Source organism: Telmatherina bonti (genome assembly GCF_933228915.1).
Source record: "Telmatherina bonti genome assembly, chromosome: 12".
Taxonomy (NCBI): domain Eukaryota; kingdom Metazoa; phylum Chordata; class Actinopteri; order Atheriniformes; family Telmatherinidae; genus Telmatherina; species Telmatherina bonti.
The window spans coordinates 8,079,369-8,151,457 of NC_136610.1; the positions used below are offsets into that span (position 1 = coordinate 8,079,369).

The following is a 72,089-nucleotide window of genomic DNA, read 5'->3' on the forward strand; positions in this document are numbered from 1 at the left end:
ATTTTGTTATCTGGATCAAGGCCTGGATTCAGGAACCTTTTAAAAGGATTCTGGCATCTAGAGAGATAGAAATCATTTCACATCTAGAGCTTCTAACTAAAAAATTGTGTGGAAATTCATGGGCACTAGTGGACTAACTAATAAAACAAATTAAAGAATTAATAATAATAATAATAATAATAATAATAATAATAATAATAAGTATTAGTATTATTATTATTATTATTATTATTAGTATTATTATTATTATTATTATTATTATTATCATAATATTAAATAATAATATTAACAGAAATAATGATTATAAAAAAATACTTAGAAAAGCACTCGGAGAGCGCAAATCTCCGCCAAGTGCCACAGTTCTCCCCATATTGTAATCTTTTGTTCTGTTGCTGAAATTCCAAAGGCCCCCTATTTTTTCATATTCTGGATCATAGTATCCGGAATGATTCCTTTACCTGAGATCAGTCATTGATATATTTTACAACCTGCTGGAAGCTTGTCTTGTATTTTTTCCTGCTCAGATGACTTTCATGCTCAGTGCTCCGACCATTTTTGTTGGAGTTACGTGCACAAATGTTAAAAATTACCCTCACAATGTTAAAGAGTCCTTTAAACAGTTCCTGGATCCAAACAGTGATCCGGATCACCACCAAAATTAAATCAGTTCTTCCTTTTCAATTTTCCAACAACTCCTGAAAATTTAATGAAAATCCATCCATAACTTTTTGAGTTATCTTGAACACAAACAAACAAACGCCGGTAAAGACACAACCTTCTTGGCGGTGGTAATGATCTGTTTTTGTAAAAATGAATTGGCTCCATCCGGCTTCCCCATGACCCTTCATTGGATTATGTGGTTAGGATAATGAATGAATGAATGAATGAATGAATTGGCTTCATCATTTTTTCTGGGGGTTGTAGGGGTTTCCAGGTTCTGCCTCCAGGGGGCGCTGCAGCAGGCAGACTGCAGACAAGGGGTGCCCAAGTCCAGTCCTGGAGATCTACCATCCTGGAAGTTTCAGATGCATCCCTTCTCTAATACACCTCACCCACCTGTCCTCCAGCTCCTCAGACGTCTGGTAACAATGCTTTTGACTCAGGTGTGTGTTGGATGCATCTAAAAGCTGCGGATCTTGCGACTGGACTTGGGCACCTCTGCTGCAGACGGTTTCAGACACCTTTGTTTACATTCCTGTGTTGTGGATGACATCACCTGGGATGTAACAGACTGACAGCTGGGGCTGATTGGTTGGGGGCCCACCTGTAGCTGGTCTTTCCTTCACACTGAGGCCCCAGAGGGCCCGGCACCTCTGACCTGCAGTTTACGGACTGCAGATCTGTGTGAAAGGATGAGTGTGTCAGCGGCTGTTTGACAAGCTAAACCCGACACCTGTAATGCAGAACGTCCCCACCTTTGCAGAAACCCCCACTCAGCTCAGTGAGTGTGTTGGATTTACTCATGTTGGGACTCGGTGTCGGGATCCGTTTAGGTTCTGGAGACTAAAGTTCCCATCATGTTGATGACTGTCCTGCAGTTCAGCCCAAAGACTAAAGTTAGTTTAATTCTGCAGGATATTTACTCTGATTGTTAAAACTGTGTGTGTGTGTGTGTGTCGGTTATGGGTCACAGCCTCTGCTGTCATGTCACAGAGTTCCCATGGTGCTTCGCAGCCACCTGGAAACACCTGAAGCCAGGAGGAGGAGGAGGAGAAGTGTGAAAAGAGGAGAGGACAGACGTGTCAGTCGGGTGAGATAAACAGGAGGCATGAATATTTTATGTTCATTCACACAAATCTGATCCAGGGTAAGCCTACTCATCTTCATCATCACTTTTCTCATCTTCATCTGCAGGACTGATGTTGGCCATGTTTACATGGGAGTTTTAATTCCTCTTTAAGTCTGAATAAAAGTTAAACCTGCTTTTAACTGATGAAAAAATGATCATATAAACACCTTATTCTGAACAAAAACAACAATTTGGAATTAAATTCCCAAGTAAGTGGCTGGATTATCCAGAGGGTCTTGACTGTGGCCCGGAGAATTAGGCGGGGCTAAATATTGGGCGGGATTAGACATCCAATCCCGCCCCCCCCAAACATTTTGATTGGATTAACCTCAACCCTGACTCTAACCCTAACCCATTGACCGTATATGAAAGATGGACGGAGCCTCTGGTGGTTAAAAGTGAATCCTATGCAAAAAGCTGCAGTTCCCCCTTCATCCACTAGGGGGCTGCAAAACAGAGCAAATCCCCATAGACTCCCATGTTAAAAAGAACAACTTCCCAGCAGAAATAAACATGTTTACAGCCTGGTTCAAAAATCCATTTTAGGTTTAATAGGTCAGGTTTACCTTCATGACAACTGTGGGGGGAGTGAATTTTTTTTCTAACTCGCCCGTTTAAAAATAATGTAATCTCTAAATTTGGCATATTTAGGGGCGGGTCATTTTGATTGAGAGGTCAAGTAAGAAGAACATAGAACAACTGCGGTTTTTAGCCGGTTAACAACGTGACTTAGCTTTAGTCCACTTACCTCCGTTAGCTGGTTAGCTCCTGTTGTCTCCTGTTGTCTCTGGGTTAGCTCGGTTAGCTCTTAGCTACAGAAAGCTCGGAGTTTGCTCGATGTCAATCATCCACCATGACGCTCACGGCTCTCCTCTCAGCTCCACCTCTTTGCCCATATTTGTATTTTCCGGGCGAGATGACACACATGCCCCTGCCAAGATGGCGATGGTAGGAACCGCCCACCGGGCTTCAATTCAGCTCTTCAGAAACCTACGGGTGACGTCATGGAGGCTACGTTCATCTTTTTACATACAGTCTAGGCCTTAACCCCACACCATTTCACATCCAACCACGCCCATTGGACGTCCAGCCCCGCCCCATTCTCCAGGCTGCAGCCCGGGGTTATTGGGATTATCCGCATTTTAAATCCGAACTGATTCATTCCTCTGTTGCATAAACCTTCGTGCTAGTTAATTACGATCTTTCTGCGCAACCTCATCACCTTGTCCCATCCCGATGATGCGCGTTGTTATGCCTCCCGCACGCGCTACTTTATCTTCCTTCTTCTTCTCAGTTTCTGGAAAAAGTGAAGCTCATGTTGAGCTGGTACTTCAGAATCATAATTTTAAAAAAAAGGAAAAATAGGTATTTATTATATAGATTTCTGCAGTTCCCCCTTCATCCACTAGGGACTCCAAAACAGAGCGAATCCCCATAGACTCCCATGTTAAAAAGACCAGCTTCACAGCAGAAATAAACACGTTTGCAGCCTGGTACAAAAATCCATTTTAGGTTTAATAGGTCAGGTTTACCTTCATGACAACTGTGGGGGGAGTAAATTTTGCTTTTACTTGCTCGTTTAAAAGTAATCTTGTATTGAAATTCGTTATATTTAGAGGCGGGTCCTTTTGATTGACAGGTACCTGATCTCCCACACAAGTCAGAAGAACGTAGAACAGCCGTAGTTTTTAGCTGGTTCACAACGTGACTTAGCTTTAGCCGGCTTACCACTGTTAGCTGGTTAGCTCCTGTTAGCTCCAGGTTAGCTCGGTTAGCACTTAGCTACAGGCAGCTCGGAACTTGATGTCAATAATCCACCATGACGCTCACAGTCCTCCTCTCAGCTCCACCTCTTTACCCATATTTGTATTTTCCAGGTGAGACGACACGCATGCCTCTGCCAAGATGGCGATGGTAGGAACCGCCCACTGAGCTTCAATTCAGCTCTTCAGAAACCTACGGGTGACGTCACGGAGGCTCCGTCCATCTTTTCATATACAGTCTATACCAGGGGTGTCAGACTCCAGTCCTCGAGGGCCGAAATCCGGCAGGTTTTTGTTGTTTCCTTCTACCAACACAGCTGATTCAAATCAAATGGACCCAACAGCTTCTTGTTAACCTATTTAGGATTTCAGTCAGATGTGTTGGAGCATGGAGACAACAAAAACCTGCAGGATACCAGCCCTCGAGGACTGGAGTTTGACACCTGTGGTCTATGGTATACTTCTCGAGGGACCACAACACCACTGGACAGGACGTTCCTCATTTGGAGCAGGTGGAAGGTGGTGGTCCTGGAAACCTGTTCTACACTACCTAGAGAACAAATTCCCTCACAAGTTCTGCACTGTGCTTCTGGAAGTCCTGTTAAAACCACCCAGAGTAATCAGAGCTCTTCCTGTGAAAAACTGTCTCTGGATCCAGCAGCTGCCGCTCCTTGAAGCGTCAAACCTGTCAGAGAAATGCGGCCACGTCCATCTGTATCATGGCAGCCGCTGTTTGTCCCCGGCGCTCGTGCTTCACCTCTTTACATTCTCAAGTGCCCCTTTCACGACGAACCTACAGACGAGAGATTAAAAGTGGGAGAAAGAAATTTACAGCTATTTCCTGTTAATATCGTTCCCTTGTTGGGCTCTAATGAGAGGAGTCGCCCCTTCACTTTCAAGAGGGCTTAGCAGCAGTTAGCTGCGGCTCCAGGCTGCAGGACAATAATCACACTTTAACTCAGCCTAACAAAGACTCACACCACTTAATTCCCCCTTTCAGAGCCCGCGATAGAACGCCAGAGGCAAAATTAATAGATGCTAATAGCTGCCTTCAATCAAAGCAGAGCTGGATCCAAATCTGCCAGTAAGGCTTATTAATTAACACGAGGGACAGGAGGGGAGGGAGGGGGTGGCAGAGGCCGACATACTGAGACAGGATGGGGAGGAAAAAGGGGCGCTGTGGTTCACACGGACCTCTGCAGGACAGCCCATTCAGGCTTGAGGCAGGGGTCCTTTGCGGGGCTTGCCAGGCCTCAATTAGAGGCTCCTGAATGGCCTGGCATTTGTTCTGAAGGTCTCAAAGCTGCACGGGACGGGTCAGGTTCGGGCTGCAGGGGTCGGATCCGACTTCCAAGTCCGGTCTGACTGAGATGAAAAATGTTTGTGCTTCTGCTTTCTGTGGGAATGTTTGTAAATGCTGCAGCTGATGTGTTTTCATGTTGTTAAACTGAGAAGCCATGAATGAAGGTGTGCAGCAGCGCCCCCTGCTGTGTGGAGGTCAGATATCAGTTTTAGAAAGAAGTCAGACTTAAAGCAAAGTATTTTCTGCAGAGCAGAGCGGACGACTAACCTTAACCCACTCTTCCCCCTGTGATAATAGTAAAACTTTCCAGTAGCTGAACGCTCTAGTTTCCACCACAACATTCATTCTGTTTCCACTAAATGACAGATTAACCCTTTCATAGTGGCCACGCAGTGGACACATATTTACAAGCTTTTTTACTGCATATTCATGAATAAGAATGATATATTTTTTTAAATAAACCACTTAGGTGGATGTTAGTGAGTCATCCAATACGTTTCCACTCACTGGAGAATAAATAAATATGTGATAAAACTGAACATAATGTAGTTACACAAGTTTGCCTTTGCGATAAAGGAAATTATGCAGCAATATCTTACAGAAGATTTACATAACATAAATATGATTATATATTATTTTGTAAATATTTTATAGAATACATTAAAATAAATAATAAATCATGATAAATTCTATGTATCATTAATAAACATATAAAGGTATTATTGCATATGTCTGTTACATTGTTTTTTATTTATTCATGCATGAATTCTGATCGAAAGTTTGATCTCTGATGTCTTCTGGTTGGTGAAGCTGATAGTCTGCTCTGTTTTCATACATCCGCCTTAATAACACACTTTCTGAGAGAGAATTTATTCTCCTTAAATTCACCACAGATAGATGGATGGATGGATGGATGGATGGATGGATGGATGGATGGATAGATAGATAGATAGATAGATAGATACATAGATAGATAGATAGATACATAGATAGATAGATAGATAGATAGATAGATAGATAGATAGATAGATAGATAGATAGATACATAGATACATAGATAGATAGATCTATGTGACTGAAGAAAAGCTGCTACACGGTTGTGTTTAAGTGACAGCATCATATCATAAAGTCTTTACTAAAAACACTGAGAGAAAAGATTTCAAGATTAAACAGTTTATTAGTCACATGACCAGATGTAACCTTCATAGAGACGTGCTTCAACTGTAAATAAAAACAAGAGTTAAACTAAATATATATCGAAAAGAAATGTTTCTAGAAACTCCAACTATCTGCAGCAACATAAATCTAGTAAGTTGACAAATAAATAAATGAAGACTATTCAGCAGAAAATGGAAAAAACAGTAATGAAGCAACAGCAGTGAAGTTTATCAGCCTTGTCAAGTAGGAGTCCTGATGCCTGTCTAGCTTTGATCCTAACCTCTGTTTAACCATTTTTATCATTTATAACTTGATTTTTTCATGAGCCATTTTCATCTCTAAGTTTCAGTTCTTTATTTCATTTCTTGGGTTCTGTTGTTTATCGGTTCTGGGTTACATTTCAGAATTTAATGAAGTACTGAATAAATGCAATAAACACTGGTGTGTAAAGTAGGAGTAGAAGTAAAAATAAAGTAGAAGCCCTGCCATGTTTTTGGATCTACCTGTTCATTAAGAACAGGTGTTTTCACCAACAGGCTCATCTACCTGCAGTGGAGCTTTGCTAATTAAATTCACCTGTTTTAGTGACTGGTTGGAAAGAGCTGCCGGACAGGACTTCTACTTTCTACTTCTACTTTACACACCTCTGGCAATTTATGAAATACATGAAATATTAATGTATTTTCTAAATTAAGGTGACAACAAATGCTATGTAACACAGATAGGGGGGGGATTGGGAGGGGGGTTGAGGGTTTGTTGGATAACCCTCCTGGCTAAACTCGTTTTGATGGGTGATGATCTTTACTCTCATATAAGTACTATATCAGTACTATATAAGTACTATTAAGCACTATGTAAGTAAGCTTTTCTTTCCAATGTGAGACAAAAGAACTTTTGTAAAAACTTTTATCTGTTGCTCAACATTTACATCTTGTACAAAATTCCCTAAAATCTGTAAACAGAGTTTGTTTTGACGTTGAAAAAGGCTGAACGCTGTTATCTAAAGGATTTACTGTATTTCACACTGACTACAAACTAACAATAATCCTGCTGGACATCCAACACTAACCTTTATCTTTATGAGGCCACAGTATTGGATCAGTGCAGATCCTGGTCCCGTGATGTCCCAGCATGCACTGGTTCAAGACTCAGAGAAATGGAAAATGCTGAAGGAGGGAAGCGAGTAGATTTTTGTCTGATGTGTTGACCTGGGTCGCATCAGGAGCTAACCAGTTGATGTGTAACTGTGATCAGCTGACCTCTGACCTGCAGGATCATCATCACATACACCTCCCGACGCCCACGCTGGGCAGAGAATGAGCTCTGAACCAAGTCTTAAACATAAAGATCTACATTATCATGAGTTAATCACAGCTGAAGTTTGTTAACTGAGGTAACTTGTTAAAACGAGACTTCAACAAAACTTTCTTCATTTTTCTCTATGAAATATAAAACATGAGTGATCACAACCAGAACTTTACCCCAAATCACCTTTGTCTTCACTTACATGATTCTGCAGCAGACTAAATTATTATTATTATTATTATTATTATTATTATTATTATTATTATTATTATTATTATTATTATTATTATTATTATTATTATTATTACCAGTAAGCTTATAAATTGTTACCCTCATGGCAAAGAAAAATAAAAAAAAAGAAAAATGCAAAAAGATTTTTAATAAAATGACTGAATAAAAGACTGAAAACATCAAACAAATGGAGAACAGAAAAATAAAACTGATGAAATCGGTTTCAGATGGTTAATAACTGCATCCTGTAATAAATGGATCAATGTTGAAATCGTTAAATTAATATAAATATTTAGCAACAACATGGTTTGCTTTATTTCTCCACCTGATGCACCACAGAATCTGTGAAACTGGCAAAGATTTGCTGCTGCCAAAAAGCTGAAATATTTTTTTTTACTTTCAGCAAATTTCAAACAGGTTTCATTTTAAATGCTTAAAAAAATCTTTACCAAAAGACTATTAAACATCAGTTTGTTTGGTTTCTCTGCAACAACCAGCTGTTAAAAACATGCAAAGAAAACGACTCAAACTCAAAATTGCAGACAAACTCCTGTGGTGAGCGTAATATAATCCCGAAAAAAGGACAGAAAACAATAAACTGAAGAGATGCAGTAGTAAGTACAGACAGCCGCAAAAACAAACATTAGTAAATTAATCAATACACAATAATGATAAAAAATTGGCAGAGAAAAGAAACCAAATAGTTTAAAGTTCTGAAAAATACAAATAAACACCAGAAAAATATATAAAACGTCCTCAAGGAAAAGAAGCATAAAATAAAATAGAATAAAATAAAATCTGACACAAACACAAAAAAACTAAAATCAGCTGAGAAAAGATAAAAATGAATAAATACACAAAACAAAGATATAATGATTAAGAAATTTAGACAAAAATGATAAAATCTAAATTAAATAAAAAATCATTCAACATTGTATTTGAAAAGATACAAAACTATGAAAAGATCAAATAAAAAGTAAAGAAAAAACTAAATCTGTTGCAGTTTAAAGTTTTAGTAAAATGGATCAAAAGTGATTTCATGATTATTAAAAGAAAAATAAAACAGTCAAACATGCAAACAACAAAACAGACACTAAAGCCTTTCATTTAGGATAATCCAGGAGAAAAATTTAACAAAAACAAGTATAAATTTACAGGGAAACAAATCTCACCCGCTACACAGTATTTAGACTTTCTTTTATTGAAGATTTTAATCTTTTCATATAAAGGAAAAGCTGCAGTGAAAGTGAAAAGTGAAAGTGACAAAATGAAAATGAAGCAAAAACACAAAATAAACTGCAGAGAAAATAAATCAGATTTTTTTCTAATTTAAATAAAACCTTTTTTGTTGATTTGACTTTTAAAAAATTATTTTCTCTGCGGATGATTATAAATAAATGTCCACTGATAATTCTTTTCATCATCATCATCATCATCATCATCACCACAATCAGTCATCATCATCATCATCCTCACCGCTTACATCCTTCCTCCTAGTCCTCATCCTCTTCTTCCTCCCCCTCCATCAACAAAATGGTTGTCGAAGCGGCTCTGTCTGCGCATGCGCACCACACCTCTGGCAGGGAGGGCAGGGCAGGTATGTGCGCTCGTGCAGCCTGTTGACTGACAAACACTCCCGGCACTGCTCAGACAGCAGCATGCGGCGGCTCGAGGCGCGAGGAGACACCGACTGATCAGAGGCTGCAGCCCCGTGTTCTTCTGCTCCAACGCGGCTGCTGCTCGGAGGCTCCGCGCGGCGCCGCGCGCGCAGGAAGTTTTTTTTTTGTGTGTGTTTTCATTGTATCCCTCTCTGGAACCAGAAACGCCGCCCTGGACGCAGGTGAGAGGAAAGCAGCGACTTTCAGGTGCTGAAGTTCAGGATTTACGCGCGGCTTTTACGCACGGAGGTTACGCACGGACTCTCCTGGAGAGTTATGGGGGGACTGGGAATCTGAACTCTCCCGAGTCCAACAAACTGGACTAAAGTGGACCAAATTTCTCACTATAGCTTCACAATCCCCCATACCGTCTAAGCTCGAGATGTTCCAGCACAGCAGCAACAAGAAATGTTTCACCATCGAGTCTCTGGTCGGGAAGGACGCGGGCAGCCGGAGCGGCGGCTCCGGGGACGAGCCCATCCGGCCCACCGCGCTCCGCTTCCCGGACTCCCTTCACCCAGCCTCTGCCGCTGGAGTCTTTGGCTCCTGCTTCCAGGGGAGTAGCGGAAGGACTTTGTTCTCTGCCGGCCCGGACATGCTGCTGCAGGAGCCCGGGACGCACGCTCAGGGCCCCGGCGGACTGCCGCTGCACCCGCTGCAGATCCCCCCGCAGAGTTTCTTCAGCCCGCAGCACCGGGAAGCCCTCAGCTTCTACCCGTGGGTCCTGCGGAACCGATTCCTGGGACACCGCTTTCAAGGTAGGCCGGCAGGAGGGCAGCGGGATCCGGACCGGTTCCGGTCTCAGATTGGGTCCAATCAGGCGTCTTTTGCAGCTCGTTCTGAACTCTATCAGTTCTGTCATTTCTCTGATCTGGTCTGTGTGCGTGGGCATGTGCGCGTGCGTGCACCTGCAATATAATATGAAGAATCAGAAACATCCTGGAGGACTTTATTAGAAATACATTTTATTTTTTACTTTAATTATTTCTGCCTCCAAATGGGAGATCTTCATCTTCATCTTCGTTCGGTTTGACATGAAGGCTTTTAACTGCAAACTGGGCAAACTGGTTCTGACGGAGGTTCTGATTGAAAACTTCCAAATAGAAACATATAAATAAATAAAAGTAGAGTTTATTGACTTTTCTCTCTGCACAATATTTCAGATGTAAAACTAAAAGCTTAGATGTCACAGCAGCAGATCTTCTCATGAAGCTTTTCTGTTCTCTGGAAAACAGGAACAAACAGCTGGAGTTGTTAAAATAAATAATTTTGCTTCAGGTTGTTCAGACTTAGAACCTCGCGCGCTCTTTATGTTTACATCCGATGTTTCTCTGCAAGTCGGAATCAGAGTGAGGTCGCAGAAACGAGCACGTGGGGTGAAATGTGTGGGAAACTCTGAGCTGCTCCCGCGAAGCTTCGTGGATTTAAAGTGGGACTGAAGTGGACCTGAACGGTCTGTTTTACAGTTCATGAGATTTTTTTTTATTTTTTATTTTTTTACATTTAGTGTGAAACATGAATCAGCTTTGAGCCTCGTGCGGTCTGAGCGCGCGCAGCAAAAATAAAATAAAGCACTGATTTGTGTTTGTGTCGTTAAATGAAACTCAGACTGATTTTAATGATCTAACCAAGTTTTTTAAATAAAAAAATAATTTAATGACTATGAGCAGCAGAAGTTGGGCTAATGGCACGTGCAGCTGATCAGATTTATGGATTTTATCAGGAAATGTCGAAGCGGCCTGAAGCTGCAGGTTCGGCCTGTTTCCTACAGCTGCAAGAAAACACAGCTGAACCATTATTATTATTATTATTATTATTATTATTATTATTATTATTATTATTACTATTATTATTATTTTAGATAAAAATACCGACCTAACAAAGAAGAATGAGATGCTTTACTGAGTCGGTTGCATGGAAACTTGAAGAATTAAAGTTTTTTTTTTTTTTAAATTTTTTTTACCTTCTTTCAATAAAGGTTTCGTGTTTTCTTAATTTAGAGGAAAATGTGAAAGAAATTACTTTATTATTAATAACAGTTAAGTAATTATGTGAATTAAAACATTCCTAAAAATTGTTTACTCTCTTTTACTATTTTAATACAAATAAAATTAAAGAAAGAAATACATGAAGTGCACCTCTTCGGTTCCAGCTGAAATGTTTTACGTGTTTAAAGTTTATTATAAAACGTCATTTAGAAAACATTCCAACATGAAAAACCCCTTTTAAAATAAAACAAACTATTACAGCAAAGAAAATTACAGACTTATGCAGCTGCATAAAAAAATTCTTATAATGCAATTAAAAAATAGAAATAATAATTTACAGGTTTAACATTTTTTAAAAACGCTAAAAGGAAAACAGCTTTTAAATATGAATTCAAATGTCTATTTAAATAAATATGTAAACAAAGAAAAAGAAAAGAAAAGAAATGAAAAGAAAAAAAAAGGCTAAAATATTTGTAGGTTTGTTTACAACTCAGAAATCGGATCTTTTAGTTCGTTTAGAGTCACGTGACAGATGTCGCCTCTTAGCTTCCTCGGGGTCGCGTGCAGCTGTGCGCGCGCAGACTGAGGTGTCTGCAGGTGTCCTGCAGCTTCGCCACTTTGGAAACTAAAGTTCAGAGTTTGAACAAAGTTTGGACAGGGCTGACGTCACGCATGCGCAGTTTGACATCGTTATCAACGTTTGGGAAATTTTTCTCTCAAAAAATGAACAAAACAGATCAATAACTGGGAGTTATTGATCTAAATAAATAAAGATAAACTGGACAGAAACGGAGAATGTTGGGGTCGAGTGGTGTTAGTCTCATATTAATCACTAATCAGGAAGTTTATTTGTTTAATTTACAAATTTCCACAAAGATAATTTCGGTTTTTAATTTTCAGGCTTCAGTGAAAAATTGTTGTTTTGTTTTCAGTAAAAACGGAAATTTCTTAAAACTGTTACGATATTCGCTAGTTTATTTCTTCAAGTACAAAAATCCACATTTTATGATCGAGAAACAAAAGTATTTCAGTCTGACAAAAATTAATCAGGATATTTGAAGGTTTTTATATTTTTATTTAGTGTTATCATTTATTATTATTATTATTATTATTATTATTGTCATCTATATTTTATACCACAGACAAATATTAATATAAACTTTAATGAGATGAACTAACAAGAGATTTCAGACATAAATAAGTAAAAGAAACAACAGTCCAGAAGATTGTAGGAATAATTACATTTATTTAACCTGATAAGTGGGAATTAATTTGGATTTGTAATGACGAGTCAGATTAAACACACATTACTACGTACAAAAGTAAAAGAGTAAACAACACACACAAAATTAGAAATTTTATCTATTTTTTTTCTTTAAAGAAATCTGATGAAGGTAAATCTCCCAGAATCCTCTCTGCCTCCTGCATCGACCTCTTTCACACAACAGAACTAAATCATGTAGAATCATGTGACTTTATTCCAGGTGTTTACTGTCTGGTCTGAGGGGCCAAAACCAGTAAGAAAACTGGAGCTCAGTCTGGTTTCAGGTTTGGAATCGGTCAGTTTATTGATAAGCGTCCATCAATAGCAGCAGGAAACGAGAGAACTGATCAGACAGAAGGCAGAAATGATCTCATTTGTCTGAAAGTTTGCATCATTCTGTGAAGTCTGAAAGCTGGACGGAGACCAGATAGACGATTCATCTGCAAACACAGTTAATCTTCATCCTGATGACGACTCTGACGTTCATCGGTTTAAACAACTAATAAGATCATTAAATGTTTCCTAAACGAAATGATTCATCACAAAGTGAATGTAAGGATTACAGTTTCACGGATTTCACTGAAAGACTTTACTTATTTCTATTTATCTATTTAGTTTCTGTGATTTTACTGAAATTAATTATTTATTTGCTTATTTATTAATTTATTTATGTATTTAAGTATTTATGAATTTATTTATTTATTTTTTAAAAAATGATTTTATTTACCTATTTAGTTTCAGTGTTATTAAAGAAAAAATTTGCCCAGCAGAAGAAATGTCTGTTGGCTGTACGTTCATTTTTCTTCACTAGTTTCTCACATCAGTGAGAAGAAGTCATCTCCAGCTCGGAGACATTATCAGTAATTGATTTAGTGAAATAATTTAATTAGATTATTAGTTACATCGAAGGTCTGTTGTTAAAGGAGATGAAACATTCCTGTTTGTCTTCATGAAACGTTTGTGAAAACGTCAGATTGAAAGATGTTTGAAGACGTCTGCTTCGTGCAAACACAGTTCCATGCTGGACACTGCGCTCCGTCGGGCCTGAGGGACTATTTTCAGAGGCGGATTGACAACTTGTGCTGATGGACTGAGTGTGTGGTGGTGAGTTTTGGCTGCAGGTTTGAGGTGTTTGTGAGTCAAACTGAAGAGTTACCTGTCACTGATCCCAGCCAGGTGATCCCCGTTTCCTCCTCCTCCTAATCTTCCTCAGTCTGCTGCACCTCCTCTCTCTCTCTCTCTCTCTCTCTCTCTCTCTCTCTCTCTCTCTCTCTCACACACACACACACACACACACACACACACACACACACACACACACACACACAGATTTCTCTTCATTAGGAGGCAGCAACTGGCAGGCTCTCTGCTCTCGCAGCTTCTGGTGTCTTCATGTGGAACTGAACAGCCAGAAGGATAAGATGTCTTTGAATGTTTCCTCTGTTGAAGTTTCTGCTTCTTTCTGTTTGACTGAAATGTTTCTGGAAGTCCGTAGCAAGATTTCCTCAGAAGACTTTTCTCTTTTACTTCAGTTTATGTTTCATAAAAGCACAAGTTGAGTTTTACACCCTGCAACAGGACGAAGACAGGCGGCTTCTTCTAGATAGAAATGTAATTTTTTTATTTATTTATGTGAGTTATAATAACTTTAACCTACATTTATACAGACCGTTTACATTTACATAAAAGAACAAACATCTTCCTCCTGAGTTTGGTTAATCTCTGCTTTTCAAAAGTTTACCAAGATATTTTACATGCAGAATCATTTTATCGCCTTCTCCCAGTATGATGGTAATGACACGTGTTCATGGAGCCTTTGTTAGCTGGTGTTGTCCTCTGTAAGGTAGAAAAGACAGAAAATTCACATTATTCCTATCGCAGATTACTAAGGCACCGTAAGAGACACCACATTTCTGATGTCTCTGGATGTCTGATGTGTTTCATACACATTTTTTTACTTAAATTTGTCATAAAAATGACCGAACCTAACTTAAGCTTCTTGTAAAGCACCTAATATACAAACAATATTATTCTATTCCTTGTCTTATAATAATAATAATAATAATAATAATAATAATAATAATAATAATAATAATAATAGTTAATAATAATAATAATTATTATTATTGTTATTATTTTATGTTTGGTTTTATAATAAGGTTTGCATTCTATTAAAAGAGCATGTTAGCTTCTTAACACCTGAATTTATTTACAATAATGTAAAAACAAAATAATTAAAAAAATAAAAAGACTAGAAATAAAGGAAATATTATTAAATTAAACATTAATGAATAAAATTTAGTATGAATAAATAAATAAATAAATAAATAATGAAATAAATAAATAATAGTGCAAAAAAAAAAAAAAAAAAAAAAGCAAAGAGGGAGATAAATAAAGCAGCTTTATAAACAAACAAACAAAAAACGGTTTCCAATCAGGGTTTGTTGGAGATTTGGGACTTCAGGCATCAACAGTTTAAAAGTAGCCAACCTAATGAAATCAATCAGTCTTTAAATGAATGATTTTTAAAAAGTTTGTTCATCAGTAATTTCTATTACACCCCAAATAAGTATAACAACCAAAAACAGAGAAAATTTAGGTAAAAAATAAACCTTAAACATAGAAACACACTGTTAGGTCATGTCCATTTTGCTGTTTTCCTTGTTTAGTTTTCTTTTCTTCTTCTCTTTCTGATACATTTTAATGTTTTAAACTGACTCATCTGGAAAAAGCAAAGTGACTAAAATTGATCTCATATGACATTTATGGTTTTTTTCCTTCCTGCTGGTGAGAGGAAACCAGTTCTCTGCTAAAGAGCTGGAAAAAAAAACACGTTCTCGTATCAGCAGTAATCCTCCTTTACGCATAAAAATACAGTTTACTTCTCAAAAGGATGATTGATGAGGGATTTCTAAGTAATGTAGAGTCATATGCCTTCTCTCCAGTTGCTGCTGTGTATTTTTCATGTCAAATTCTGCGTCGTTTCTGTGTTTAAACCGATCATTGAGCAGCTGCTGCAGTGTTGCAGACGTTTATTTCAGCAAACACCATCGTCTACGCCAACTTCCCGCTGCGTTTAAGGTCATCCGTTCATCTCAGTCAGGTGACGTTAAACGCAACATGTGAAGCATCACATGTCCCTGTCTCAGATGATTGACATGTTTTTCAGGACCTGCATGGATCACCAGTATCACCATTGAACTGCATTTTAAAATAGCTTCTTAATTCTCATTCTAAAAATCTGAACATCTGGCTGCATATTTCTAGAAGAAACTTTGTTTCTGTGCAAGAACAGTTCTTGTTATGTAAGACTGTTAATCTGATGTTAGCATGAAGCTACGTAGCGGTGCTAAGTTACATGCTAGCACTCTAGTTTTATGATAATGTTGGGAAGCCTTTTCATATTTAGTTTTTAGTGAATTTGTTCAGGGACAACTCATCAACTCAGCTAATCAAGGTTTTCACATTGGACCTGAAAATAATCTATAAAAGTGCTCAAAGTGCTCAGCGCTAACTAAGCTAGCGCTACATGATCCAGTTTAATTTAAATAAGAAGTTAGCAAGTTTGATGTTTTTAAAGTAACTACAGCAGGAAAGTGTAGAGAAATTTATACTGTAACCTGTTTTAATCAATGTAAGAAGGTCTGAAAAAAAAAGGACTTTCTGACTGTTTAGCTATATGATGAGGGACATTGTTAGGTATTTCTGTAATTGTTACCGTACTTTAGCACATATAAAACTATAAATCATCTTCACCATAAATAACTGCAGTTTATGTGTCATCATGGGATTTTTAAATCACATATAACATTGTTTTTTTTCTTCCTTTATTTATAAACTCAATTAATTTACAGAATTTACAACAGTCTTCAAAGAGAAAAAAAGAGACGGCAAAGACAACTGTACATAAAGGGATATAGGACACTAATGGAAAGAGAATTACCAAGAGAAAAATAAAATAAAATAGATAAATAAATAAAAAGAAAATAATAAAAATAATAAAGAAAAATAAATAAATAAATAAATAAAAAAAAATCACATTTGTTGCAAATATCTTGTTTTTTTTTTTTGTTTGAGTCGTATTAAATGTATTAAGATACATTTTCACATCCGTTATAAAGTGATTAAAAAGTGGTTTTCCATGCAATAAACATTATTTACAGTGGGTTACTGTAGTTTTTAAATGACAGCCAGTAACATTGGTTGTTGTGATTTTTAAGGCTTAAGCGTCTCATAATTTTCAGATTACATCCCATTTGGACTGATCAGGTTTTCTAAACATTCATAAAAAACAGTCTTAGAAAGGTTGCTGGACAGGGAGTTTATGTCTGGGACTCTTAGTGAATGTTGGAAATGTTCAGCCTTCACTTCGAGTCTGAGACTGATCCCATTATCCGCAGCCCTGACAGCTCCGTGTGGATCTCGTCACACAAGGACCCAGTCCACCACACAGTAAACCAGAGCTGATAGGGAGAGAAGGTATTGATCCTACTAGCACATGTAGCACTACTTCACCCCAAAAGTACGTATTAGTCACCAAACCAAACCTTTCTGTGGACCTTTTAAAACTTATAGCAAATCTTTCCTCTTGATCTAGATTATCAGAATGTTTTATTTCTCATGTTTCTGTCATGTGACCACAGATGGCGGACGTGAGAGTGAGTTAGAAAGAGGAACCCCCCATCCCTCCCAGTAGCTCCACCGATGGCCCAGATCAGAAAATTTCATCCAGTTAGAGGCGACATTGGAAACATTTCTCCAACGTTTTATGTTTTACAGTATCTTCATGTTTTCATGTTTTGCTGTTTAAACATTTGCTGACGCTCGGAGCTGGAAGCAGCTCAGACTTCCTGCTTTCTGCTGCTTTGACTTCATTTATTCATGCAGAGATGACAAATCTGGGCAAGAACTGATCTGAATTTTATTAAGGACAACAGTTGGTTGAATCAGATTTTTTTTTTGGACTTTCACTGTTTTCAGTTTCATGGTTTAAACCAAGTAAATAATAAACATCTTAATGTTGTTACAAAAAAGTTTACATGAATTCATGGAAATATGAAAATGCTTTAAAAAACACTCCTTTTTCTAGTTTATGGCAGAGAAGGAGGAGATGATTATGAATTTGTTAATTATTTAAATGCTGAATTATGCCTTATAAGGGCATAATCCATCGTTATTATGTTATTTTAAAATAACGATCAATTCAGTTCTCAGTTTGGCTTATGAGTCAGTTTTACCAACAATTAATAATTTAATTAATCCAGAGTAAACAAAAATGAACATGAATAATTACTTTTATCTAATGGATTATTATTTCATCCTTATAAATACAAATTTATTTATTAAAATTCTCATTAGATTGCATTAGTTTATTTATGCAACACACAGTTAATAAATGTATTAAAACAATTGTGCACGCATTTGACAAATTTATAAGAAAAGCAAGTTGAAATTATGAGCTGATTAAATCATTTTCGTTACAGCGAATCGGGAATCATTAATATTTCTTCTTCGTGCTTCTCGTCAGGAAAAATTTTAGATGTTTGACGCTTTGAGAAAACTTTGTTGTGAACTTGAAAATTAAAAAATAAAGCTGAATTGAAATAAAATAAAATTATCTATAAGACATTTCAACCATTAATCTTTACTGAGAAACATTTTTATGTCATGTCCTTAAAAATAAAACAATGTGACGGGAAAGTATCGGGGCAACATGAGAAACGTACAGGATGAGGATCCACGAGGTTTTACTGAATGAAAAAACGCTCCTGCAGACGACGGGGAGGGATATTAAAGGGTTCATTCTCCCTGTTTGTGTTTACTGTTTACATTCACTGACTCTACGTTGTTTGTTCTGTCTGCGATGAACAACAATATACATTAAAACAGATTCTTGTCTTTGGAAATATTTCAGATTTCACTTAAATCCTGAAAATCTCTGATTGTTTCCAGGTTTGTTAACCAGTTTGCAGCTTTTTCTTGACATAAGACTCGGGACAGCAAAGGTTTTTCCAAAAATGAACTTTACTCAACATGAAAACTCTTTTTCACAAACATTTTCAAAAACAATTTCGTTTTAATACAAAAATCTGTAAAAACAAACAACAAACATGTTTCTTTTTCAGAATAAATATGCCTGAATGTCCCCGTAGACAGTTTGTTCGTAGTTTTACAGACTGGTTTTCTCCAGAAATGACGACTGAAGTTGGGAAACTGGTGTTTTCTGCAGCTTCTCTGACCTTCATCTTCAATGCTGTTACATTAAAGCATCATTTGATGCTCAACAGAGATATTTGCAAACTATGACGGCCATCAGCCACAGCTCTGACTTTGCATATGAATAAGACTTTAGAGATGCTAAAAGGCGTGAGAACGCGTCGCCATCATTGTCCTCCTGGTAGCCGCCGGACAGCCCGCTCTTTTGCGTATCGCGTGTCGCCGGCTTCTTTCAGCGGGTTAAAAAGAAGCCGAGCACAGATTTGTTTTTATGTAAAATGTATAGAAAGATTTACGTGACATTTTAATAAACGGTCAGAAAAATAAAGCAGAAGCTGCGTGTCGGTTTGGACGGACGTCATAAAGAGAAACAGTTTCAGCAACGCGCTCGCTGGCGCTTCTGCAACCGCGTCGTCTCATAAACAAATCAGCTTCGTGTTTTCCAGCCCGCGATCGTCAACTCGCTTTAACACCTCAGTAAAATCAGACAAACCAGATGAAAATACAACTTGCAGCTCAAATGAATCACAGAAACGTCCTTTATGGAAATAAAGTTGGTTAGCTCCAGAGTTTAACTTGTTTTAACTCCAACGGGGTTCATTTGTCGTGTTTCTGTTCAGCCGGCTTAGCGACCGTAAAAATACTCCTTGTTTTTGTTTAGAAATGTCTTGGCTGACTTCACATTCCTGACATTTCCATTTTTAAAACAGATTATGTGACTTGTGTTGCAGCAGATGCTTCTTTTTCCTGCTTTTGTTGCTTGATGTCTGAACTGACTTCATAAACTTAATTATTCTCCTTTTTTTGTTGTATTTTTATTTAAAATGAACCCAAGAGGGTTTGGATGGATCCCAGTTCTGACTGTAAAAGCCCCACTCTCCTGCAGACTTTTGATGCTTCCCTGCTGCAACACACCCGACTCACTAATGTGTCAACAGCAGATCTATGCAGGACATGAAATAAATCCATTTAATCTGAATTAAGACTGTTGCAGCAGGAAAACCCATAATATCTGCAGGATAGTGGGCCTCGAGGAGCAGGGTTGGGGATCCCTGGACGGCTGGGATGGTCAGATAGCATGAGGGGGTGTGACTCACCCCTAACATCGCCTGTCCACACAGGAGCCACTCTAAATATAGACTGTCAAATTCTAACAAATATTCTGTTTAAAATGACATCAAATCAAATCAAATCAAAGATACTTTCTTCATCCCTGAGGGGAAATTCAAGGTTACAGCCAGCTCGTCCAAGGTTTCACATACAGACATTTAACATTTCTGACAAGTTTACAGAAAGGAACTGAAGCCTAGGCCCTGCAGCCAGTTTTACCGGCGCCGCCTTAAAAATGAGGAAAAGATGACATGAGGAAGGATGGGTGGGTGTTGGAAAAAAAGAAAGAAATATCTCTACACTTCACCTAAAGGGGAAAAAAAGCTCAGATATCTGAGAGTAAGTGAATGCAACCAGTGATTTTGTTCAGTTTTACTTCTTACATCAACGCTACTGTGATCATCGTCAGTAAGTCCTGTGTCTGTCCAGACTGTTACCGTTTTATAAACTGTGTCTGTCCAGACTGTTAATGTTTTATAAACTGTGTCTGGCCAGACTGTTACCGTTTTATAAACTGTGTCTGTCCAGACTGTTAATGTTTTATAAACCGTGTCTGTCCAGACTGTTAACGTTTTATAAACTGTGTCTGTCCAGACTGTTAACGTTTTTATAAACTGTGTCTGTCCAGACTGTTAACGTTTTATAAACTGTGTCTGTCCAGACTGTTAACGTTTTTATAAACTGTGTCTGTCCAGACTGTTACCGTTTTATAAACTGTGTCTGTCCAGACTGTTAACGTTTTATAAACTGTGTCTGTCCAGACTGTTAATGTTTTATAAACTGTGTCTGTCCAGACTGTTAACGTTTTATAAACTGTGTCTGTCCAGACTGTTAATGTTTTATAAACCGTGTCTGTCCAGACTGTTAACGTTTTATAAACTGTGTCTGTCCAGACTGTTAACGTTTTTATAAACTGTGTCTGTCCAGACTGTTACCGTTTTATAAACTGTGTCTGTCCAGACTGTTACCGTTTTATAAACTGTGTCTGTCCAGACTGTTAATGTTTTATAAACTGTGTCTGTCCAGACTGTTAACGTTTTATAAACTGTGTCTGTCCAGACTGTTACCGTTTTATAAACTGTGTCTGTCCAGACTGTTAATGTTTTATAAACTGTGTCTGTCCAGACTGTTACCGTTTTATAAACTGTGTCTGTCCAGACTGTTAACGTTTTATAAACCGTGTCTGTCCAAACTGTTAACGTTTTATAAACTGTGTCTGTCCAGACTGTTAACGTTTTATAAACCGTGTCTGTCCAGACTGTTAATGTTTTATAAACCGTGTCTGTCCAAACTGTTAACGTTTTATAAACTGTGTCTGTCCAGACTGTTACCATTTTATAAACTGTCTGTCCACACTGTTACCGTTTTATAAACTGTGTCTGTCCAGACTGTTAATGTTTTATAAACTGTGTCTGTCCAGACTGTTACCGTTTTATAAACTGTGTCTGTCCAGACATTTAATGTTTTATAAACCGTGTCTGTCCAAACTGTTAACGTTTTATAAACTGTGTCTGTCCAGACTGTTAACGTTTTATAAACCGTGTCTGTCCAAACTGTTACCGTTTTATAAACTGTGTCTGTCCAGACTGTTACCGTTTTATAAACTGTGTCTGTCCAGACTGTTAACGTTTTATAAACTGTGTCTGTCCAGACTGTTAACGTTTTATAAACTGTCTGTCCAAACTGTTAACGTTTTATAAACTGTGTCTGTCCAAACTGTTAACGTTTTATAAACTGTGTCTGTCCAGACTGTTAACGTTTTATAAAATGTGTCTGTCCAGACTGTTAATGTTTTATAAACCGTGTCTGTCCAGACTGTTAACGTTTTATAAACTGTCTGTCCAAACTGTTAACGTTTTATAAACTGTGTCTGTCCAGACTGTTAACGTTTTATAAACTGTGTCTGTCCAGACTGTTAATGTTTTATAAACCGTGTCTGTCCAGACTGTTAACGTTTTATAAACTGTGTCTGTCCAGACTGTTAACGTTTTATAAACTGTGTCTGTCCAAACTGTTAACGTTTTATAAACTGAGTCTGTCCAGACTGTTAACGTTTTATAAACTGAGTCTGTCCAGACTGTTAACGTTTTATAAACCGTGTCTGTCCAAACTGTTAACGTTTTATAAACTGTCTGTCCAAACTGTTAACGTTTTATAAACTGTGTCTGTCCAAACTGTTAACGTTTTATAAACTGTGTCTGTCCAGACTGTTAACGTTTTATAAACTGTGTCTGTCCAGACTGTTAATGTTTTATAAACCGTGTCTGTCCAGACTGTTAACGTTTTATAAACTGTGTCTGTCCAGACTGTTACCGTTTTATAAACTGTGTCTGTCCAGACTGTTAATGTTTTATAAACTGTCTGTCCAGACTGTTAACGTTTTATAAACCGTGTCTGTCCACACTGTTAACGTTTTATAAACTGTGTCTTTCCAGACTGTTAACGTTTTATAAACTGTGTCTGTCCAGACTGTTAACGTTTTATAAACCGTGTCTGTCCAGACTGTAAATGTTTTATAAACCGTGTCTGTCCAGACATTTAACGTTTTATAAACTGTGTCTGTCCAAACTGTTAACGTTTTATAAACTGTCTGTCCAAACTGTTAACGTTTTATAAACTGTGTCTGTCCAGACTGTTAACGTTTTATAAACCGTGTCTGTCCAGACTGTTAACGTTTTATAAACTGTGTCTGTCCAGACTGTTAACGTTTTTATAAACTGTGTCTGTCCAGACTGTTAACGTTTTTATAAACTGTGTCTGTCCAGACTGTTACCGTTTTATAAACTGTGTCTGTCCAGACTGTTACCGTTTTATAAACTGTGTCTGTCCAGACTGTTAACGTTTTATAAACTGTGTCTGTCCAGACTGTTAATGTTTTATAAACTGTGTCTGTCCAGACTGTTAACGTTTTATAAACTGTGTCTGTCCAGACTGTTAATGTTTTATAAACCGTGTCTGTCCAGACTGTTAACGTTTTATAAACTGTGTCTGTCCAGACTGTTAACGTTTTTATAAACTGTGTCTGTCCAGACTGTTACCGTTTTATAAACTGTGTCTGTCCAGACTGTTACCGTTTTATAAACTGTGTCTGTCCAGACTGTTAATGTTTTATAAACTGTGTCTGTCCAGACTGTTAACGTTTTATAAACTGTGTCTGTCCAGACTGTTACCGTTTTATAAACTGTGTCTGTCCAGACTGTTAATGTTTTATAAACTGTGTCTGTCCAGACTGTTAACGTTTTATAAACCGTGTCTGTCCAAACTGTTAACGTTTTATAAACTGTGTCTGTCCAGACTGTTAACGTTTTATAAACCGTGTCTGTCCAGACTGTTAATGTTTTATAAACCGTGTCTGTCCAAACTGTTAACGTTTTATAAACTGTGTCTGTCCAGACTGTTACCGTTTTATAAACTGTCTGTCCACACTGTTACCGTTTTATAAACTGTGTCTGTCCAGACTGTTAATGTTTTATAAACTGTGTCTGTCCAGACTGTTACCGTTTTATAAACTGTGTCTGTCCAGACATTTAATGTTTTATAAACCGTGTCTGTCCAAACTGTTAACGTTTTATAAACTGTGTCTGTCCAGACTGTTAACGTTTTATAAACCGTGTCTGTCCAAACTGTTACCGTTTTATAAACTGTGTCTGTCCAGACTGTTACCGTTTTATAAACTGTGTCTGTCCAGACTGTTAACGTTTTATAAACTGTGTCTGTCCAGACTGTTAACGTTTTATAAACTGTCTGTCCAAACTGTTAACGTTTTATAAACTGTGTCTGTCCAAACTGTTAACGTTTTATAAACTGTGTCTGTCCAGACTGTTAACGTTTTATAAAATGTGTCTGTCCAGACTGTTAATGTTTTATAAACCGTGTCTGTCCAGACTGTTAACGTTTTATAAACTGTCTGTCCAAACTGTTAACGTTTTATAAACTGTGTCTGTCCAGACTGTTAACGTTTTATAAACTGTGTCTGTCCAGACTGTTAATGTTTTATAAACCGTGTCTGTCCAGACTGTTAACGTTTTATAAACTGTGTCTGTCCAGACTGTTAATGTTTTATAAACCGTGTCTGTCCAAACTGTTAACGTTTTATAAACTGTCTGTCCAAACTGTTAACGTTTTATAAACTGTGTCTGTCCAAACTGTTAACGTTTTATAAACTGTGTCTGTCCAGACTGTTAACGTTTTATAAACTGTGTCTGTCCAGACTGTTAATGTTTTATAAACCGTGTCTGTCCAGACTGTTAACGTTTTATAAACTGTGTCTGTCCAGACTGTTACCGTTTTATAAACTGTGTCTGTCCAGACTGTTAATGTTTTATAAACTGTCTGTCCAGACTGTTAACGTTTTATAAACCGTGTCTTTCCACACTGTTAACGTTTTATAAACTGTGTCTTTCCAGACTGTTAACGTTTTATAAACTGTGTCTGTCCAGACTGTTAACGTTTTATAAACCGTGTCTGTCCAGACTGTAAATGTTTTATAAACCGTGTCTGTCCAGACATTTAACGTTTTATAAACTGTGTCTGTCCAAACTGTTAACGTTTTATAAACTGTCTGTCCAAACTGTTAACGTTTTATAAACTGTGTCTGTCCAGACATTTAACGTTTTATAAACTGTGTCTGTCCAGACTGTTAACGTTTTATAAACCGTGTCTGTCCAGACTGTTAACGTTTTATAAACTGTCTGTCCAGACATTTAACGTTTTATAAACTGTGTCTGTCCAGACTGTTAACGTTTTATAAACTGTGTCTGTCCAGACTGTTACCGTTTTATAAACTGTGTCTGTCCAGACTGTTAACGTTTTATAAACCGTGTCTGTCCAGACTGTTAACGTTTTATAAACTGTGTCTGTCCAGACTGTTAACGTTTTATAAACCGTGTCTGTCCAGACTGTTAACGTTTTATAAACTGTGTCTGTCCAGACTGTTAACGTTTTATAAACTGTGTCTGTCCAGACTGTTACCGTTTTATAAACTGTGTCTGTCCAGACTGTTAACGTTTTATAAACTGTGTCTGTCCAGACTGTTACCGTTTTATAAACTGTGTCTGTCCAGACTGTTAATGTTTTATAAACTGTGTCTGTCCAGACTGTTAACGTTTTATAAACTGTGTCTGTCCAGACTGTTAACGTTTTATAAACTGTGTCTGTCCAGACTGTTACCGTTTTATAAACTGTGTCTGTCCAGACTGTTAATGTTTTATAAACCGTGTCTGTCCAAACTGTTAACGTTTTATAAACTGTGTCTGTCCAGACTGTTAACGTTTTATAAACCGTGTTTGTCCAAACTGTTAACGTTTTATAAACTGTGTCTGTCCAGACTGTTAACGTTTTATAAACCGTGTCTGTCCAGACTGTTAATGTTTTATAAACCGTGTCTGTCCAAACTGTTAACGTTTTATAAACTGTGTCTGTCCAGACTGTTACCGTTTTATAAACTGTGTCTGTCCACACTGTTACCGTTTTATAAACTGTGTCTGTCCAGACTGTTAATGTTTTATAAACTGTGTCTGTCCAGACTGTTACCGTTTTATAAACCGTGTCTGTCCAGACTGTTAATGTTTTATAAACTGTGTCTGTCCAGACTGTTAACGTTTTATAAACTGTGTCTGTCCAGACTGTTAACGTTTTATAAACTGTGTCTGTCCAGACTGTTACCGTTTTATAAACTGTGTCTGTCCAGACTGTTAATGTTTTATAAACCGTGTCTGTCCAAACTGTTAACGTTTTATAAACTGTGTCTGTCCAGACTGTTAACGTTTTATAAACCGTGTTTGTCCAAACTGTTAACGTTTTATAAACTGTGTCTGTCCAGACTGTTAACGTTTTATAAACCGTGTCTGTCCAGACTGTTAATGTTTTATAAACCGTGTCTGTCCAAACTGTTAACGTTTTATAAACTGTGTCTGTCCAGACTGTTACCGTTTTATAAACTGTGTCTGTCCACACTGTTACCGTTTTATAAACTGTGTCTGTCCAGACTGTTAATGTTTTATAAACTGTGTCTGTCCAGACTGTTACCGTTTTATAAACCGTGTCTGTCCAGACTGTTAATGTTTTATAAACCGTGTCTGTCCAAACTGTTAACGTTTTATAAACTGTGTCTGTCCAGACTGTTAACGTTTTATAAACCGTGTCTGTCCAAACTGTTAACGTTTTATAAACTGTGTCTGTCCAGACTGTTAACGTTTTATAAACCGTGTCTGTCCAGACTGTTAATGTTTTATAAACCGTGTCTGTCCAGACTGTTACCGTTTTATAAACTGTGTCTGTCCAGACTGTTAATGTTTCATAAACTGTGTCTGTCCAAACTGTTAACGTTTTATAAACTGTCTGTCCAGACTGTTAACGTTTTATGAACTGTGTCTGTCCAGACTGTTAATGTTTTATAAACCGTGTCTGTCCAAACTGTTAACGTTTTATAAACTGTGTCTGTCCAGACTGTTAACGTTTTATAAACTGTGTCTGTCCAGACTGTTAACGTTTTATAAACCGTGTCTGTCCAGACTGTAAATGTTTTATAAACCGTGTCTGTCCAGACATTTAACGTTTTATAAACTGTGTCTGTCCAAACTGTTAACGTTTTATAAACTGTCTGTCCAGACTGTTAATGTTTTATAAACCGTGTCTGTCCAAACTGTTAACGTTTTATAAACTGTGTCTGTCCAGACATTTAACGTTTTATAAACTGTGTCTGTCCAGACTGTTAACGTTTTATAAACCGTGTCTGTCCAGACTGTTAACGTTTTATAAACTGTGTCTGTCCAGACTGTTAACGTTTTATAAACTGTCTGTCCAGACATTTAACGTTTTATAAACTGTGTCTGTCCAGACTGTTAACGTTTTATAAACTGTGTCTGTCCAGACTGTTAACGTTTTATAAACCGTGTCTGTCCAGACTGTTAACGTTTTATAAACTGTGTCTGTCCAGACTGTTAACGTTTTATAAACCGTGTCTGTCCAGACTGTTAACGTTTTATAAACTGAGTCTGTCCAGACTGTTAACGTTTTATAAACCGTGTCTGTCCAGACTGTTACCGTTTTATAAACTGTGTCTGTCCAGACTGTTAACATTTTATAAACTGTGTCTGTCCAGACTGTTACCGTTTTATAAACCGTGTCTGTCCAAACTGTTACCGTTTTATAAACTGTGTCTGTCCAGACTGTTAACGTTTTATAAACTGTGTCTGTCCAGACTGTTAACGTTTTATAAACTGTGTCTGTCCAGACATTTAACGTTTTATAAACTGTGTCTGTCCAGACTGTTAACGTTTTATAAACCGTGTCTGTCCAGACTGTTAACGTTTCATAAACTGTGTCTGTCCAGACTGTTAACGTTTTATAAACTGTCTGTCCAGACATTTAACGTTTTATAAACCGTGTCTGTCCAGACTGTTAACGTTTTATAAACTGTGTCTGTCCAGACATTTAACGTTTTATAAACCGTGTCTGTCCAGACTGTTAACGTTTTATAAACTGTGTCTGTCCAGACATTTAACGTTTTATAAACTGTGTCTGTCCAGACTGTTAACGTTTTATAAACTGTCTGTCCAGACATTTAACGTTTTATAAACTGTGTCTGTCCAGACTGTTAACGTTTTATAAACTGTGTCTGTCCAGACATTTAACGTTTTATAAACCGTGTCTGTCCAGACTGTTAACGTTTCATAAACTGTGTCTGTCCAGACTGTTAACGTTTTATAAACTGTCTGTCCAGACATTTAACGTTTTATAAACTGTGTCTGTCCAGACTGTTAACGTTTTATAAACCGTGTCTGTCCAGACTGTTACCGTTTTATAAACTGTGTCTGTCCAGACTGTTAACGTTTTATAAACCGTGTCTGTCCAGACTGTTAACGTTTTATAAACTGTGTCTGTCCAGACTGTTAACGTTTTATAAACCGTGTCTGTCCAGACTGTTAACGTTTTATAAACTGAGTCTGTCCAGACTGTTAACGTTTTATAAACTGTGTCTGTCCAGACTGTTACCGTTTTATAAACTGTGTCTGTCCAGACTGTTAACATTTTATAAACTGTGTCTGTCCAGACTGTTACCGTTTTATAAACTGTGTCTGTCCAGACTGTTAATGTTTTATAAACTGTGTCTGTCCAGACTGTTACCGTTTTATAAACTGTGTCTGTCCAGACTGTTAATGTTTTATAAACTGTGTCTGTCCAGACTGTTACCGTTTTATAAACTGTGTCTGTCCAGACTGTTAACGTTTTATAAACCGTGTCTGTCCAAACTGTTAACGTTTTATAAACTGTGTCTGTCCAGACTGTTAATGTTTTATAAACCGTGTCTGTCCAAACTGTTACCGTTTTATAAACTGTGTCTGTCCAGACTGTTAACGTTTTATAAACTGTGTCTGTCCAGACTGTTAACGTTTTATAAACTGTGTCTGTCCAGACTGTTAACGTTTTATAAACCGTGTCTGTCCAAACTGTTACCGTTTTATAAACTGTGTCTGTCCAGACTGTTAACGTTTTATAAACTGTGTCTGTCCAGACTGTTAATGTTTTATAAACCGTGTCTGTCCAGACTGTTAACGTTTTATAAACTGTGTCTGTCCAGACTGTTAATGTTTTATAAACCGTGTCTGTCCAAACTGTTAACGTTTTATAAACTGTGTCTGTCCAGACTGTTAACGTTTTATAAACTGTCTGTCCAGACTGTTAACGTTTTATAAACTGTGTCGTTCCAGACTGTTAATGTTTTATAAACCGTGTCTGTCCAGACTGTTAACGTTTTTATAAACCGTGTCTGTCCAGACTGTTACCGTTTTATAAACTGTGTCTGTCCAGACTGTTAATGTTTTATAAACCGTGTCTGTTCAGACTGTTAACGTTTTTATAAACCGTGTCTGTCCAGACTGTTAACGTTTTATAAACTGTGTCTTTCCAGACTGTTAACATTTTATAAAGAGAAAGTAGAAGCTATTAAACTACTAGATGTGACATCTGAACAGCCAAAAATGATGAAAAAACACTGACTAAACTTCTGATTTTACTCAAAACAAGTGAAAGTGATTATACAGCAGTGGTTAAAGCCATACTTTTTACATCAATAAACATAATCATTTAGCTAATTATTTCCTTTTTCTAATGTGCTGCCTTGTGCCTGACCCCCCCATTAGAATTTTCTAGACCCACCCCTGATATTTTAAAGGAATCTGACTGTAAAACTTTGATAAAATGGTAAATTAAAGCTAAATGACTTCCTTTCTGGTTCTAGTTTAACTTTCACACACGTTTAATCAAAGTTTCTAATAAAATAATAAAGAAAATCTTGAAAACTCAAAACATAATCCGACTGTAAAGCCAGGCAAGGTATTAGTTTTGTTGTGATAAAGTAAAGGATGGTAGGTGATGAGGGCTGGAAGACATTACTGTTGTCCTGCTGCAGCGGTGAACAGTGACTCTAGTCTGCGGTTTGACCGAAGATCCAGATGCAAATGTCAAACAGACGAGTTATTTGTTCAGATTAGCAGAGCAAACACGCACACGCTGCTAAAACAGCATGCTGGGAACGGTGGAGCTTCTCATCTCAGGACACGCTCACCAGGCTTTAGAACGAGAACACGTCAACGTCTCTTTCATTTCACAGAGTCAGAACCGAGTTTGGGTTTGCAACCTTTCGCCCTGGGTTTTGTCTGTCAGGCTGCATCCAGTCTGCCTGGTCTGCAGGCTGTGCATGGAGCTCTGCTAAACTCAAGTTCTGAAGGAAATTGTGTTGATCTTTTTCAATGTTTGTCATTTTATTGAAGCATCAAACTGTTGTAACAAACAGCATTGCTAATATTTCAGGTGACAAGTTTAACTTTCCTCCATTTGTTTGTTTTTGTTTGTGTTCAGGGGAGGACAACAGTCCAGAGAACCTCCTTCTTCATGGTCCTTTTTCCAGAAAGCCCAAACGGATCCGGACAGCATTCTCGCCGTCTCAGCTGCTGCGTCTGGAACGAGCCTTCGAGAAAAATCACTACGTAGTCGGAGCCGAGAGGAAGCAGCTGGCCAGTGGGCTGTGCCTGACCGAGACACAGGTAAAGGGGTGACAACTAAGGAGGAAGAGGAGGGCAGGGTGGGGAAAGTGATGCCGGGCAGCAGTTTGTGAAACTTCATTTGAGTTTATGTAAAATGTTTTAACTCAGGAAACAAACAGACTATTGATCATCTAAATGAATGAATGAAGAAATTTACTCGAGTTAAAACTTTCCATATATTATTATGTGTCATGGTGAGACGTTTGTGTTGTCTCTTTGGTTCATGTTTCCTGTTTTATTTTGTAGTTCAGTTCCCCTGTGTTGTTGGCCATTTTGCTTCCTGGTTATTAGCTCAGCTGGTTTAATTTACTGATTCCTTTCACCCGTTCTGCGTTGTTTTTCCTGTATTTATACCTCTTGGTTTCTGTTCTCAGTTGCTGGTTCATTGTCTTTCCTTATAGCTGATTTTCCCGTCCTGTCTTCCAGTTTAGTTAAATATTGGATTTAATCGTCATCCTGCAGATTGTCTGCCTTGTGCCTCACCTGGTTTATATACATTACTCAAATTGTGTTAAGTTGTGTTGGGAGACCCAATTGTCCTGAAATCCTCCACATGTCCACGAACCTTGACGTTGTGAGAAAACTGAAACTGAAATTTTAATCTGCACGGCTCATTTCTGCCTTGTTTGGTGGGATTTGAACCCTCACCTCATCTTGCTGCCTTTTTTGGTGGGATTTGAACCCTCACCTCATCTTGCTACCTTTTTTGGTGGGATTTGAACCCTCACCTCATCTTGCTGCCTTGCTTGGTGGGATTTGAACCCTCACCTCATCTTGCTGCCTTACTTGGTGGGATTTGAACCCTCATCTCGTCTTGCTGCCTTGCTTGGCTCAGTTTTCAGTGGGATAAAACTGATCTCACGTCAGTTTTGGTGGCTGATCGGAGCAGTGAGTCGATACTTAGTCAGCACCTCCTCCTCCTCCTCCTCCTCCTCTCAGGAGCAACGGTCGGTGTTTGTCATCTGGTCGCCGCGGCGATACGAGTCCTGACGCCAGTGAAACAATGTGAATCACACCTCAGGAGCTCTTTCGCAACAGCAGACAGGAAGACAGAAAGAAGGCTCCATCAGTCAGCAGATTAATCACCATAAATCAGATTTTTGTGCAACCAGAGCAGCTTTACAGGCTGTAATGATCCAGAGATCCACGTTCCAGCGGGACATCTCCGGGCTGCGCTCCAATGCACATCTCCTCCTCCTCAGATCCTCCTGCAGAGGAAGAGGAATGATGACTCATTTTTTTATTTTAGCTCACCTGGTTTTCAATCCATTATTCAAATTGTGTTAAATTCTCACGCTTTCTCTTTTTGCTCCTCTTTTAATCAGAGTATTAAAAGTTTTGGTCCATTTAAAATTCCTGCAGTCTGAAAACTCAGGTCATTTCTGATACTGGAAACCTCGTCGAGGATCATTCCTAACATAATGGTTCCACATTATTTCACACAAAAAACAAAACAACACACAGATTACGCCACTACATCTCCAAAACTGTTGTATTTAAGTAAATCTTAACACAGTTAAACTTTATGAGGCTGCTGAACTCATGCAAAGCATGCTGGGAAGCGCTGCCAACATGTCTTCAACACACTAAAAGTGTGTGTTGGCTGTTTTATTCTGTTCACACCTTTGACTCAACCACATCGGTTCCATATTATGTAAAATACTCCAATTTTTTAAAAATCTTTTTAGTGTGTTTGTTGTTATTTAGGCTAAAAGTCAAAAACATGCTGAGTCATTATTGTTATTTGGATTAATGGGAGGAAAGATGGCGGTTCTGAAGACGTGCTCAGTTCCAAGTCAGTCGGGATTTGTCAGTAAAAGATGTTCGAAAACAAGCATACATCTGAATATTTTTTGGCTGTAAGTACTTCATCTTTAAGTAGGAAGTTTTTGTACATGTGGCCTCTGATTTGCAGCTGGACCACAGACAGCTGCTTCTGGTCCGGTTTACGGAACAAACTCATCACAGTGGTCCAAGTTTTTACAAAACTACGTGTAGGAACGCTGAGGTTATGTTTGCCTTGAGTTCTGTTCTGACCAAGAGGCAACCTCCTGCAGTTAAAAGTGAAGCCTATACAGAAGTGCATAAAACTGCAGTCCCCTCTTCATCCACTAGGGGCTGCAAAACAGAGCGAATCCCCATAGACTCCCATGTTAAAAAGACCAACTTCACAGCAGAAATAAACATGTTTACAGCCTGGTACAAAAATCCATTTTAGGTTTAATAGGTCAGGTTTACCTTCATGACAACAGTGGGGGGAGTGATTTTTTTTTTAATTTAGGGGCGTATCCTTTTGATTGACAGGTACCCGATCTCCCGCTTCAAGTAAGAAGAATGTAGAACAACGGCAGTTTTTAGCCGGTTAACAACATGACAACGTAACACTTTTTAAAAACATCTGATTTCCTTGCAAACATAATAGTCTATCTGCTCAGACTTCCCTTTCTGAGTGACGTCCAGAAACCCTGTAAACAGCCTAATGTCTTGATTCGTCATGCCGTTGGCTTGTCTGTCAGCAACATACACTCAAAACATTAACAACAAATTTTGATTAAATTTTCAGGAAATCTAAGAAATGGACTAAAAAAAAAAAAAAAAGTGAGTAGATTTTGGGGGTGATCCAAATCACCACTCAGACCCAGGAAATGTTTTGAAGGATTTGTTGTTTATCGTTTATTTCGAACAGTAATTAGATTATAACTCAAACATGAATATAAAACAACAAAGCATACAAAATTAAGAGGTCACACATGTGACGCAAAAAAAATATATATATATATACAAGGGAACAATCTATATGTTCGAAAAGGAGTAGGAAGAAATGTAAAACTTATTATTTGTGACGGTGGACTGATGGGGAGCAAATGGGGATCTGGTATTAGAGCTGCTAACAATAATACCAACAATAACTAGTTATTGATTTAATATCTAATTTAACCTCAAACAACCTGCTGGTTAAACATAATTACCTTATTTCTATTTTAAGCTCAATAAAATATAATTGGCCTTTTAATAAGAAAAACACCAATGCAAAATTTCAGCTGATTTTGTTGTCATTTTACTATTTATTAGTGTACATAATAAACAAAATAATAAAATAATAAATAAATAATAAATAAAAAAGCATAGTAATATCATAAATAAATCTAACAATATTAAAACACTGCTGTATAAAAACAATACTATATGGATTATATATCTGTTATACAAGAGATTTCCAACTTTTAACGTGCTGAAAAATAATCCTGTTCTCAAAACAACCTTCCAGTGAAAGTGTTAAATATTAAAGGACATGTGATAGATTAATACTTAATGATCAGCTTGGTTTAGCTTTTCACCTGAAGCATCTTTTTGTCATTTTTTTTATATTTTCTATTCATTCACAGGTACATAAAACATGTCAATCATACGGTTTTACAGCCCAGTAATAGTTTCCCATCTAAAATTCCTCTGCGTCTGCTCATTATTTGGGGCCGTTAATCTTTTTTCACTCCAATGAACGCTAAGAAAAGCTTGATGTGGGTAATCTTTGAGCAGATGTCACCGGATCGCCTTCCTTAGTGGTGGATCTCATCCTGCTCCGTCACCTCGGGCTCCGGGTGGAAGTGACTCCAGGCTTCATAGTAATTATCTGGATCTCATCATTTAGATTTGGAGCCACTAACAGATTGTGCAACGTGAGCTTGAAGCCAAACGGCGAGTTGAAACAGCTCAAAGTGTCGCAGTCATGTTTTACCTGTGCGCGCGTATTAAATCACCAACACATCATTCCTGTCGCTGACAGCATCGCAGGCTGTGGTGAAGCTACTCTATTCGTTCTGGGCTTGTGTCGGGCTTCTGTTCTTCAGATATGTTTGCTTTGTTGTTTAATCAGTTGATCGAAACAGGTTTCCTGTCTCTGCAGCAGGAAAACTTCCCATAAAGGATGTTTTCTTTCTAACAGAAAAAAGGTCAACGTGAATTTTCTATAACTGACAAAGATAAAAGGCGTATTAGCACATCCAGGATTCAGTGTCCAACTCAAGCTTACAGACTTCCTGATTCAATTTTGATTAAAAAAATCCTAGAATCAGGCTATTTGGAGAAGAATGTATTTTCTTGGTTTAGCCACTTTACTCTAACCGATGAATCATTCAGGTGGAAAAAGGCTTCTAACTCAAGGGATGAGCCAACGTTGTGTCAACACATAACAGGCAACTCAACAATGAAAACAGATGTTTAGGCTCTTTGCAGCCTCTAAGACATGAAAAACAGCAAAGATAAAACATTTCGACAGGAACAAAATGTTTCCCAAAGAGCTGCTAGCGAAAAACTTAGCATATATCAACAAGGTGTCCTTAAAAATGTCCTAAATACCTCACATGATTTGTCATAAAAGTGTTTGTAATGATAAATAATTTAAATCTGCTGCTGTATAGAATAAGCTTAAAGGCTAATTTATGTTCTTTTTACGTATGTTCGGAGTTCACGTCTGACTTCCGACGTCGGTTTCAGACAATAACAAACACGGTGATTGTGGAGGAGATCACAATAATGCTCATTCTCAGAAAAAGACAAAATAAAAGACACTGCAGGAGACGGTGGCCATTAAATATGTTAAAGAGTCTCTTTGATGCTCAATTTAGTCTATTTTAATATGCAAGTCCAGAATTAATTAATCATTTCCAACAAACCCCTTCATTCATGTTGTACTGATCCTTTCCGATCAGCCTCGGCCAGAAATAAGCGAACAGAGAAAGCTCCGCCCTCTGTCCTGCGGGCTGTGTCTGATTGGTCAACTGCTAGGAGTAGTTATACTGAGCAGTGAAGGTGGGCGTGGCTTTCTTCTCATGAACGTGCACAATCTAGAGAAGATGACCAATCACTGAGTCCCTCCCCCGGGACATCACTAAAATTTCGAAGCAGAAAAAACTCTAAAACCAATCGTTTCTGTCGCCATGGAAACCAAACGTAGAGAGTGCTGGAAAACTCCAACATGTGTTTAGGTGATAAAAAACGTCATGTGTCATATGCTCATATGTCTGATGAGTATTCATCACTATAACACTGTTGAAAGCTCAGAAATCTAGAAATAGCATCATAGAGCCGCTTTAAATGTGTTGATGCTTCTTTTTCTTTGGATCTTTTGCTGGTTACGTTGCAGGTATACTACTCATCACTGCCCCCTGTGGTCTTCGGTGATACTGCTCCATTTGCAGCACCTAGCTACAGATATCCCAAATATCCCGAAAACAGACCAAATTATTAATGTTATGGAAGCAGAAGATGGACAAAAGGCTCTGTACTGGTTTCAGCAGATAATAATAGGTCTTAAACCGTGTTTCCACATGCTGACTTTTATCCAGTTTATTAAGTAACTGGTCTTAAATTACAACTGGGGAAAAGTTTCACATTCTGACAATAAAAATGTGAGGTCTTAGTAATGTATATATTTTTTTTATCCCACTTAAAATACCATCATTCATGCTAAGTGTGTACCTCTTATAGTACCAGCAGCAGAGCATGTTTTCAGTAATGAATCTGGCTACTTTGTGGTTTGGATGTCAGGAGGAATATTTGACTTTCGGATTGTTGTGACTGCTGTATGATCAGTTCAGTTCCAGAAATAAGCTTGTAGAAAACGTGTTACTGGTAATGTGGTGTGAAAAGGTTTTCCTTGTGAAGGAAATGTTTTGTGACCTGCCCGTCTGTCCGTGTGTGTGTGCAGGTGAAGGTTTGGTTTCAGAATCGCAGGACGAAGCACAAACGGCAGAAGCTGGAGGAGGAGTCTCCAGAAGCTCAACAGAAGAGGAAGGGCAGCCAACACGTCAGCCGATGGAGGGCGGCGACGCAACAGGTCGGCGGCGAGGACGTGGACGTCATCAGTGACGACTAGACTGAAGCCATACACCGCTGTCACACACACACAAAAACACACACGCCACCATGAAGTGAGAACAGTCGAACGTTCCTGTAGGTTATCAGATTCCCTGATCAGAGACTGAATCAATGAAAACACCGGATGTGGGTCCAGCCAGGCGCTTCAGAGCAAACCAGAACCAAAACTGGGCCAGTAGAGGGAACATGGACGCCTCTCAGCAGCAGGATGGAGCCTAACCTCCCCTGCTCTGTCAGCTCCACCTTCTAAAAGATGAAACCAGCATGTATCGTTGACCCACGTTAGAGAGATGCTCAGCTCTGTCAGTAAAAACGTAAACCAGCAAGTTTTCTCCCTCTAAACTGGAAACCTGAAACGATTCATGTTTAACTCTCTGAATCTCTGATTTTACTCACTACATATCTACACCAAGTTGTTGTTGAAAATAAAGAAGACATAATGAAGTAAACTTTATGTAAAATAACCCAAAACTTTATATTTATACTCTGCTATATCGCTACAGACTCACAAATCCCAAATGATATGTTCAAGGACAGTTGGAAAACTGAAAATCTGACAGATTTTTCCATTATTAGTGCTTCAGGTTGTATAAAATTACTGAATTTAAAATGTTTTGTCGAGGTTCTCAGAGGGCATTGAGGTTCAGAGGGTTAAATTACTGATAATAATGCTGAGCCTTAGATTTAAATAATGCTTAATGAAGCTGGAGACATACAAATGATGTTGCAACTAGGAACTAAGGTCCTAATTTCAAATAAAAACTGTGCTCAGATGTATTTATTTTACTTTACATTAAAAACAAAATAAGTGAGAGATTCCCAGTTTAGTCTCAAAATGGGTCACAAACTGGTTCTCTGTCTCTTTTATTCACAACTGTAAACAAACATGCGAAAAAAGACCATCAGAAAAGCATCAGGTTGTCACTTCCTCACTGCTTAGATGCAGATAAATCCCAGTAACCTACCTAAATTATGATTATATCCAACCTGCAAAGACATGAAATTCCTGTTTTATTAAAAAAATGTAAAGAGCTGCTCATGTTTTCTCTAAAAGACAAACAAAAACATTTAATTGGAAACATTCAAACTCCCCAGGACTAGTTTTAGCTGCAATATTTAGTCAGTTTGAGACATCTGAGAAAACAAACACACAGATGCTGACAGCTTACCTCTCCCAGGACTGCTGGATGGATGAGAAACAACCTCCAATCCACAGGATTGTCTTTAAGACTGTCGGACTTGGACTGACGAGGATTCGATGCATCAAACCGCTGCAGACTGAACACCTGCAACTCTGGTGTCAAACGAAGGCAGCATCCTGAAACAGAGGCGACGAAAGCTGCAAGACTTATGACGGACATCTGATGGACCGAGTGACCCAGCAGGAAAGCAGGTTCCTTCAGCAGAGACGCAAACGAAGCCTTTGATTGGGACATTCTTCACTTTCCAGCCTAAATGTAACCTCACCTCTAAATTTCTTTCCCAAGAAGCCTCTAAATGTGACTGTAAGTGAGACTTACGAAGAGTTTTCCAGAACATCTTCCAGGAAACCCAGCAGCAGGCGATCTTTCTGAAGGTGCTTCCAGAATCCTAAAAGAAACAAGTCCTGATCAGTCTGATTAAAACCAAGATTTTTAATCCATTTCTCAGGTAGTAAAACTGCTCTTGATTTAAAATCCCTTTCCTGCATCAGATCTGATTATTTTCTGTTTGAGGATTCTGGAAACTCCTTCAGGTTTGGACTCAGATGTGTTTCCATGCAGGTTTCAGACAAATGAATCTCCATAGAAAACGTCCCTCAGGCTCCATTCGCTGGTCTTGTCAGGAGGCGCTGCTGAAAGCTTCGTTCCACATACAACCCAGCAGGGTTGCCATTGAAGTTTTAAAAGAGCACTTTCTGGCCTTTCTTCCCTTCGCTTCACGTCGTTCTGAGGTCTGAATCAAGCATCTGTGATATGCTTTGACTAAACTCCAGAAAAAGAGCTCTTTTCCAGCCATGTCTTCACATCTCTGTTCCCAGCAGCTGGTTTAGGAGCTGCAGAAGATCCTGCAGGGTCGTTGCAGATTGGTGGTAAAGCTTCAAACAACGGAGCCAAAACCCTCCCTGAACACTTGGAAACTGGCACGCATTGAGCTTCACGGCGATGTCAGATGCTGGGTGTGACCCGTTTATTGTCGGAAACACGGAAGTAAATCTGATGATGTTTGTAACGCGTGATGCGGAGATGCGCTGAGATTCGTTACAGTTGAATTAAAGTTGCTGTGATTGGAAAAATGTGGAAAGATGTGCAGAATGTGTGAAGATTGGCAGAATTTTCAGGAATAGTTGTGATCGTAACGAAATGACTCGATGACTCAATGATCCCTGAAGGATCTGGAGCTCAGACTAGCGCACACTGATCTACGAAACACTTTCACACTCAGCTTCCTCCACCTGATCCATCGCTAGAAGAATCTCTTCAGTCGCGTTTAACTGGTCCGTGTTGTTAAAACACAGATAAAAAAAACTAGTTGTTTTTACAATAAGCACTTTTAATCTGACCAAATGTCCTAATCAGGATAAAAATACGTCATCTAAACACCACATCTGATCCAATCAGGAAGGGTTTTCGTTCAGATGGAGGTGGGTGTTTACAGCTTCTCACGATCAGATCAGCAGGCGAAAATAACCACGTAGACACTCATTCTGATCGTTTGGAGGTGGATGTTGTTGGTGGAACCGTGTGTGTGTGTGTGAGATCATGTGAAGTCTTCAGGGAAGACTTAAAAAATGGCAGCAAAGCAGAACGGGACTGCAGTGGATGTGGTTTTGTTAAAAAATGAAAGAATTGAGGATTATTGAGCTTTTCGATGGTCAAAAGGTCAATAAAATTTAAAAAAAAAAAGTGCTTTTCCTGCTTTTCCTGGACAAACCACGCGTGGCTAAAGTGTAAGGGTTATATTAAATCTGTCCTTAATGTAAACACAACGGATCGGTTTTACCTCTTTTCTGTGTAAACATTAAAGCTGGAATCTCCGATCAGAACGATTTCAGTCATATGGATGAAATATTTGTCCATATAAAAAACTACCGATACTGAAGCAATCCAACAATCAGAATCATGCTGACATATCAACATCGTGTTGATAAGACAGTAGAATTAGTAAGTACCAAGCGGTACAAATCAGTCTAATCAATCATTCTCTGTTGGTCCAATTTCAAGACTTATTGATTTGCATGTTTTCACTCAATAATCAATCAATGTTTTCATGTGTTAAACATGAATTGTATACATTTATTATCCATGTTTTATATGTTAAACTAATAAATGTACATAAATAAATCAAATTACAAATTATTAATATGTATTAACGATTTCATACATCAAAGTCTATGATAAAAATCTTTTAATATAATGACAGAAGTATCGTATCGGTACTCGACATCAGCAGACACCAGGAATAGGAATGGCAGAGGAACTGCGACTTCCAAGGATTAAAATCTGAAATCTGGAAAAAAAAAAAAGATTCTGAAATTCACACATAAAATGTTTGATTCCTCAAAATCTTTTTCTACAAACAGCTGATCACATGATCAATCAGCTGTCTCTGTTGCCGGGAAACAAAAGTCCCAAACTGGCTGACAGAACAGAGGATTCTAGAACAACTCCTGCACGCCGTTCTCCGAGTTCCCCTGGTTCTGTTTGTTCGTTCTGCGACCGCTGCTCGCTTTAGTCATGTGGAACGTAGCTCGCAGCGCCCCCTGCTGACTGAACTTCACCCTTCATTCGCTGCAAACCTGCTGATGGAGACGAGACAAAGCGAGTTTTATGTGAAAAGATCTTTTAAACTTCTAGTAGGCGAACAAATTTCTCTGAAATTTAGCTTCAAATGGTTGTAAGATTGATGGATACAAGTTTAGTTTGATTTGGCAGAAATCCTGATCCAGCCCTCATTTCTTCCTGTCCAACTTCATCCTCATCCTCTTGATCTTGATCTTTCTGAAGGTCTTTCAAGTTTTTTCTGCTTTTTACCTCAATATCAGTCCAGTTCTACGACCTGAACCTTTTCAGACCATCTTTCACTCTCATCGATGATCATTCAGGCAGGAAGACGGCTCCTAACTCCAGGATGAGCTGTGTCGACACAAGAGGAAGGGATGAAATGAGGCCTGACCGCTGCACAGAGCTGTTTCTCAGTGTGAGAACCAACCTGAGCGATCACGTCTGAAACCTGTAAATCTTTGTGTTCTCATACTTTCATTTAGAAACAGCAGAAAGCTCAGGAACAACCTGACACAGATTAAGCTTCCAACAACCTGGAGCAGTTTTCTGGAACTATCTTTTCCTGCAGATGTGGACAAACGCTGACATTTTTGGAGGATTTCAGCCTCTGACTCGCGAGGATTAAAGGAAAAACTCTCCTGCAGGAGCTGGCTTTTCTCTCCGGCTGATCCCAGATCAGTTTGTCACACAGGTAGTTTTGTTTTTTATCTTTTTGGGGGAAATGTAGGTATTTATGTAAAAAGAGTGGATTTGAAAAAGTATTCTATGCATCTGATGTGTATATAATGATGAGGAAAATATTAATTATAATAATGACGTGTGACTGTTCGTTTGTTTCTTTCACTACATCGGTTCATCAGTTTGTTTCTTCCTCCTGGACAGATTTACCTCATCATCCTCTTATGTAGCACTTCTTCTAAATCTTAGTCAGATCTATTTTTTCATCATTTTAGGATCAAATGCACTAACTGTACGACTTGTCTCTCTGGAAAAGAAGAAAAATGACAGAAACTTTGTACTTTCTGTGTTCAGTTTGGAAATAAAATATGAATAAAAAGAAAGAAGATGAAAAAGTTTTATTTGTTGAAAATCTGTTTAGATGGTGCTGGAGGGTTTTGTCTTTGTTTTTCTGTTTTTATCTTTATCTTTAAAGAAGGACAGATTGGGAGATCATCTATAACTTTTTGCTGTTGTTGCATCTAAGCTTTTTTTTGTGGGTTTACTACAAAGCAAAAGTCATCGTCCAACTAATCATTTCCACGTGTTTAACTTCCTGTCAGCACCAATATCTAATCATCCAATCATATGGCAGCAGCTCAACACATTTAGTCGTATAGACATGAAGACGACTTCATAAAGTTAAAACTGAGCATCAGAATGAGGAAGAAAATGAGATTTAAAGCTGAGGTAGGTAATCCTGGGTGAAGTGGTTCCTCGTCCTGATAGGAGTCTATACATTCTGTAATCATGAACAATAAGAAATATACAGTAGTTCAACCCCTCAGTTTACTGTAAGTCTGTAAAAACTCTGACCAATCCAAACGTTCCGACCCAAATGAAGTTGCTTGTTTCTTATATTCTGTAAGCTTCTTCTCCCGGCTCCCCTCCCTGCACACCCTGCATATAAACAGCGTGTTAGGATGAAAATACAAAGTAGTGAAGAAGAAACTCTGGAGGTAAACATGGCGGTTTACCTCCAGAGTTTATTTGCCTTCTCCTGCTAAACAGCCGAGAAAGAGAAAATTGTTGGTGGAAAAAGCTGCGAATAAAAAAGTCCTGGATCACGCAAGGAGCAGAACCAGAGGGGGAGGAGCCAAGGCAGGGGGAGGGGCCAAGATATGGGGAGGGGCTTAGATAGAGCGCCACTTTCACATCCTGCTACCCCCCAACATTACCTTCCCCAGCTTTAACTAACTAACTACCCCAGCCTCCAGTTTTTCTGTACTTAAGAAAACATATTTGTTCTTGTTTTGTTTTGTCTTCTTTTTTTTCATCTTTGTTTTGTTTGCTTCAGCCTCTTACCAGGTTGTCATTGTCAATGAGAAGTTGTTCTCAATTATTTTACCTGGTAAAATTAAATTAAATTAAATTAAATTAAATTAAATTAAATTAAATTAAATTAAATTAAGCTATATGATAATCCAAAAACAATTAACAGAGCAGCTAAATTTTAAAAACAGAAATGTAACAATGAAGTAGAAAAGCACTGTGAGAGCGTAAACCTCTGCCAAGCACAATGTTAAAGAATCCTTTTGAAAAATTAGAAAGACAAAACATCCAGCGAGCTGCAGTTGTCTGGACCAGAACGTCTGCTTGGTGTCAGAGGTCAGAGGAGAATGGACAGACTGGTTGGAGATGATGGAAAGACAACAGGAAGTCCAGTAAGCACTGGTTCCAACCAGAACATCATGTCTGAACACACAACACGTCCAGCCTGGAAGCAGATGGTCTCCAGCAGCAGAAGACCACAGCGGGTTCCCTCCTGTCAGTAAGAACAGGAAACTGAGGCTACAATTCACACAGACTCACCAGAACTGGACAATAGAAGATGGAGAAACGTTGCTGGTCTGATGAGTCTCCAGTTCAGCTCCACATCCACATGGTAGGATCAGAATCTGCTGGAAACATCATGACAACATGGATCCATCCTGCCGTCAGGATCAAGGCTTCAGGCTGCTGCTGGTGGAATGGTGGGGGGAGGTTTTCTGGTCCCAGTCTGGTCCCCTTAGTACCAGTATGACATGGTTTAACCAGCACAGCCTACCATCTATCTATCTGTAGAACTACAAATAGAATATCTTAATAATTTGTTTTAAATTTCGTTGGAAAAATAAGTCTACAAATATAACTGTGGTGATACTGGAAACAGCTAACTGGGTTCACTGGGTCATAAAATCCAACTAAAAATAGAGGAAATAGTGTGACTGTGATCCGCTGCTACCTGCCTGTATGTTGGAGCAGTTTCCATGGAAATGCTCGGTTATTCACATTGGGAGGCTGTGGGGAAATAACAGATGGCAGGATGCATGTAGGTGCATGACAGACAGAAACAAATTATCACGCGTTTTTATCTGAAAGCGTACAGACGGCTGGATATGTCGCTGGCTGGGCGCAACCACAGCCTTTACTGATGGTTGTTAAAATAAATTATAAAGCAGATAAAAGATCAGGATTCGTCTGAGTCACTGTGCTGCAGGTTTTATAAGCTTCTGTTACAGCTGCCACCACTTTCCTATAATAAATCCTCTCTCACAGCATGGACAACCTCCACTAGCATCACCTGGCTTGGATTGGCACCTCCTCATCACATCCCATTCATCTGTATTGCTGATTGGCTGCCTTCAGAACCAATCAAGACTCAACACATCTCCACTCCAGTATAAAGGACCTGCAACTTATTCATTCCGCGGCAGCTGTGGTTCTGGACACAGCTTGCCCTCGCAGACTGGTTGCTGTTTCGTGTGAAAATATTAAGCCTTTTTGTGCATCTTACTGTTGGCTTTTTGTGTAGTTTTGGTTGGTTTTGTTATCTGGGTAGCTGGTGGTGCTTGTTTGTGTTTTGTGCTCTTTGAATGCATTGTTGTTTTTTTGTGTGTATAGTTTTGGGCTTAGCCTTGTGTTTTTCTGTCTTGATTGTTTTGGATGGTTAACTGACAGTAGTTTGTGCTTTTTGTTTTGGGTTTGCTTTGATTGTACTTAAGCTGCACCACCTGCCCCTCCCTCTTGGGTGAATATTGTTTTTCCTTTTTGTGTGGGACAATAAAATTCCCCCAAAACTCCAATTAAATCTGGCACACTTTAATTTATGTTGCGGCCTTCACCCATTGCGAGCCGGGACGTAACAGCTTCACAGGAAACAAAACAACATTTTCATACAAACTGTTTAATTTGTTGTCTGAGCTGATCATGGATTTCTGCTAAACAGAGAAAACAAAGCACCAACACGGTGTTAACCACACCAGCCTCTTGTCATTTACACAACAAGGCATGATTGATGTTAAACACTGCACAGTGACTCACAATCAACAAACAGAAATACACCACAGGGATTATGAAGTCATCACCTGGATGGATTTCCAGGTAACAGGTGGGTCCAGAATGTCGTCCTGCCGTCACCATGATCAATCCCTTGGTTTGTTTTGTCTCTCTGGCTTTGGTTTTCGTACTCAGAGGTTAAGTATTACATCTCTGTTTCTAATTTCTTTGTCTATTTGTTGTTGTTTTATGTGTGTTTAGTTATATTAACTGGGTTTATTTCATTAATAAAACAAATATGAAGTCTGAATTTATCGCCATCTGAAGTGAAGAAACGGAGACCAGTTTAGTTTTATCCACTTAATTTCAATTAATTGTTTGTTTAATTCCCATGGAAATGGCGTTTTTAAAATCTGCTACGCGAATAATATTTTAACCATATCCTTAGTCAAAATTTAAATAAAGCTTCTTAATTGGTCAAAACATCCAATGAATTTCCATGCATGTTGCTGTTGTGTGTTTTTGTATGAAAAGTGATTTTTAAATAAAATTAAGTTACATTTGATTTTAGGCAGGTCAGTGAGCAGGTGGAGCAACAGGAAGTTCATGTCTAACCTGAAGGTGTTGGGGGATTGTTGAAGATTCTGACCTATGTCAACAATTATCAGTGAGATTAACTAGAGATTAGTTGAATTTCCAATGATTTTTGAAGTTGACTGGTTTTTAAAAATGAATACAATACAATACAACTTTATTTATAAGGCACTTTAAAAACAAGAATGTTGACCAAAGTGCCACATTGTGGGGGGGGGGGGGTTAAAAAACAGAAATAACATACATTAGGACAACTTAAAAAAAATGAAAATAAAAAGCCTTTCATTTCCAGATGGAAACTGTAAAAAAAAAAAAAAAAAAGTAAAATATGTTATTCTTTTATGTTCCACAGACATTTTTCACATAATTGTAACACTGTGTGGTCTCTACTGTCCCTTTTTTGCTCAGCAGCTGGATGAATGTGGGTCAGGGAGACATTGAATCTGGTCTGCTGGCTGCCAGCAGTTATGCTACCTGAGCTAAAAACCACCCTTATTGGGGCATTCAGCAACAATAAAACCACTTATTTTCCTCATCATATCTTCTTGCTCCTGATGAAACTAGAAGAGCTGTGTGGTGTCGCTGTGATGACAAGTAACTCCTCCCAAAAAGAAATCAACTTTTTTTAAAAAGCCATTGACTTTGCATGTTGTTTTGACTGATCAATGATATGATTAGTCGTGCACATTCATATTTCTCAGCCGACTTTAATCATCTCTTGATCAAGAGAAAACAAAACTGGTAATCTTCTAATAACTACTTACAGTAAGTGATTATCTCAAGGTAAGTCCAATTTGTTGATCATTATCATTGTTATTATTATAGTAAATCAGTGATCTGATAAAGTGATAAAATCATAAACAGTAGACTGTATATAAAAGATGGGCAGTCACCTGAGTAGCTTTCTGAAAAGCTGAATTGAAGCTCATTGGACGGTTCCTACCATCGCCATGTTGGCAGCTTCACACGTAACATCTCTCACAGAAAATACAAAATTGGGCAAAAAAAGTAGAGCTAAGAGGGGGGTTGTGAGCGTGATTGACATCTATTGAACTCCGACCTGCTGTAGCTAAGAGCTATCCAAGCTCAACTGTAGCTAACAGGAGCTAACCAGCTAATGGAGGTAAGTGGTCTAAAGCTAAGTCACGTTACAAACCACCAAAAAACTGAGCTTGTTCCACATTCCTCCTTCTTGAAGAGGGTGATTGGGTACCTGTCAATCAAAAAGACACGCCCCTAAATATGCCGAATTTTGAAATAAAATTGGTTATAAACCAATGAGTCATACTAAAATTCACTCCTTCCACAGTTGTCATGAAGGTAAACCTGACCTACTTAAATCCAAAATGTTTTTTTGTACCAGGCTGTAAACATGTTTATTAATGCTGTGAAGTTGGTCTTTTTAACATGGGAGTCTATGGGGATTTGTTCTATTTTGAAGCCACTTGTGGAGGAGGGGGGAACTGCAATGTTCGGCACTTCTGCATAAGCTACACTTTTAACCACTGTAAGTTGCCTCTTGGCATAAACATAATGGCTAATTCTAACTTCTTACTAACAGGAACCAATTGGGTGAGAAAAAAGCAACAACCGTGGTGGACATCCACCAGTGGAAAAAGAGAGAAGTCCTCTTAGTAGCTTTAATCTCTGATAATATCTGGAATATCATCATCATATCTGTAAGGATGCCTCAGACTACAAACAGCTGGTTTTCTCCCTCCCCTAATGTGGATCAAGTCTTCAAGCTCAACACCTGAAGACGAGAAACATTAGTGTAGTATTTTTTCAGAGTTTAACAGTTTCTTTTTCAATTCTTATTCACTTGGTGTTAAGCCTCCTTGATGGGACTACATGGCATTTAAACCACCAAGAACAATATTCGATGTTGGACTAATAGTCCCAACGTTGCATGCAGTTACAGCGGGCAGTCTCTTCCTCACATCCTAATGCGTCTTTGTTTTATTTCCTTTTGTTTGAGCAATGGATGGTGGATAAAGAAAATGGACCAACCAAATTCTTATTTGTTTGTTTTGCACAGTTAATTCTTGCGTCATTAAATGTAAGACCTTTTAAATCTTATCATTATCAGTAGGACGTATTAAAAAGCATCAGATAGGTGCTGACAAGCATTCCTTGTCTGATCACAGGCTGCAGAAGTGAACTGTGTCTCTAATATCCTCGCAGTTGGACCTTTTTCTTTTCTCACTGAAGTTTGTTCCACACTTTTCGCTCTCCAATCAGCCGAGAACCATGGTTAATGCCAATCATCCAGCACTGAATCAGAAGGGCTCGGCAGCTCTGTAATGTTAATTAGCGTATTTACCCAAACAAGACAAATTAACTCAGCCACTTGTTATCAAAACCCCTCATCGGCCAAATCAAGCTAATTGCTGCAAATTAAAAGCAATTAACATCAGATCCTTGTGTTATGCTGCTTAAAAGCTGCAGCCCAGCACCAGGTTTGCTGTTACTATCGACAGAAACAACTCATGCTCAGAGTTTATGGCTTCAGAATTTACCTGAGGTTGAGTTTTTACAAGATGACGTGCGAGACAAACCCAGAACAGAAGCTGTGATGGAGGGAAAGTTTGGGAAGGGAAAACTGACGGAGGGGATTTCCATGATCCTTTACGATCTCCTCACCAGAACACACACCTGGTTACACTTAAATGTAGTTCACTGTTCGATCTTCATTTGATCCTAAATGGACAACAAACGCATAAAGAATCCAATCATCAGTTAGTCTATCTGTAATTACTAGATGTGGATATATCAGGCTGTGAATTATCAACCAACCAGGATCTTATCAACCCAGTCTCACCAGCTTCTCTACATTTCTGAAAATCTCTGCAAATGCCAGCATTTGTTTAAAATATACTGTTTTCACAATACAGGCTTCAAAATGGAGATTTGAACACAGTTTTTTTATCTTGGTAGCATCACATCATGTGAAGGGCAACACAAGAAATGAGGATAAAACTTTGTAGTTTGTGACCAAGTCTACGTTTTTTGCTCTGACTTTGTATTTTTATCCAAATAAAGTAACTACCGGCAGAAAAGATGGTATTCCACTAAACATGGTACGATTGAGAACTTGGCACAATCAGGAGTTGTGTGACAGATATTATACAGAGATTTGTCGGCAAATGTAAAAAAAATCTACAATATGGCAACTGATGGCAAGCATGATTTAGCAAAACGTTACTTCCTTTCAGAAGTCTTGACCTCTATAAGAAACTGGTGGCCTGTCCCTCCAGCATGTCCCTCTATGGACTAGTGACCTGTCCTTGCGACCTGTCCCTATGACTTGTCCTTGCAATGGACTAGTGTCCTGTCCTTGCGACCTGTCCCTATGACTTGTCCTTGCAATGGACTAGTGTCCTGTCCTTGCGACTTGTCCCTATGAATTTTCCTTGCAATGGACTGGCGACCCGTTCCTCTATGGACTATCAACCTGTCTCTAAAACCTGTCCCTGGACCTGTGACCTGTCCCTGCGAAGGACTATCAAGGTTGTACCCTGCTTCTTGCCTGCTAATTGCTGGTATAGACTCCATTTCTGCATTCTGAGTAGGACTAAGCGGTATAGAAAAGGAAGAATGAATGATAGTCATGACTACAGTAATGTCTTTACAGCTTTCTCCAAAACAGGGGTGCTCAGGTCCAGTCCTCGAGAGTTACTCTCCTGCAACTAGTAGATCCGTCTGTTCTCCAACACAGCTGAATCAAATGACTGAACTGCCTCATCCACATGCCATTCACTGCTGATAATTCATTAAAACATTCATTTCATTTCATTAAATATATATACTACCAGTCAAAATTTGGGACACACTTTCCTATTGGATTTAATGGGAAAGTATGTACAAACCCTTGACTGGTAGCCGATGTGTATATATATATATATATATATATATATATGTGTGTGTGTGTGTGTGTGTGTGTTTATATTAGTTCAGACAGAGTCTTTCATGTGTTATATGTATGAATATTTGTATATCTGTGTGCATGTTTGCATGTGCAAGGATTATATATGTGAAAGAATAGTTTATGGACTTTGAATGTAGGGATTTCTGTGTATATTTAATGTATTTGCATGTGGATGTCCATAGATTTTGATTGTATTTAACTAAAAGTCACCAGAATGACAACGTGGCAATACCTTTGTTCCACGGGACTCACAGCAGTCTGATGAGCACTTATCTATAATGTCCTCTACGGTTTGATTTCTTGCTTGTGTTGGTCTCACTCTCAGGTGTGTGTTGCTTTGGAGAGAAATGTCTGCTGAATGACTGTAGACTAGAATATAAGTCACAGTATTTCTCCTCATGTCTGAATATTTCCTCTGATCATGTATGGCTGTTTGGGTCACCTTATGCATAAAAAGTGCTTTATGAATCAATCCACCTTGCTTTACCACTGATGTTGAGTGCTAAATAAAAGTAAGTGTGATATGTTTCATAACTATCATTCTGCAGGTTAAAATAGATTATATCCAGTGTGAAATGAAAAGTAAAAAAACTGTCTAATAGCGTGCAGCACATGCAGAAGCAGCTGCCAGAAAACTATATAAAAGGAATGGAACATCTATAAAAGTCAGTGATTCACATCAATTGATTATCAGATGATGTTTATTGACTGCTGCGCCTCAATAACTGCCAAGTAAACTGCTGTATTTATGAGAAGCCTCATGATGGATGGGATAATGTTCCTCCTTGATGAGCACAACTCGGCAAAAAAAAAGCTGTAAACGGCAACGCCTCATCCTGCGGAACATAAACCACCTTCAGTCCTGAAAAGACCCTCATCTGAGGCAAACTCTGTCCAACTTTCTCTAAAAGTCCCCCAACTTGCCAAAGAGCCGTCAGCCCAAAGGTCCTGAAAATTTGTAGCTCTCGCTGCCTTGACAACAGAGCCTGTGGGTGTGATATATGGCAGCAGTGACGGGCTAATGACGGGTTTTCAGGTTGAGTTGTGTTTATAGACTGGAAGAGCTGGTCGGGCCGGAGCAGACGCTGTTCACAGAGCAGGATGAAGACCAGCAGAAGGAAGAGCTGATCCTGAATCAGAGCCCGCAGGCGACTTCGCCTCTCCTCAGCGTTTCCTACGCCGCCACCTGGACATGCTGCTGTGATTGGCTGAGAGGAGCTAGGTGGGAAACGATAGGCTGCCTGCGGCGGAGCTGCTTGGGCCTGATGATGGCTTTTTTATGAATCACTGAAGGAGCTCTAATTAAGGGTAATGAATCCTGAGGAACTAGACGAGAGGGCTGCTGTGAGTCTGCGGAACAATGATTGAGATAATTACACTTAATCACTAAGAAAATAACATTTTAGTCTGATGTTAATGCAGCAGTCCAGACTGCACTCACTGTTATTTAGATTATTGTCTAATTTCTGTGCCACTTGTTGACTGTGAAGCAGTTTAGTGTTCGAGGAGGTGACGACTAAACATATAATTTAATGTTTTCATGATTACTTTGTGAATACACTCCGTCTGAAAAAGAAAAAATAACCAATCAGTTAAAGTATGTGAAGTGACAAACTTCTCTCTGTTTAACAGAAGCAGATTAATGTACTCAGACTGTCCGTGTTAAGATGTTTCCTCTTTTAAAGTCAACTGAACCTAAAGGAGCAGGTCTCATAAAGCAAATTTAGAAACATTTCTAATGTTTGGAAGCAAACTTGTCTTACTGTAGACATTATGATTGAGCACTTTGTCTCCTTTCAGTTCACAGTACCTGAATGTTCATCAGTCTTGGCTACTTTAATGGATATTTAAAACAGAAGGATTCTTTATTATTATTTTTAATAATATATTTTAGCTGTAAAATGTTTGGGACATTGACCCTGTGATGGACTGGTGACCCGTCCAGGATGTACTCTGCCTCTCGCTCAGTGCTTGCTGGGATGGCTCCGGCTTCCCCGTTACCCTTCATCAGACTAAGCGGTTCGGAAAATGAAAGAATGAAGCCAGATTGTGGTTGTTTCAGCAGTGAAAATAAAAGGGACATTATTAGAGAAATAGAGAGAAGGTGACAGTGAGGGATAACACTAGAGTGACACTGACTTTGACTTGCTGGAGAGAGCTCAGAGAAGAGACAGGATGCAAGAAAAGGCCATTTAGAGCACCTCAGCGGTCTTTTCTTAGACCCTCCTTGTCTTGCTGTCCTTGCTGCCTTTGGGGCCCATTTTGAGGAAATTTGTATTTCACTTTTTATAGTTATGCTGATGGCTGTCAAATATTATTCTGAAAAAACAGGACCATTGTTCAGCCTTTGATGGATTGCTGAAATGACATCAGAGCATGGGCAGTGCTAAACTTTGAGTCTTAATGATAAAAGTCTGTCATCATATTTTTCTGCCCACATGTTGTTTCTGACACCCATCATGTGACAGAGAGGCAGAGAAAATGCAGTCATAAGATTTAATCCAAGTAACAGATGAACACAGACTGAACTGAAGACAGAATGGAAACAATAACAGGCTGATCTGACAATGGAAACTCAGACCCAAGGAGGATAAATACCCTGAGGAACTGACGAGGAACAGGTGAATCAGAAAATCAAACCAGGTGCACTAATAAACAGGAAGCAACACAGGGGAGCAAACAGGAAAAACTACAAAATAAAACAGGAAACAAGAACAAAAGACACACTAAAAGTCTAAAACAAGTTTTTTCTCCAGCTGTGATAAATGACCAAAATAAAGGAGATTTTATCCAGATGAGAAAATATTATACAGACATTCATTACCTGTCAAGGTGCTGTATTTCACACTCAGCCATGATTCCCTCTCTTGTCTTCAGTTTGTCCAAAATGAGGTGCTCGTCTCAATAAAATGAAAATAAAATAATAAAAATAAAATAATACATTTTTACATTTTATTTTAATAAAATAAATTATTTTTTATTTTTTAATAAAATAAATTATTATAAAAATGTATTATAAAATAAAAATATATAAAAACAATTTATTTTATTTTAATAAACATATAATTTATTTTATTTTAATAAAAATAAAATAAAATGAAAAATACCTGCTCTGACAGGTGAAAACCATAGACTGTATATAAAGAGATGGGCGGAGCCTCCGTGACGTCACCCATGGGTTTCAGAAGAGCTGAATTGAAGCACGGTGGGGCGGTTCCTACTGGCGCCATCTTGGCAGCGTCATGCGCGTCGTCTCGCCCGGAAAATACAAATTTGGGCAAAGAGGTGGAGCTGAGAGAGGGGCTGTGAGCATCATGGTGGATTATTGACATCGAGCGAACTCTGAGCTTTCTGTAGCTAATAGCTAACTGAGCTAAACCTGAGCTAACGGGAGCTAATCAGCTAACAAAGGTAAGCGGGCTAAAGCTAAGTCATGTTGTTAACTGGCTAAAAACCGCAGTTGTTCTACGTTCTTCTTACTTGAAGTGAGAGATTGGTACCTGTCAAACAAAAGGACACGCCCCTAAATATGACAAATTTCGAGATTAAATTACTTTTTAAACCAGTGAGTTAGAAAAAAATTCACTCCCCCCACAGTTGTCAAGAAGGTAAACCTGACCTATTAAACCGAAAATGGATTTTTGAACCAGGCTGTAAACATGTTTATTTCTGCTGTGAAGTTGGCCTTTTTAACATGGGAGTCTATGGGGATTTGCTCTGTTTTTCAGCCCCTAGTGGATGAAGGGGGGACTGCAGTTTTATGGACTTCTGCATAGGCTTCATTTTTAACCACCGGATGTTGCCGCTTGGTGGGAACATGTCACACCTGGCTGCTCTTCACGGCCCTTTGTCTGCTGTATTGATTTTGGAACTATTTTATTTGTTTTAAGATATCTAGCTTTCTTCCTCCACCCTGCCTCTCAGACTTGCTTGATCCATTCTGTCCCTCACTGTCTCTGAGGTCAACTGATCAGCTTCTATTGATTGTTACAAGAGCAAAACTGAAGCTCAGAGGGTTATGGTACCAAAAATTATGGAACGAGTTTCCTCCAGGTTGGACAGGCTCTATCACTGTCTTCATTTATATCCTATTTAGAGACCCATTGTTTTTTCTTAGGGCATATTCACATCAGCTTTTTGGATTAAAATTGGGAGTCTGTTTGCTTGGAAAGTTTGCTTCATTTGGGGAAATGTGAACGCACCAAACAAATTATGATTCGGACCAAAGAAGCGGACTCGGTCTGCCCACAAATGCAGGTTTTGGCCCATTTCAAGGAGACCAAAAACAGGAATTGAAATATAACAAAAGTCCCTTCCTGCATTTAATGTAGCATTGCATTGTGGGTAAATACATAGCGATCGCATTAAAAGTCCCCTGCTGTTCATACTGCATCCATTGTTGCAGTGTATTTCTGCAGTATAGTTGCATAAGACACAATAAAAACTCAGAACAGCCATAGTTTCGTCTCCATATGTAACTCGCAACGGAGGTTTCTTCTTCATGCGGGTCTTGTCCTCTCTTTTGCTAAACCATCGTGCAGCACCCCCTTTGGTGGGAATGGGGAGATATTATTCTCATAGTTCGGCACGTTTGACCAAACTGTAGCGTGAACATGATCTCGGTCCACATGGATACACCCCCCTACAACTGAGCCGGGTCCCCAGTCGGACCGAGTCTAGCGGACTGTCCTGATGTGAATGCAACCTTAGTGTTCAACACATCTTGACTTTGTTGTGAGTCATTGGCCATGTTTACATTAAAGTTTTATTTCTTCTTTCATTCAGAATAAAAGTCAAATCCGCTTTAAAGATATGAAAAATAACCATGTAAACACCTGATTCCAAATGAAAAAGACAATTCAGAATTAAACTTCATACTTATTTTAAAACCAAACTAGTTATTTAATCCATCATGTAAACGTTCATTTGGCTCCAAGTTATTTCCAATCATTCTGGGCACGCTCATTACCTTCTGACAAAAGTGAAGTAGTGCTCACGTCGAGCTGGTGTGGTTCTTATAAGTGATTTTCCATGTTTTATCCAAAGAGACAAGAAGCTGGAAGTAGATGTTTATGTTCGGCATACGTTGGTCCACCACCTGTCCAATCAGAACCCTTTCCAACCCCCAGTTTAAACTGGAATTAAGTAAAAAAATTTCCATTTAAACCTTAATTCTGGGTTACTATTTCCATGTAAACTACAAGGATAAGACTTTATTTAGAATGATTTAATTCAGAATGATTTAATGTTTTAAATATGCTTTATTGATAACTTTATGGATCGGATTTGTAGATGGATGCTAAAATTGCCGTCACCAAAGTGAGAAAAGTTTGGTAGTTCTGGTGATTCTAACCTGAACATATTTAATGCAAACTTCTGAGCTGACATGTTGAACGTCTTCAGTCAGATAAAAGCAAAGTTTCAGTGCATCAGAAAAGGTCTGCCGCTAAATTTTACTCCAAATGTTGAGACTCTGTCGGCTAAGTAGAATAAGGAAAATCTCTAAGATCTTTGTCAGTAAAATGTTCATTTCTACATTAGAATAAAGGTTCATTAACTTCTCTCATCTCTAATAATAATAACTATGTCTGATTATTGTGTGAATATATTTTACAAGCCGACAGTTGTTATCCATGTTGTCTCATTTTCATCAGCAATAAAAGGTGTTAATGAAACTTATGAAAACAAACTATTTGTCTTTGAAGTTGCAGCAGGGTGTCACGTTTTGCTTCTAAGTTTTCTTTATGTTTCCTGATTTTGTAAACAGTTGGAATAATTATTAAGTCCCCACAGAAACCACATCAGCTGCTTCCTAAACGTCTTGTTTATAACATCTTCTGCTTCCTGGTTCTCAGTAAAACAGACAAACATAATAATAACAGGATAATAAGCAAAAAGAGATGAGCAAGAGTTTGCTTTATGATTCATTTAATAAATGAGCAAATATTCACAGATGAATCTCGCGATCTGAGAGAAACTATTTGTGGTCGTAGCAGGATGACACCTATAGGAACGGCTTCATGAGTTTGTTTCGAGGATGAGGAGGGTGTGTTGTTTTTTCTGTTCTGGAAATAAAAATCATGAAGCAGAACATTTCAGTCTCCTGTAAAAACACCTCACACAGGTAACAACCTGATCCAACCTGTCGTACAGGTGAGCAGTGCCTCATAAACACCAATTATAAGTGTTTGGTATACAAACAGCCGCCCATCAGACAGGACGTTGGGTTCCAGCTGGCATCGATTGATCGCCATCCAATGTCCTGCCTCCATCTGTCGGCCGCCAGCACCTGCTCACCAAACTGCTGAGTCGTCACTTTTTCACTCTGAAAGTAAAAACAGAAGAAGAAGAACCTGCCGGCATCGACAAGCCAACAGGCTGAAGCTGAACAGATGAACAAATTTCATAATAATAATTATACCTAATCAGTGTTGAAGACAAAGCGGTGAGTAATCAGACAGCAGGTCAGAGCTGATGAACAAAGACATCACACACAGATGCAGGGATGGAGGAAAAACCCACTGAGCTCTCAACTTTCCTTCATTTATTCTCCTCTGAACAAACAAACATCAACAGCTGGTGAGTTGTCTGTGGAAACAACACGGACTGGAAAGCTTTATGCCTTTGGAAGAGTCCAGAAATAAATCTGTTTTATTTTTTTGCCTTGATATTTCACACCAGATGAAAAGAGAAAAATGCGAATATAATGGTGACGGAAGCAAATCACATGTTTTCCCATCAGGAATGTCTGACGTACAGAACACCTCATCAGGTTTACCTATTCAAATATCTGATCAGCCAATCACATGCTGGACATACAGTGATGGAGACGTGATGAAGACGACCTGCTGAAGGTCAAACTGAGCATCAGAACGACGAAGAAAAGAAGATTTAAGTGGCTTTGAACGCAGCATGTTGTTGGTCTGAGAGTTTACTGGGATTTTCACACACAACCATCTCTAGTGTTTCCAGAGAAGGTCTGAAGAAGAGAAAACATCCAGCGAGCAGCAGTTGTCTGGACCAGAACGTCTGCTTGGTGTCAGAGGTCAGAGGAGAATGGACAGACTGGTTGGAGATGATAGAAAGACAACAGGAAGTCCAGTAAGCACTGGTTCCAACCAGAACATCATGTCTGAACACACAACACGTCCAGCCTGGAAGCAGATGGTCTCCAGCAGCAGAAGACCACAGCGGGTTCCCTCCTGTCAGTAAGAACAGGAAACTGAGGCTACAGTTCACACAGACTCACCAGAACTGGACAATAGAAGATGGAGAAACGTTGCTGGTCTGATGAGTCTCCCGTTCAGCTCCACATCCACATGGTAGGATCAGAATCTGCTGGAAACATCATGACAACATGGATCCATCCTGCCGTCAGGATCAAGGCTTCAGGCTGCTGCTGGTGGGATGGTGGGGGGAGGTTTTCTGGTCCCAGTCTGGTCCCCTTAGTACCAGTATGACATGGTTTAACCAGCACAGCCTACCTGAGTCCTGCTGCTGACCATGTCCATCCCTTTCTGAGCACAGTGTAGCATCTTCTGATGGAAACTTCCAGCAGGATGATGCACCATGTCACAAAGCTCACATCATCTCCACCATGACGATGAGTTCACTGTCCTCCAACGGCCTCCACAGTCACCAGATCTCAGTCCAGCAGAGCAGCTTTGTGATGGAATGGGAGATTCTCATCATGATGTGTGATGCTTCATGTCAACATGGAGGAAAACCTCTCCTGGAAGTGGATCCGATCAAGAGGACAGGTAGCTTATGTAACCACTAAACAGAGTCGGTGCCACTGTTGGTTCTTGAAGACCACTATCCTGCAAGTTTTTTATGTATCTCTTCTTCAACACACCTGACTCACATTAAATGGCTCCAGCAGCAGGTTCTGTCCAATGAAATGCCAACTTTTGATGGGTTTTTTTTGGTATTTTTAGGTAAAGTATGAAATACGTGTCTTATTTTACACCCTTCCTGGACACAGTAAAAAATGTCGAGGCATTTAAAGAATGCCTTTAAAGCTCAACAAGAGTTCCAGTTTTATTCACCCTCTACCTGCTTCCACTCTGCTCTGCTTTTAGAAAACAGGATGTTTCATTTTACTGTAACACGAATTACACCTTCAACATGTTTAAAGCTAAAACACAGAATATTTTAAAATTTGAGAGGTTTTTATTTTGGCTAATCTGTTTTAACAAAGTAAAAAACCTGTCACTTGTGGAGCACTCTGCCAGTCCATATTAACTCTGTCAAAGTAGAAAAAACTCTTTGAAAACCGTCAGATCTGTTACCACAGCCGTTATATCCTCAAGGCTGAACTTCTGTACCGCCCTTTACTTTGGTGTTTCCCAGTCGGCTCTGTCTCGCCTGCAGCTGGTGCAAAATGCTGCAGCTAATCATACTGTAAGAAAGAAAAGACACAGCATCCCCCCAGTTCTGATGCCTCTGGCTTCCAGTTCAGTATGATGAAGATTATTTCATACTTTAAAACTCTAAAATGTGCAGCTCCACAATACGTTTCAGAGCTCATCTGGCCTCATAACTTATAGATCTGCAAAATGATAGAAAATGAAAAGGTAATCCTGCTTTTTCCATCGCATTGACTTCAAAAGTGATGAAAAGCTTTGAGCAACTGGTAAAATACATTCTGATGGAGAAGGTAAAGGGCCGGCTTGACCCGTGGCAGTTTGCATATCGGGCCCATCGAAGGGTAGATGATGCTGCCACCACTCTGCTCCATTATTTGTTTAAGCACCTGAAGGGAAACAAAAACTCAAAGACTCTTATTTTTAGATTTTTCATCAGCTTTTAACAGAGTCTAGTCTCATCTTTTAGTTAACAAACTCCTGTGGGACTTAAATCTGGTTGCTGGATTGGTGAGATGGGTGTTGGATATTTTAACTTGCCGTCTGCAGACATGTTCAGGTTAAAGGTACTTTTTCCTGGAAACAGCTCTCATTCACAGGGGTGTGTCCTGTCCCCATAACTGTATGTCCTCTACACAAATGAAACAGTAGAGGTGGATACAGTGACGGACATCTCTTGAAATTTGTGGACGACACTGTTCCTGTCAGTCTGCTTCAGGAAAAAGAGCTAGATCATGGAAGACTTTGTGAAATAGTGTGACCACCATTTTCTACAGCTAAATACCCTAAAAACAAAAAGACATGATCATCGACTTCAGGAGAAAAATTTCTCTATAAAAGGCTCACAGGTTGAAATGGTGGAGCGCTACTGGGCACAATGATTGATAAAAACCTACATTTTGACGTGAACATGTCCTTGATCTGCACAAAACGCATACTAAGGTTTTATTTTCTCCCCAGACTAAATCTTTCTAATGTAAGTACATTGATGGTTTCATTTTATAAGTGTTTTATTGAATGTATTTTTCCTATTATTGGCTGGTATGGAAATCTATGTGTGTGTATGTGTTTTTACTGTGTTTTATTGGTCTATAACTGTATTTGGTTGTATGTGTTTTACTGTGTTCGACTGTATATTTTTACTGCACTGCAAACCAGATTTCCCCTTGAGGGAAAATAAAAGTGAACTGAAGCTTTCAGTCAGACCCAGTTTGGGTTTCTTCAGTCTTTAGTGTTTCTAATCATGTCACATATATCATATTCTTTACTTTTTACTGTATTTGTTGTTTTTGTAAACATTTAACTGCTTGTTCAGCACTTTGGCCAACTTAGATTGTTTTTAAAAATGTGTAGATAGATAGATAGATAGATAGATAGATAGATAGATAGATAGATAGATAGATAGATAGGTTGAAATTGTTAAAATAACTTTAATTTGTGATTTCAAACATTTTTAGGGTTTTTATAAGTCTCTCTTTCTCTCCTGCAACATTATTCCTTTCTGTTTCACTGTAATGTTTGTTCTTGGTTCTTTTTTTTTTAAAGCATTAAATTACCTCTCATCACAATAATTTTCTCTCTTTCTGAACCTTATTGGGATATAAGAAGATAAATGTTTGTTCTTTATAAATCACTCCAGATGGCTGCCCTCCCTGAGCCGGGTTCTGGTGGAGGTTTTCTTCCTGTTAAAGGGGAGTTTTTTCCTTCCCACTGTCGCCTCGTGCAGCTCAGGATGGAGGATTGGATCCAAGTCATGACTCGATGCAATCAGTTGGTTTCTATTATAGGATATGTATGAATTGGCTTGAAATGATGTGTATGTAAAGTGCCCTGTGGCAACATTGTTGTGAAGTGGCGCTATACAAATAAAGCTGAATTGAATGGAATTGAACACAGGGACAGATATGTTCCATCTTAGTTTGTTCTCTTTTTTTACTACTTGAAGTCTCTCTTGTTGATTTATCATCATTTCCTATGAGTACTTTTACAAATTCATCCAGTGTAAAAACTCCCAAGTTTTATTTAGCCTTGCTGCGCCCCCCCCCTGGTGACAACTCTGGGCCCCCCCTGGGGGGCCCGCCCCCCAGTTTGGGAACCACTGCCTTAGAACAACATAAAAATAGAATTATATATGACACTATTGCCAGATATAAAGGAGACACTAATTTCAGAAGTAAATTCATGAAGGAGTTACCCACCTTGTGACTGAATCGTCATTATTAGCTACCTAAAGTAAAATATTTAAAATAATATAAATAGATTACATCATGTGTGAACCCACTGAAAGCAGATGAAGAGAGACAGAATTGGGATGAGTGATTTATACCAGACATGATGAATCACCAGTGAGCTCAGGAAAGCTTCAGTAAACCTCTATCAGTGAACACATCTACACTATAACTGTGGTTGGACATCTTCCTGACTGGTGAACCCTGCGGAGGCAACGGACCGTACCCGTCATTGATCTACTGCCAATGCAAGACAGCACAGGTGATACCACACAGGTAAACGGCTGCAGGCACCTCCAGCTCTCCTGCTGAGACAAAGACAAGCCTCATTTTGTGGTTCTTTATCAAACAAAAGGGGTGGAGAAAGACTGTATTCCCAGAAATGTAGGTTAGTTTTAGATATACAGTTATGTGTGTTACTGGAATACAACACAATTATGGAGTCGAAGTTGATCTGATTATCTTGATTCATTTCTCTAAATATAATTGAATTTCTAATTAGGCACATAAATAAAATGAATTGGGTGGGATATATTGGGGGGATTTTAGTCCTGAAACTTGATTCTTGTTGCTGTCATGTTTGTGGCTAAAAGCCGAGATGCACGAACGTGTCATACACAGACCCGACTGCAGGAACAAATTAGAGCAAACAAGAGAGGTGAAATAATTTTCTCTTGTTGGAGCCTTAAGCACAGGATATGTGGACACACATGAATGTTTAGCTTTAGAAACTGAATTTTGCACAATATGAGGCATTTAGAGTTTGAAAACAGCAGCTGAGTAAAGGCACACTGGTTTTCTTAAAGTGTCTCTATGATGCACATTTCAGTCTAATTTATTTTAATATGCAAGTCCAGAAGAGCAAGAATTTATCAATCATTTTCCACCACAAACCCCTTCATTCATTTTGTATTGATCCTCTCAGATCAGCCTCGGCCAGAAACAAGTGCACAGAGAAAGCTCCGCCCTCTGCCTGCAGGCTGCGTCTGATTGGTCAACTGCGAGGGGTAGTTATACTTAGCAGTGAAGGTGGGCGTGGCTTTCTTCTCATAAATGTGCACAATCTAGAGAAGATGACCAATCACTGAGTCCCTCCTCTGGGACGTCACTAAATTTTCAAAATAGAATAAAACTCTTTAAAACCAATCATTTCCGTCACCATGGGAACTGAACGTAGAGCGTGCTGGAATACTCAAAACTGTGTTTAGGTGATAAAAAATGTTGCCGCTCAAATGTCTGATGAGTATTGAATACTTTAACACTGTAGAAAGCTCAGAAAACTAGCAACAGTGTCACAGAGCCGCTTTAAATTAAGGCAGAATCTATAGTGGATTTTAGGCTGCATTCACATCAGGATAGTCAGCTGGACCCAGTCGGTTGGAGGTTTGGCTCAGTTGTAGGGGGGTGTATCCATGTGGATCGACATCGTGTTCACGCTGCACTTTCGTCAAACGAGCCAAACCATTAGAATAATATATCCCCATTCCCACCAGAGGTGGCGCTGCACTAGTGTTTAGAAAATAAAAGGACAAGACCCGCGCAAAGAAGAAAACTCAGTTGGCAAGTTAAATATGGAGACAAAACTATTGCTGTTTTGGGTTTTTTATGTTGTCTTTTGCAAGTATACTGCAGAAATACAACAATGGACGCAGTATGAACAGCAGATGATTCAGAAGACGATCATTATTTTTTCCCACAATGCAAAGCTACGCCAAATGCAGGAAGTAATTTTCTTTTGTAGACCACTTCCTGTATTTTGTCTGCTAGAAATGGTCCAAGACCTGCATTTGTTGGCAGGACGAGTCCACTTCTTTGGTCCGAATCAGAATGTGCTTGGTGCATTCACATCTCCCCAAACGAAGCGACTTTCCGAGCAAACGGACTCGGATTAGAATCGGGTGTGAATGTGCTCTAATTATGCGTCTGTTCCGGCTGTACGTCTGTCCGCTACTTTCTTCCTATTTGCACCAGATCTGCTGAGCATCAATTTTTAAAACCCATCTAAAAACTAATTTTTCTGCCCTGGTCTTTGGCCAAACATCTAAATCAGGAATGCCCAAGTCCAGTTGTCGAGATCTACCATCCTGCAACCTTTAGATGCAACCCGTGTCCAGCACAGCTGAGGCAAACAGCTGAATTCCTCTTCTGCATGTCACCCAGCTCTGCAGAAGCCTGCTAACGAGCCACTTCTTTGATTCAGGATTGTTGGAGAAGGGTTGCACCTAAAAACAGCAGGATGGTAGATCTCCAGAACCGGACTTGGGCACCGCTGACCTAAATGTTCTTATTGTCCTTTTAACTGGCTTATTGTTGTTTTGTATTTTACTTTTATTGTATTTTTGTTCTGCGATGGACTGGCGAGCTGTCCAGGGTGTACCCTGCTTTTCGCCCAAGGCCAGCTGGGATAGGCTCCAGCTTCCCCGCCACCCTTGATCGGATTAGGCGGTTAGGATAAAGAATGAATGAATGTATTTGTGTTTAACTGTTTTAAGTTTTTACTTGTTGTATAATTGATTTGTGCTTTGCACTTTATTTCAGCTCCTGCATTGCTATAAAGTTGAGTTTATTATGGCTGACTTGCAGAGGAGGCAATTCCTGGTCCAGAAAGTAAAAGTCCTGTCCGGCAGCCCGGCAGGAATTTAATGAGCAGAGTTTATTTGCCAGGTAAAAAAGCCTGTTAGTGAAAACACCTGTTCTAAATGTACAGGTAGATGCAAAAACATGGCAGGACTTGTACTTTCTGGACCAGGAATCGCCACCTCTGCTGACTCGCATGTTTTACGTTTATCTGAAGCATCATTTGTGTTTGTCCTCAGCAGCTAACAATGCATGTTCACAGGCTAAAATATGTGGATAAGTTTCTGCGCGGAGACTAATTCAACCAGACGTAGCGTTACAGAGTGGAAAGTTAGTGGTAAAAATCAAAGTACAAATTACATTTACTTACGTTACTGTAATTGATTAGTTTTTGTGAGTGATTTGTAATTCTTTAAGTAGTTTTTGAAAAAGGTCATTTTACTTTTACTTAAGTGGGTTTTATGACCAAAGTATTTTACTTTACTACACTGGAAACTTCCCAGGTTAGAGAGTAAAACTTGAGAAAAAACTCCAGCCTGAACAGGCGTTATGCTGAAGTGTCCTTCTCCGCTGCTAACCCACTTCGCTCACGTTCAACAAACACTAAAGAAAATGCATGGAGGTGTGCGGGTGTGCATGTGTGTACGCAGGTTTGTGAAAGTGAAATTTTCACTGATGAACTATAAAGTTTATTAAAGTGTTTACATCAGGTAATTGAAAGGAACTAAGTAACTTTTACTGAAGTAGATTTTTAGATGGGTACTTTTACTTCCACTTGAGTAAAATTTAAACAAAGTAAAGATACTTTTGCTTCATAATTTTTCAGTATTCCTGCGATGGACTGGCGAGTTGTCCAGGGTGTACACTGCCTTTCGCCCAAAGCCAGCTGGGATAGGCTCCAGCTTCCCCGCTACCCTGAATTGGATTAAGTGGTTTAGAAAATGAATGTATGAATTTCTCAGTACTTTTTGCAGCCCTGGTAAAGACATGCTGTGTGCTATGATGCCATGATATTTCCCTGCATCTCTGCATGTTGAAGCAAACTGAACAAATCATGCTGCATACTTTCCTGCTGTATTTCTTCATTTAAATACTTTTAAACCAGTTTATTTCCTGTATTGTTGAACTATCTGTTTTGTCTTTTTTAACTGATTATTTGAGCCCATTCCCTTGTAAAAGAACTATTAACTCATGTTTTTAAATGTGCCACATTTAAAAAACAAAAACAGATCAACAACAAAAATAAAAGAAAATAAACTTGTTTTTTTCTGATGCTTTAAACATGACGTGAAAATTTTCCTAAACTACAATTAATTACCATTCATGTTTCTCATCAGCTCGTCAGTACCCCCCACATTATGACCCCCTCATAAAGCAGTTTTTATTCAAATGAGCTCCTTTTTGCTCGTTAGCACACCTGTTCACTCCTGTACTTAATTAAAAGCCAAATCCTGCAAATTTCCGCATCCGCCGATGTGGCTCTGTTACCAAATACTGCACAAGGTAGCACTCTGCTAATTAATGTTAGGTGGAGGGGGGTACGTTGGGAGGGGCACAGACTCATTTACATACATATGGGGATTGAGGGGGTGACAATAGGACCTCCAGCCATTGGTCGCTGCCGTCTTTTCAGGCCCTCGAGCGCTTTTGACACCAGGAGTGGGCTCCTCTTCTTCCTGTAGGCAGAGCGTTCAGCAGTAGGGAGCCTCCACAATAAGTCGTTATGTTTTTAAATCTATTCTGAGTTGCCTGCAAAAACAAAGTGTTAGATTGGGGAGAAAAACAGGGACCCTGCAGCTTTCAAGGTGAATATTTGATTTCTGTGCCCAGAATGAACGTGTAAATAATGTTTGATTTCATTGATGCCAGCTGGGTGCTAATCACATTCCAGACAAAGAAAATTGAATATTGCAACAATTAGCAGGTTTGATGGAGACAATCACACAAGCTTACTGCAGTGCTTATATTTAACTCTAATAAATGACTAAAACAGTGTCAGAGGAATTGCAATTAGGAACCAAAAGAGGTGTTGAAGATGGCAAACACTGCTGGAAACTAAAACAGTGAATAAAAAGATGAGATAATATATTTATGAAAGACAGAATCCCCCAGAGCAGTTCAAAATCTAGATGTTGTAAAGAGGAACTGAACAAAAACAAAGTCTGTAATCAGGAATAAACAAAGTAAATTCAGTCTGTGAATACAAGGTCTGCAGAAGATCCAGACAAAATGATAAACTGTCAGAAAGATTCAACATAAATGAAGAAAACATAGTTTTAATGTACAACAACTCATTTGTGCTTCAAAACAAAATATGCAAATACATTTGAACCTTTCTCAAATTTCTAAATGATGAAAAGTAACTTCACAGGTTTTGTCATGATAGAAACTTGCTGGTCCTTAAAATGACTGGCTATGACATCAGATCGTTTTCCTCTTGTGTGAACGGGGATCTATGAACAAAAAAAATGGTGCTGACATTTTAACATATTAAAAAATTCCAGAAGTGCTCGATAAGTCCATAAACACATTAGTGTGAAGCTAAGTATGCTAGCAAGATAACACGGTTATAATACTGAAGAACTAAAACAAGCAGAAATAAATGGAAATATCTGATGTGGCATTCATCAAAGCTGGGGTAGGTAACGTTGCTCAAAGACATTATTTTCCTCTGGGTGAAGTGGTTCCTCGTCCTTATAGTAGTCTATACATTCTGTAATCATGAACATTAAGAAATATAGTTAGACCCTCAGTTTACTGTAAATCTGTAAAAACTCTGACCAATCAAAACGTTCTGAATAATGAAGTTGTTTGTTTCTTATAGGCTTCTTCTCCCGGCTCCCCTCCTCCCCCTCCAGCAGCACATACCTGTAAGCCACACCCTGTCAGGGTTTGGTGGAGGTGAGAACCCAAATGCAGGAATTGACCAAGAAATGCTGAATGAAGAATCTTTATTCTCAAAAACCAGAACTAAACTGAAAGGAAGCGAACAGAAAGAACCAGCAAAGTGAACTGAAACAGAAGGCTACAAATACCTGGAAACCAAACAAGAAACAGGTGTAGGAAATTAACCGGGCAAGACCAGGTCAAAACTATGAACAGAAACAAAAAGGCAACACAGGAAACTGAACAGGAAACTACAAAATAAAACAGGAACCTGGAACATGAAAAACCTGGCATCATAACACACCCTGCATATAAACAGCGTGTTAGGATGAAAATACAAAGTAGTGAAGAAGAAACTCGGAAGGTAAACATGGCTGAGAAAATGTAGGAAGGATTTCCCGACCCGGCTCGGTTTATTCGCCTCCTCCTGCTAAACAGCAGAGAAAGAGAAAATTGTTGGTGGAAAAAGCTGTGAACTAGAAAAGCACTCGAAGAGCTCCAACCTTCGCCACGGCCTTTAAAAAGTTCCTGGATCCAAACGGTGATCCGGATCCCCACCAAAATTAAATCAGTTTCTCCTTTCCACATTTCCAACAATTCCTGACAATTTCATTAAATTCCATCCATAACTTTTTGAGTTATCTTGAACACAAACAGATAAACGCTGGTAAAAACATGACCTACTTGGCGGAGGTAAGAAAAAAGCCTCGAATCACACTAGGAGTAAAACCAGTGGGGGAGGAGCCAAGACAGGAGGAGGAGGAGCCAAGACAGGGGGAGGAGCCAAGACGGGGGGGAAGAGCCAAGACAGGGGGCCACTTTCACATCTAGCTAGCTCCCCAACATTACCTACCCCAGCTATAAGCACAACTTCATTATACTGATGCAAGCTAGCTGCTAATGCTACCACTCATTCATTCATTCATTCATTTACTACACTGCTTCCCCTGTTCTGGGTCGTAGAGAAGCTGGAGTTTATCCCAGCAATCATTGGGCGAGATCCAGGTACACCTGGACAAGTCACCAGTAGATCAAAGTAACACTACCATATTATGGGAGATTAATTAACACATTATAATATATGTGATCATATGATAGGATGTGACCTGCGATGGACTGGCGAGCTGTCCAGGATGTACCCTGCCTCTCCCAAAGACTGCTGGGATAGGCTCCAGCTTCCCTGCCGAACTAAGCGGTTTGGAAAATGAATGAATATATGAATGATAGGATGAAAAAATTTTGTGAGTTCACATGAAAAAAAAACAGGCATGATTCCACAAGGTTTGACTTCAGGCAGATATTAGACACCCTTGTTGTCATCAGTGGTGCAAAAAGGGAAACAATGGAAAAGTCCAGTTTTTATACCATCCTGCAAATGTCTGACCAGAAGTAAATATTCAGATTAAAATATTCAGATTTCCTAAAATGTTTAGGACATGTGGACTGGTTTACTTCTGTACACACCTCCAGAACCGAACCAGAAGAAACAGGAACTAACCCAGACGGCTGGTGTTTCAGCAATACGTCTGCAAAAACATTTTGAACATGAATAATTAAAGATGTCGTGGTTCAGGTATAAATAAGTTCAATGTTTGCTGTTTAACTCTGGCTTTCTTTCCCAGATAAACTCTGTAGCTGCTTTAGTTCACAGCCTGTTTCAGCCAACATTAAACACTCGGGGTAAAAGTGAAGACGTGAACACAGATGGATTTTGCTAAATGAGCCTGAATGACTCATCCGAGTTTCAACGTTTGAGTGATTTCTGACGTGTTGTTATGTAAACGTAGGAACTATGTGCAGCTTCGGTGACATGTTGACAGTTTCTGCAGACTGTAATTTAAACAGCCGATACTGATAGTTCAGTCTCCTGTTATTGTGCCATTCTCGACGTGCTTATTGGTCGCCTTCCTGCAGTCCCCACCCTCCGGATTCCCAGCCTCTGTGGAGACATTAGCTCAGATAATTTGTTTAAAAGGTGCAGGCAGGTTAAGAGGAGGCCTCGTTATCCGGCTCTGTCTTTTCAAACACTGAAAGCGAGCTCTTTTCTCTGAGCCCCCCCCCACCTCCACTCTGCTTGTTCAGCTGCAGCCATGCATGCTCAAATCCAGGGAGGAGGACGGCGCTTCCTGCAAATTAGCAGGCTGATTTCCCTCGTGGGGTTTTGACAGAGAATCCTGCGCCTCATCAACAGGTTCCAAACACCGAGGCCAGTGACCAAAGATGGCCGCCTGCGATTCAAAACGCTCTGGCCAGTGTTGATACAGGCAGGGATTACCCAAATGTGTCCTGCACGGTCTGTTTAGCTCCAGAAGCAGCAGGAGCGCACAATTAACCTGCAGCAGAAACACAGGGATACTGATGTTGACGTCATTTAAGACACAATACTCTGATAATTAGCTTAAACGCAGCATCTGTTACAGCGTCCAGAAGGTTGGATCACATGACATGTAGCTGCCTCAAACCTCAGACTCCTGGGTTGAAGTTTAGTTCCAGTCCAGTTGGCATCTTCCACCATGACCACAGACACTCAACGTCCACTTTACCAGGTCCACCTGTTAAACAACATGTTAATATCAGCCGTATCTCCATACAGTCAGGTTCCATTCCACACTTTGTGCTACTTTAGTCTGAAAAGTGCTGTAAAATAAACTTTGATTGATTCCCACTGAAGGCAGAAGGGACTCAAATCCAACATTCTGATACCGGACCCATATTTGATCTTTTCATTACTAATCTGATCTAATCAGTCTGATCAGCACAAATCCAACCCAGGCGACTTTTATATGTAGTACTGAATCAGTTACAAATCCCAAACAAGGCAACATCAGTCTGAACAGCAGAGTTACATTTCATCAGGATTTTACGTCACATGACCCAATTCTGCGCCGTACAGTGGTGGAACATGATACGATCGAATATAAAAAAGTGTTACTTTTTCCAGTTATGATTGCTATGTGCATGCTAACAAGTGTAGAAACCATATTTTCCTTTGTAAACACAGCAATTTCAAGTTTGATAGAGGTTGTATTTAATGATGATGTGAACAACCGAGGAAAAATGATTGGATTTCAGCATCAAGACCTGCAGTGTGAGAACAGTCATAGTCATGTAGAAATGATCAAGATAACTTCATGTTCTGAGCATCAGAATGAGAAAGAAAGGGGATTGAAGTGACTTTGAACGCATCACGTTTGTTGTTCTGAGTATTTACTGGGATTTTCACACACAACCTTAACATTAACCTTGTACATGGTTAATCTTCTCCACCTGAACCAGTCGAGGCAGATGGCTGCCCTCCCTGAGCCGGGTTCTGCCGGAGGTTTTCTTCCTGGAGTTTTTTCCTTCCCACTGTTGCCATGTGCAGCTCAGGATGGAGGATTGGATCGAAGTCATGATTTGATGCAATCAGTTGGTTTCTATTATAGGATGTGTATGAACTGGCTTGAACTGATGTGTCTGTAAAGTGTCCTGTGACAACATTGTTGTGAAGTGGCGCTGTACAAATAAAGCTGAAATGAATTGAATTGAACAACCATCTCTAGTTACATCTCTAGTGTTTACAGAGAAGGTCTGAAGAAGAGAAAATATCCAGTAAGCAGCAGTTGTCTGGACCAGAATGTCTGGTTGATGTAATAAACGCCACAGCCAACCTGAAAATGTTCCAGTCTTTTTCTCCTCACGGATCTGCAGCAACTGTATGATGATTCATGTCAATATGGAGCAAAATCTGAGAAATGTTTCCAACAACTTGTTGAATGTATGACACAAGATCTAAGCAGATCTGACTGAAAAAGTGGGTCAAACCCAGTAGGTAATACAAGTGGACCTACAGAGTGGACAGTAAGGTAGCAGGTAAAATGAGGCAAAAACAATCAGGGCTGTGACGATCAGCGCTTTTGTCCCAATTCGATTTGATTCCAATTTTTTGGGTCCCAATTCGATTTAAATTGCAATTCTCTCAATTCTACAATATTGTTGATTTTTGTAGATTAAAAACAACAAAAAAAAAAAAAGTAAAAACCTTTTTTTGCTCTTCATTTTTCTTGATTTCAGTTAGAAAAACAACAACAAAGCAGCCAGATCATCATTCTGCTGCTATAACGCCCAAGAAGACAAATAAAAAGATAAATAAAAACAATAAAAATGACAAAAACTTTATAATGGATTATTTTTATTTATTTAAAAAAAAACAAAACAACAATTTTTTAACCAAAGAAAAAAATTGATTTTAAATTTGTGAAGCAAAAACATCCCAATATTTGATTTTCCCGCCCCTATAAACAACATTAAGTGTTTATGTACTTATGTGATCAAATTTCTCATAAGAAAAAAAAGACAAATAAATTGGTAAACTCCCTAAAATCTTTACAACTGAACCTAAAACAGGTTGTTATAAATAAAAGTTATGGTGTGAACCACTTTTACTGGACTCATGTTGATGTAACAAGACAAGGCTTTTTACAGTATTATCTGCTTCTGCATACAGCGTCGAGGTTCTTAACGTTTCAGTCCAATGAAGGGCTGTGGGGAAGCTGGAGTTTATCCCAGCAGTCACCGAGAGAGACAGATACACCCTGGACAGGTTGCCAGTCCATCACAGGGACACTCCCTATAGGCAGAGAGAAACCAGTTAACCTAACATGCATGTCTTTAGACTGGGAGGAAACTGGAGCACCCGGAGAGAAGCAACACATACAGGGGAGAACGTGCAAACAGAAAGGCCATGTTTGAACCTACCCCTAGTTATCCCTAGCCACAATCAGACCACTGGGTCTGGAATGGTTCACATCATTTACATCTCAAGACTTTTAGCCTTCCAGTGGGGTACATAAAGTAGATTAGAAAGATAAGGAGAAGAGGGAGGGTAGAAAACATTTCTCTCTTCCACAGGACATCTGGTACGAGCATATGCATGCGGTAAATGAAACGAACTGTGGGATTTCACACCCAAAGCCAAAGAAACAGTCTCAAATTTGTATGAACGACACATGAGGCATGGAAGTCGTGGAAGTCATGGGGAATTTGGAAGTTTCTCTTATATCTGATACCCAGCAATTTTACACAAAACTATTGTCAAAGCAAACCTTTATTGCCTCTGCCATCTGTGGGGTGTGACTGTGATCAGTTCAGCAGTAAATCCTGGCCTCGTAATTAAAGAAAAGAATAAATAAATAACAATGAATGTCACAGAAGGTGGAGGTGAGGCGTGGACCCAAATGCAGAGAAACTGAGTCAAGGCTATTATTATTGAGCTGCAGGAAACCAGAACACTAGGCGTACAGGGGAGTGACAAACGCAACAAATCCACAACAGAGAGCTGAAACAGAGGGTATAAATACACTGAACACAACAAGACACAGGTGAAATAAATCTACTAAATGAACCCAGGTGAACTAAATCAACAGGAAAAAAAAGCTAAACAACTAAAACTAAAAAACTACAAAAATTAAACAGGAAAACTCAGACATGAAACGTCCAAACCATGATAATGAATCCAGTTTCACTTTCTACTGACTTGCAGGATGTGTACAGACTCACCGCTAATAGAGGCATTAACTCAGTCAAATGTCAGAGGTTTTCTGGCTGAGGAAGGAGAGCTGCCCTCTCCTCCTCCTCCTCCTCCTCCTCCTCCTCCCTCATCCATGTAAATATGAGAAGCTGACTGGAACAACGAGGGTAATAATGGCTTGTGTATTTTCCATAAGTTCAATGAGGCAGTAAACTGCTTTGGGTTTGTCTTCCAGCCAGTGTGCAGAGAGGAAACAAGCTTCTGTAACGAAACCAAAGTCTTTCATTTTCTTTAAAGAATCTTTTTAAAGCATCCGATACAAACAGAAGACGCGTTTTAACCACGATCACTTCGGCCATGACGAGGTTTGCGCCCATTCAGCTGAATCTGAAATGTCCGCAGCGACGATGGACGCTTTAGATTGATTAGCTGTCGTTCCACAACTGGGTTTCCTCTCATCTGTGAACACATGGAGATTCTCCAACCCTGCCAACGTTGACGTCGAAGATCGTCAAGCGTAAATGAGCTGCAACCATCTGCGTAATGGCTCATGAGGTAAGCCGCCATCACTCTGCTGCAGCTGAGTTTTCAGAAGTTTTCACATGTAAACGTGCTGCCAGAGGGAAGCTCTCACTCTTCTTTTCATTTCTTTGCGCCCCCTACTGTCCGGAGATGGAAACCACTGTGAAACCCACAAGGTGTCGTAGCTTTTCTTTGTACCGTTTGCGTTGAAGCAGTCGATAACAAAAACAAGTCATCAAATAAATTATACTAAAACAAATAATAATGAAACATGTTTCTCTATATGGGAATCAACCACAGCTTCTTTCTCCTCATTTCTACTCTACACAAGAGTGTGAAATGATCCGGGATCGGATTCTTTTAATGGTGATAAACCCAAACGTCAGCAGGTTTGCGACAGAGCAGAGCAAAGCAAACGCTTGGTTGTTACTGACTGCAGTGTAACTGGTCAGCTTCTGCGTTGTACTGGTTAACAAATTGTGGCGACACAGCGTGATCTTTGGAAAAAGCCTCTGTTTAATTTCCTTCCTGAAGGCTGAAGTAAACAAAAGGAAATAAACCCCAATGTGAACGTCCCAACTCCAGTTTCTATACGAATAGGAAGGAAATTTATGCTAAGAATGGCGACCGCCAAAATAAAAACCGCCGGCGTGCCACGATTGTCTTAGACTTAGACTTAGACAGACTTTATTCATCCACAAGGGAAATTCTGTTGTCACAGTAGCTCAGAACAGCAATAGAGGAAGAAATAGAACAGCAATAGTAGGTAAGAGAAAAAAAAAAACAAAAAAACATGTTTCTGTCATTACTTACAGAAACATGTTTTTATAATGAGAATAAACATTTGTACAAAGAGTATATGAAGCAACAGGATGGGTTGGGATAACTAAACGATTAAATGATAATGCCTCCCACCTCTCTTACGGGAAAGTTCAAAAGGGAGGTGGGAGGGCTTGAAGTAAACTGCAGGGATTTGAAAGATCCCTTCTGGTATATTAACATTTATCTAGATTTTGTGGAATTATAAATCAAGGTTCAGCCGTTCCTGGTTACAGAAGCAACAAGCTAACTCTGCATCTGTCTGTCGTCAACAGGAAAGTCTAGTTTGATCTCCATGCCGGTCCTGGATCCTGCTCACACACTTCATCTCGTTATCATTTTGTGTTTTTTTTCACTAAACTTTGTCAGTACAGGGAAATGTGTTGCTATCTGGTTGCTGGTGTGTGATGCGGTACCAGGAGAACTGTAGTCTTTTAGCCCAGATTGGCCAGGAAAGTTGCAGGCTGTGGTTTTGGACTGGTTTCAGTCTGGTTTGGGCTTGTGATGGCACTGATTGCAAACTGGTTTTGAACTTTGTTTTGAGTTTGGATGGGATTTGTCCTGCATTTATACTGGTTGTGGTCTTGTAATTGGGTTGCCTTGAAGACTTTGGATGACTTGGTTTGGTGTTGGATTTGTACTGGTTTAGTCCCTGGTTAAAGCTTGTTTTGGACTTTGCTGATCTGTGCTTTGGGTTTAGACTGGTATTGGGCTTGACTATACTGGTTATGCCTTGATTAAGATGCTGTTAGATTAGTTTTAGTCTTGCTATTTAAAAATTGTTCTTGATTTTAGACAGGTTTTAGTTTTGGCTGCTGGACTGGTGTGGACTGGTTTTTGGACTGGTTAAACCTTGTTTAGAGTGGTTTAGGATAGACTTTGTCTTGGATTGAAACTAGTTATAGTCGTGATATTGGGTTGATTTTGGGTTGGGACCTGTTTTGGTTTTTGCTTTGGGTTTGGATAGGCTCGGTCTTCGACTGGTTATCCTGTCAGTCTTGATATTAATTACTGGAACTTGAATTTTTGACTGGTTTCAAGTTTGGTTTTGGGTTTTTGGTCTGAGACTGTTTAATTCAGACCAGTCTGTATCTTTTCTTTGGGTTGATTTTAGAAAGATTAGGCTCCATTAGCAGAAAGTCAAAAACATAAATCCACATTAGTTGTTATTAATGGTGACAAAATGTTTCCCAGAACCTTTTGATCCAGAGAA

General features: G+C 39.1%; 1 protein-coding gene across 1 annotated transcript; it reads left to right on the forward strand.

Moving 5' to 3' along the window:
• Positions 1-9,589: 9,589 nt before the first annotated feature.
• emx3 (empty spiracles homeobox 3) lies at positions 9,590-35,706 on the forward strand (the record flags this gene model as incomplete). Its single annotated transcript, XM_079250013.1, has 3 exons — positions 9,590-9,965; positions 29,647-29,831; positions 35,539-35,706. The coding sequence occupies 3 exons, from the start codon at positions 9,590-9,592 to the stop codon at positions 35,704-35,706; spliced, it is 729 nt and encodes a 242-aa protein (XP_079106139.1).
• Between the last annotated feature and the right edge of the window lie 36,383 nt (positions 35,707-72,089).